Raw genomic sequence first — 72,089 nt, forward strand, 5'->3', positions numbered from 1 at the left:
TTTATTCATTGCCTGCCAGTCCACACTCAACTCACTGATCCACCCTCGCCCTAACAGGTTTGGCCCTGACCCTGCTACCACTACCACCGTAAGCTCTTTGGTGACTCCTTTGTGTTCCACTTGTACTTCGGCCGCCCCCAAAATGTCCACCTTCTGTCCTGTGTAGGTTTTGAGACTAATGGGGCATGTACCTAGCTCTGGTACTTTTGCTTCCCCCCATAGCTTGGCGTACTCAGTCTGCGACATTATGGTTACACTACATCCGGTGTCAATCTCAAACTTTACTTGACCTCCGTTCACTATCAAATACTGAGTGAGAGGGGGTACGTTGGGCCTTGAAGTGTCTATACTGTATACAGTGAAAACCTCCTCACTAGACTCTTCCTCCTCTTGTATGTAATTTGCCCGCTTTGTGTACTTCTCCCTCCCCCCTTTTGCATGCTTTGCCCCTTTAGCACTGCTTCTCTCACTCACTGCCCTTTTACAGACTTTCTTTAAGTGCCCTATTTTTCCACAATTGTGGCACTTTGCCTTTGCAAACCTGCAGTCCTTTGCATAATGGCTCGTCCCGCCACATCGGTAGCAATCCCCAGCCCCGACTGGTGGACTTTTCGCACCAGCTTCCATCTTGAAAACAGCTCCTCCCCCTGGTGTACTCCATTTCTCCTTGCTCATACTGTTTAAGTCCTTAATGTCCTTGTTAGCCGTCTCCATGGCTTGTGCTTTTTTAAGTGCCGTCTCAAACGTTAATCCTTCTTCTGACAGCAACCTTTGCTGTGTACTGTCGTCGTTAACTCCGCATACTAGTCTGTCCCTTAACATGACTGTGAGCGCATTTCCAAAATTACAGTCCTGTGCGAGCTTCCGAAGCTCCTCCACATACTCGGTAACGCTTTCTTCCGGCCTCCTAATCCTCGAATTGAATTTCCATCTCTGTACTATTTCACTAGGTTTCGGATTGAAATGATTCTTTAGTAGACTCACCAACTCGTCAAAAGATTTTTCTCCTGGCCGCTCCGGGCTCAGCAGATTCCTCATCCGTGTATAGGTTTGCGCTCCCACACAACTCAGTAAAATGGCCCTTTTCTTTTCAGCACTGTCCACCTTGTTTGCCATAAAGAAATGGCCCAGTATTTCACAATACTCCTCCCAAGACTGCGACTTGCTGTCAAAAGGTGCCACGGAGCCTACCGTTCCTGCCATCCTTGGAGTCCGGTCACTTCAGCCAAAAAATCAAACTCCGTTTCGACTCCCGCGGCCTAGCCTCGTGCTTTTCCGACTAGTTTGCTAACCAACCCGAGCACCTCTTCCGAATACTCCAAAACTCTTCCGTCCTTTATTCTCGTCGCCATATGTGGTATCTTGAGCTGGCCATAGATGGAGACAGACACAGGTTAACTCCTTAACATGGTTTAATCAACCCTTGCACCTAAGAGCTTCTGCCATGAGGCAGCAAAAACAAAGAGTACAACAGTACAGATCAGACTTAACTCAGGAGAGCAATTGCCACAGCACCACCTGGTGGATCAGGTTACTCATAACCTCCCAGGTTACTACACACGGCTGAGACTGCCGAGGACGTCGTCTGGAGAAGACACACAGATCAACTGTTGCTAGGAGCAGAGACAGCCACAGAGGCTCCAACGGCTGGTTGGCCTGAACTGTTTCCGGATGATACCGCAAACCATCATCCTTTGCCACAGTGCTCTTCTCCAACACAGGAAGTCATAGAGACTGTTCCACCTGTGCAAACTCCTGACTTTCGACTGACACAGGCACCTTCTCTATCTAGGCCTGTGTCAATGCCTACTGCTGTGGAAGCCAGCGATGACCGCCGGTATCCTGTCAGAGAGCGGCGGCCTCCAAGACGCTTGGATCTGTAGGCTTAGCGACTTACCCACAAGACTGGGGCAGAATAAACCCCAGGGTAAAGTCAGGGTTTGAGGCAGTCTACCTCTACCCTTGGTTAGTTGAGTGCATTGAAAGTAACTTACCTGTTGAGGAATAATGTGGACCTTTCATTTAAGAGGGGAGGAATAAATATGTTATGTATTGTGTGTTCTCCTCCCACCTGTGGTGGCGCTGTCACAGCAGATAAATGGTTGGGTGTTCTCTTGGTTAAGTTTATCTCTCTTTGTTCGGAACTCTCCAGAACTTTCCTTTCCTTCCTGAATAAAGCACTTCATGTTTGAATCTCTGGGTTCTGAGTTCTAATTGTGTCTAGGTAGAAAGGTACCGACACAACACCCACAACCTTCTGATTCAGGCGAGAGTGCTACCAACTGATCCACAGCTGACACCGCTTACCTGTGCTTCTTACCTGGAACCGTTTGTGTCTGGAATTCTCTCTTTGTGAGCCAGGAGTAGCAGGATTGCTCCCCGCTGACCCTGAAGCAAATCTTCTGCTGTAATTGGCCAACTCTTTCCCCCCACCCCCACTCTTCCGAACCTTCTGCCCTCCAATCTTTCCTCCCCCCCATCCCCCGATTGCTGTTCCAACCACTCCCCCCCACCCCTTCTGGCCAACGATCCCGCCCCTCCCCTAAAGTCCCTGGCTCCGGCCTTCTACCGCTGGCTTACCCACTGGTTAGCCTGCCAGTCTGGCCAGCTGCTGGGTGGGAAATGGAGTAACAAAAATGCTAATAAGATCCTGTCGTTCAGCAGGATCTCCACATTTCCAGAATTTCCAGGTCTCCCCCCAAACCCCCCGCCCCCCGTAACCCCGATTGCCTGCCTCTCGTAAATATCGGGCCCATTTTGTGTCTGTTGACTGTATTTACTCTGCAATTAATCTAGTGACGTTTGCGTAATGGTTGAGAACTGCTAATTGATGCTGAGCATAAGGCCAAGCTGCTGTTTCTGGAGACAGACCTTCAGAATTAATGAACAGAAAACACCAAGGCCACTTGCATGTCAAAAATGAGTTGTTTTCAAAAATGTTTTGTTAAATATCATATCAGGCAATGCCTTGTGTGCCCTGGGTCTTGGCCTCCGCCATCTCTCCCGCTGTAAAGCAGGATACGTACACTTGCCAATATCCACTTTGCAGTTTACTCATAACCCCCAGCTGTGGTTGGATAAGTGAAGGATCAGTGGACCAGGGACACAACAGTTCCTTGTCTAGAAACAATGATGATAATTTCCTCAGCCACTTTGACAAAGGCAAAATGTCAAGCTACGGAACCGGAGTACAGGAGGGGACAAATTTATTGATTGTGCAATGAGTCAAGATAATTTAAATAAGGACCTGAATGTTAAGTGTTGTTTCTGGTGGCTTCCTGATGCCTCCTTCATCACCGCAGAGCGACTCGCTTCCAGCTTCTTGTCAGGGCGGCAGCGACCAGCCTCCAACTCCTGACTGGACTTTCAATAAAACATTCTTGTGTATCTTTAAACATTGCCTGCCTGTCTGTCTGCCTGCCTGTCTGTTTTTTTGCCTGCCTGCCTGCCTGCCTGTCTGCCTGCCTGCCTGCCAGTCTGCCTGCCTGCCTGCCTGCCTGACTGCCTGCCTGTCTGCCTGCCTGACTGCCTGCCTGTCTGCCTGTCTGTCTGTCTGTCTGCCTGCCTGTCTGTCTGTCTGTCTGTCTGCCTGTCTGTCAGTCTATTTTTTGTCTCTTTTGACTGTAGTCTCAAAATACAGTTTCAAGTTTGAGCTTGGTCTGGGATGGCCATTTAAGACTGAGATGAGGAGGAATTTCTTCACTCAGAGGTTTGTGAATCTTTGGAATTCTCTGCCCCAGAGGGCTGTGGATGCTGAGTCATTGAGTATATTCAAGGCTGAGATAGATTGATTTTTGGACTCTAGGGGAATCAAGGGATATGGGGATAGTGCAGGAAAGTGGATTTGAGGTAGAAGATCAGCCATGATCTTATTGAATGGCAGAGCAGGCTCGAGGGGCCAAATGTCCTCCTTCTGCTCCAAATTCTTATGCTCTGTGTATTAGGAACCACACTCTAGTTTGGTAAATGTGGAGTACAGTTGAATGCTGCTGAGCCTAGTCCCAAAGCGCTTTACAGCTAATCACGTACTTTTGAAGTGTAGACACTGTTGTAATGTAGGAAACGCGGCAGCCAATTTGCACACAGCAACGTCCCACAAACAGCAATGTGATAATAACTAGATAATTTTTTTAATTGATGTTGATTGAGGGATAAATATTAGCCAGGATACTGGGGAGAATTCTCCTGCTCTTCTGTGAAATAGTGCTGTGGAATCTTTTACATCCACCTGAGAGAGCAGACAATCCTCGGTTTAACATCTCATCCGAAAGACGGCACCTCCAACAGTGCGGCGCTCCCTCAGTACTGTCCCTCCGACAGAGCGGCGCTCCCTCAGTACTGCCCCTCCGACAGTGCGGCGCTCCCTCAGTACTGCCCCTCCGACAGTGCGGCGCTCCCTCAGTACTGCCCCTCCGACAGTGCGGCGCTCCCTCAATACTGCCCCTCCGACAGTGCGATGCTCCCTCAGTACTGCCCCTCTGACAGTGCGGCGCTCTCTCAGTACTTTCCCTCCGACAGTGTGGCGCTCTCTCAGTACTACACTGGGAGTGTCAGCCTAGATTTTTGTGCTCCAGTCTCTGGAGTGGGACTTGAACCCACAACCTTCTGGCTCAGAGGCGAGAGAGAGCTGCCCACTGAGCCACGGCTGGGACCTAATAGGGCGTACAGGCAGAGGGGAGTTTCCCCGGCCCTAGCCTGGAGGAAGAGCAGTGGGCTGGTATGCCAAATGGGACAAGGCAAATGGCCTGTTGACTGGTGCAAGTGAGACCCATCTCAGGAACGAGGGCTGAGATACGGCCTGGACCACCAAAGATCAGAAACTATTTTGTAAATTGAACCCCAATAATATGTTTGCAGTTGTTATAAACTCTAGAATCAGGACACACAGGCTGAAGTTTAGAAGAGGGAAGGTGCACGGACAGTTTAGGTTTGCATAGAGGATGGTGAATGGATTGCCCAGGAAGGCAGTGGGGACAGAGGGTATGGGAACATTTAATGGAGAATTGGGCATTTGAGGGAGTGGGCTATCAAGAGGTATTAGTTGTGGGGAGATAGAGTGGAATCTTTTCTGTTCCTGTAACTTCCTATGTTTTGAATTCTGAGTCAGCTTGAGTCAGTTATTGTTCACTCGGGGATAGATTACAAGAAATGACTACATGCCTGTGGCATCGTTTAACAATCCATTACACGCAAACCTTGTGTGAAGAAATAGTTGCCGTTTCCTCGACCCTCCTTAAAAGGATGAGGAATGTCGTTTGCGAATTGGTTTTTTTTGACAGTTAAAGGCTACAGGGCAGAGCTCTGACAAACAAGAATTCACATCCTCAAAAGAATGATGTTCTGCGGGGATGGAGCGAGAATTTTTAAGACATCTGTTTGGTTTTAATATTTATTTAATTAAGTTTTTGAATTGTAAGGAAGCAGAAGTGGCTGAATACAGGATAATGTGCATCGGTCCCAATACAGGCTTGGAAATTCATTTAGGTTTGTTTTCGGGCCTGAAATGTTTGGCGTGCTGCAAGCACATGCCCAAAACCTGAGGCCTGAGACTAGCCCGAAATCGGAGCTCTGGCCTCATCAGCACATTTCCGCTGAGCTCCAGGTACCTGTTGCACCTCCAGAGGCAACAGCCCAGCCCTCGGGGGGTGTTAACGGGATGGGGGGGGGTGTTAACAGGAGAGGGGGGGTGTTAACGGGAGTGGAGGGGTGGGGAGAGGGGGTTAACAGGAGTGGGGGGGGAGAGGGGGCTAACGGGGGTGGTGGAGGGTGGAGAGGGGGTTAACGGGAGTGGGGGGGAGAGGGGGTTAACGAAAGGGGGGAGAGGGGGTTAACGGGAGTGGGGATGGGGGGGTTAACGGGAGCGGGGGGGAGAGGGGGTTAACGGGAGTGGGGGAGGGGGGTTAACGGGAGTGGGGAGGAGGGGGTTAACGGGAGTGGGGGGGAGGGGGTTAACGGGAGTGGGGGGGTTACTGGGAGGGGCCCGCAGCAGTGCTGTGGAGCCAGGAGGGAGAAGAATATGTTTTGCAGGCAGTCACTGGTTAGGCCACAGCAAGTGCAGGAAAACCTGTGCCTGGTGCCGATTCCACTCAACACTCAGCAACTTAGCAGAGGGACACTGAAGCAGGCGCTCGGCGCCTTATTAACTTACGGAAGGGGGCTAACACCTGTTTTAGGTGCTTGCCAGCAATATGGCATTGAATGTATTTCAGGCGTCCTCAGTGCACAGCACATAACCACGTGAGATTGGTCATTTCCCCCCGCCCCCTATTTTTATGCCCAAAATCCAGGTGAAACAGGGTCCAATTTCTACTCCACACCGTCCAATACATTTAAACTCATCTCGGTAGAGACAATTTGAGTGGCAACTCTCTAAAGATCAACTAATTAAAGTTACCAATTGTAAGATTCCCTATTTAAGTAGATTAACCTGTGGAGGAATTAAAGGGAAGGAGCAAATAGGCCGGCAAAGTTACGGCGACGGAGCAGGAGCAGGAGCAGGAGCAGCTCCGACGAAATTCCGGCCATAAATAGGTGCATCTTTGTTAGACAGCTGACTACAGCTATCGCCACATGTGCCTTGGTGGGTGGAGACAGAACCGCAGCTAACGCAGCAATCCTGGACTGTTAACAGTTCAGCGTCATGTATTTGGAGCAACTGGCTGCCATGGTGAGATTGGTGGAATGAGTGCTCCCAGGCGGTCCTGTGCCATATACGTCCATTCTAATGGGTGCGGGCAAATGTGCTGCTCCATTATTGGTTGGTTCCTCATTTTCTTATTGTTGCATGCCCTGTGGCACATAAAACACTAAATTAATTGGAAATAATGCTATTGGTATTTGTCATATTTGATGGGGAAGCTACATACAGGGGGAATACTTTTTATTCAAATCGCTCCACCTTCCTACGCTCTGAGCTGCTCTGAGCCACTCTGGGTCAGGTTCCCCAGCCAGAGAACACCGGCAAGGTCTGAGCCTGGGAGAGTAACAGATCAAACGAAAAAAGGAGCGAGGCTCGCCTATAATTAAGCTGTTTCCAAAAATGTTTTAGAAAAATGGGACAAAGAAGTGGGAACGACAAACAGGTGAGGGAAAAGTGAGAAGGACAGGAGCACAGGACCAGCATCAATGTAGGATTGGAATGAAGACCGTTGTGAGTCTGTGGATTGCTTGACCAGAGTTAGCGATTGAAGCAAGGACCAGTGCATAATTTAAGAATAGAGTAGATAGGTAGTTGAAGGGACAGGGCGGGCAGGTGGGATTAGGATACTGTTCGTGTGGAGGATAAACATCAACACACCTGGTTGGCCTGTTTCCATGTTGTAATTTCTGTGTAATTCTATGTATGAATAAAGGTGGTCTATAGGGTGCACACACCTTTTTAAAATGTATTTATTTATTCACAGGATGTGGGCATCGCTGGCAAGGCCAGCATTTATTGCCCATCCCTAAATGTCCTCGAGAAGAACATAAGAACATAACATAAGAAATAGGAGCAGGAGGAGGCCATTCGGCCCCTCGAGCCTGCTCTGCCATTCAATAAGATCATGGCTGATCTTCTACCTCATCTCCACTTTCCTGCACTATCCCCATATCCCTCGATTCCCTTAATATCCAACAACCTATCGATCTCTGTCTTGAATATACCCAATGACTGAGCCTCCCCAGCCCTCTGGGGTAGAAAATTCCAAAGATTCACCACCCTCCGAGTGAAGAAATTTCTCCTCATCTCAGTCCTAAATGGCCGACCCCTCATTCTGAGACTGTGACGCCTGGTTCTAGACTCTCCAGCCAGGGGAAACATCCTCCCTGCATCTACCCTGTCAAGCCCTGTAAGAATTTTGTATGTTTCAATGAGATCACATCTCATTCTTCTAAACTCTAGAAAATATAGGCCTAGTCTACTCAATCTCTCCTCATAGGACAATCCCCCCATCCCAGGAACTAGACTGGTGAACCTTCGTTGCACTCCCTCTATGGCAAGTATATCCTTTGTAGGTGGTGGTGTGTGGATCAGCTTCCCTCTGACTTCTGAGCGGTTCGAATCGCTCCCACTCCTTTGATTCTAGACCTTGGGCTTATTTGGGGGTTGTGACAAAAGTGCAGCAAACAACTGGTTTTGGTGCAAGAAACTTTGATCTTTATTCAAGAAAGAAAATATAATACAGCAATCTTCTACTCTAATAAAAATGGGGAACACTTCGATACATACGAGGGAAAATACAGTAAAAAAAACACCTCACCCCTCCCAATCCCACTTCCTAGCTAAGTTGGACTCTAGAGGACCAGGGATAATGCTCACCAAAACGAATCCTTGACAGTTGAGCTGGTTCGCGGTTTCGGGGTTCGCTGGATGTGTTGGTCGGTGTCTGCCGTACCCCGTACGCGGTAGAGGACTTAGACTATCTGCTGGTCAATCTTCGTGAGTCCGCTGATGCGGTAGGGTGCGTTTTGGATCTATGGGGTGAGTACCCACTTTTCTTCGGTAGAGATAGGGTTTAGATTTCCTTTTAAGTAAAAATTTTACCCGGGGTAAGTCAGGAATAGATTGTAGAGTGGAAACTTTCAAATCTTCGGTTTTTCTCCTGAGTTGTTTTTCTTTGGTCGCGGTGGCTCAATATTACCGGATTGGCTGGTGGTAATATTTTGTTGGTAGTTTCGTAAGGCTCTTGTTGCCATGGGGTGTCCGACAATGTCCTGGGTCACTGAAGCTGTTGAACTTGGGTGTACGGTAGAACGCTGCCCCGTTTCGATGTCCTGGGTCACTGAAGCTGTTGAACTTGGGTGTACAGTAGAATGCTGCCCCGTTTCGATGCTTTGGTTTCTCTTGTGTGTTGCTTCTGGGGTGAGCTTTCTGAGAGAGAACTTCTTGAGTTGTCTCGAACTTCTGGAGAGTTTGTTTTCTTTAGAAAACAGGCCTTTAATTATACTAATTGGGGCCTCCTAATCTGCGCGCCAAATCAGTCCCGTTTTATTGTTTGATTTGGGCGGGCTCGTTAAGGTAACTTGATTTAAAAAATGTGAAACATGGTTTTGGGATGTTGTACTGTTTAGTCAATGAGTTGTTGATCGCCTAATTCATTGTCATAGTTATATTCAGGTTTTGAGTATCCTGTCTGAGCCTGAGATTTCTATGTAGGTTGGCGAGGTGATTTGCATTATGCATGTTTTGGATGGGTCCTGTGTTTTGGGTGGGGACTGCTCCTTCGTGGATCGATTGTTAGGATGAATTGAAGTTACACAGTTCCCCAGACAATTTGATTTACTCCAGAGGTTGATCCCATTTCCTGTTGCAGCCTTTTCTCCCTGTACAGGCCCAAACATGCCCTTTTATTTTATCACCCTGAAACTTGTTTAGAAAGAGTCCAAAGTCATTTTCCTCAGGGTTTTCTTCTAGCTTTGGGGGATCTGTGAATTTTGAGAATCTTACACCTTCCTTAGGTAAGGAGGCCAAAACTGTACACAGTACTCCAGGTGTGGTCTCACCAGGGCCCTATGTAATTGCAGTAAGATGTCTTTACTCTTATACTCAAACCCTCTTGTAATAAAGGCCAACATACCATTTGCTTTCCTAATTGTTTGCTGTACCTGTATGTTAACTTTCAGTGATTTGTTTACAAGGACACCCAGGTCCCTCTGAACACCAACATTTCCCAATCTCTCACCATTTAAAAAATACTCTGCTTTTCAATTTTTCCTACCAAAGTGGATAACTTCACATTTCTCCACATTATATTCCATTTGCCATGTTCTTGCCCATTCACTTAGCCTGTCTATATCCCCTTGAAGCCTCTTTGCATCCTCCTCGCAACTTACATTCCCACCCAGCTTTGTATCATCAGCAAACTTGGATATATTACATTTGGTCCCCTCATCCAAATCATTGATGTAGATTGTGAATAGCTGAGGCCCAAGCACTGATCCTTGCGGTACGCCACTAGTTACAGCCTGCCAACCCGAAAATGACCCGTTTATTCCTACTCTCTGTTTTCTGTCCGTTAACCAATCCTCAATCCATGCTAGTATATTACCCCCAATCCCACGAGCCCTAATTTTGTTTAATAACCTCTTGTGTGGCACCTTATCGAATGCCTTCTGAAAATCCAGATACACCACATCCACTGGTTCCACCTTATCTATTCTGCTAGTTACAAGCTCAACAAACTCTAACAGATTTGTCAAACACGATTTCCCTTTCATAAACCCGTGTTGACTCTGCCCAATCCTATTATATTTTCTAAATGCCCTGTTACCACGTCTTTAATAATAGATTCTAGCATTTTCCCTACTACTGATGTCAGGCTAACTGGTCTGTAATTCCCTGTTTTCTCTCTTCCCTCCTTTCTTGAATAGTGGGGTTACATTTGCCACCTTCCAATCGGCAGGAACCATTCTAGAATCTATGGAATTTTGGAAAATGACAACCAATGCATCCACTATCTCTACAGCCACCTCTTTCAAAACCCTAGGATGTAGGCCATTAGGGCTAAGGGATTTATCAGCTTTCAGTCCCATTAATTTCTCCAGTACTATTTTTTTACTAATACTAATTTCTTTCAGTTCCTCATTCTCGCTAGAGCCTTGGTTCTCCATTTTCAGCAAGTTTTTTGCATCTTCTTCCGTGAAGACAGACACAAAGGGCTGGATTTTACCAGCCCTGAGGAGGCGGGACTGCTGGGAAAATGGGAAAAATTGGGAGCGGTTCACAACCCTGCTCCCAACCCGCCTCCAAGCCATCTTCCCAGGAGGCGGGTCCCCAACACACGCAGGGACCCATCTCCTAGTGGCGGGAAGGGGATTAGAGCCAATTAACTGCCTGTTAACGGGCAGTTAAGAGGCTTTTCCCCATTTTCAGCCTGCTGATGCAGCCTACCCGACGGCGGGAAACCCCGCCAGGGTCAGCGAGGCGAGCTGTGGGTCTGCTGTAGTGTAAGTGAGCAAATGACAGCTGCAGAGGTAGTGTGAAGGGTGCAATGGTGCACAGGTAAGTATGACAGGTGAGAGAATGTAGTGAGAAATATTTTTATTCTGTTTATATGTATCTGCAGGTGACAAGATTTGATGTTTCTGTGAAGCCTCATCTGATCGGGAGAATTGACAGATGGCTTCTGCAATCTCACATGCAGCTGCCATCTGTATTCTCCTGAGGAGAGAGTCATTGGTGAGCCTGGGTGCAAATGCTCACCTTTGGACAGTGATTGTCAGTGTTTCACAGCACCTCAATGCTGTCAAACACTGACAATTCATCTGTCAAAGTGACGGGCACCATAATTTTTTAACAAAACCGGCAGATGAAGTGTCATGCACTGACACTGGCTTTCCCTTAATTGGCCGGCAAGCCCGCAGGGCGGGCTTAACAAGGCCAATCAAGGGAAAATAGCGTCTGTTCGTCAGATGTCGCTGGGGGTGGGACTAGAACCCAGAAACCAGCAGTCCCGCTCCCAACGTGCCTCCTCAGGTAAGATCCCGGCCAAAGTATTTGTTTAATTTCCCTGCCATTTCCTTATTCCCCATTATAATTTCTCCTGTCCCAGCCTGTAAGGGACCCACATTTACTTTCGCTAATCTTTTCCTTTTTACATACCTATAGAAGCTTTTACAGTCTGTTTTTATGTCTCTCGCTAGTTTACTCTCTTATTCTATTTTCTCTTTCTTTATCAATTTCTTGGTCTTCCTTTGCTGAATTCTAAAATCCTTCCAATCCTCAGGCTTACTACTCTTTTTGGCAGCATTATAAGCCTCTTCCTTTGATCTAATACTATCTTTAACTTCTCTTGTTAGCCACGGTTGGACCACTTTTCCTCTGGGGTTTTTGTGCCTTAAAGGAATGTATATTTGTTGTAAATTATGTATTAATTCTTTAAATGCTAGCCATTGCTTGTCTACCATTATACCTTTTAATGTAGTTTCCCAATCTACCGTAGCCAAATCGCCCCTCATACCTACGTAATTTGCTTTGTTTAGATTTAAGACCCTAGTTTCGGATTTAACTAAATCACTTTCAAACTTAATATAAAATTCTATCATATTATGGTCACTCTTCCCTAAAGGCCCCTTTACTACAAGGTTATTAATTAACCCTTTCTCATTGCACAATACTAGGTCTAAAAGAGCCTGTTCCCTCGTTGGTTCCTCAACGTACTTGATGTGCCTCAATAAATCCGAGACTCGATGTTAGCGAAACAAAACAAGGCTTTTATTGACTTAGAAGGTAACACACAGGAGAGAGGCATCTTCCATCCAGAGCTCTGCCGTACTGGATGTGCTGCAGGCTGGGCCAGCTTACATAGGGGCCAGGTATGGGCGGAGCCCTACACATAGTACAATACAATGCTGAGGAAACGGAACAGAGGTAAGGGAAATGAAACTGAAACCAACCACAGTCACAGGCAGTGATGAATGGAATATTTCATCACAGTACTGATCTAGAAAACTATCTTGTATACATTCCATGAATTCGTCCTCCACACTATTACTGCAAATTTGGTTTGCCCAGTCTATATGTAGACTAAAGTCCCCCATGATCACTGTATTACCCTTGTTACATGTGCCTCTAATTTCCTGATTTATACTCTGCCCAACATTACAACTATTGTTTGGGGGCCTATAAACAACTCCCACCAATGTTTTCTGCCCCTTGCTGTTTCTTAGCTTCACCCAAACTGATTCTACTTCTTGATTTTCGGAGCTAAGATCCTTTCTCTTTACTGTCTTTATCCCATCCTTTATTATAAGGGATACCCCTCCTCCTGTTCCATTTTGCCTATCTCTTCTAAAAGTTAAGTATCCTGGAATATTTACTTCCCAACTTTGGCCACTTTGCAATCATGTCTCTGTTATGGCTATTAGATCAAACCTGTTCATTTCTAACCGTGCTATTCATCTATTTTGTTGCGAATGCTTTGTGCATTCAGATATAAAGCCTTTAGCTTTGACTTATTTCTATTATTCCCTGATGTCACCTCAGTCACTGATGCCCTATGACCTTTGTTACTCTCTCTGTCCCTTCCTGACCCACTGCTTATTTTTATCCAAAACTCTACTCTGCTCTAGAGCCTTGACATTTCTCTCACTGCTTTTAAATTTACTCTTTCCTGAATCCTCCCACCCTCCTTCATTAGTTTAAAGCCCTGTCTACTGCCCTAGTTATTCGGTTCACTAGGACACTGGGCCCAGCCCAGTTTAAGTGGAGCCCATCCCAACGGAACAGCTCCCTCTTTCCCCAGTACTGGTGCCAGTGCCCCATGAACTGAAACCCCTTCCTCCCACACCACTCTTTAAGCCACGCATTTAAACCTCTAATCTGTTTGTCCCTATGCCAATTTGCGCGTAGCTCAGGTAACAATTTGGAGATTATTACCTTTGAGGTTTTGCTTTTTAAGAAGGTGAGCCGCCTTCTTGAACCGCTGCAGTCCATGTGGTGAAGGTGCTCCCACAGTGCTGTTAGGGAGGGAGTTCCAGGATTTTGACCCAGCGATGATGAAGGAACGGCGATATATTTTCAAGTCAGGATGGTGTGTGACTTGGAGGGGAACTTGGAGGTGGTGGTGTTCCCATGCGCCTGCTGCCCTTGTCCTTCTAGGTGGTAGAGGTCGCGGGTTTGGGAGGTGCTGCCGAAGAAGCCTTGGCGAGTTGCTGCAGTGCATCTTGTAGATGGTACACGCTGCAGCCAAGGTGCGCCGGTGGTGGAGGGAGTGAATGTTTAAGGTGGTGGATGGGGTGCCAATCAAGCGGGCTGCTTTTTCCTGGATGGTGTCGAGCTTCTTGAGTGTTGTTGGAGCTGCACTCATCCAGGCAAGTGGAGATTATTCCATCATACTCCTTACTTGTGCCTTGTAGATGGTGGAAAGGCTTTGGGGAGTCAGGAGGTGAGACACTCACCGCAGAATACCCAGCCTCTGACCTGCTCTTGTAACCACAGTATTTATGTGGCTGGTCCAGTTAAGTTTCTGGTCAATGGTGACCCCCAGGATGTTGATGGTGGGGTATTCAGCGATGGTAATGCCGTTGAATGTCAAGGGGCTGTGGTTAGTCTCTCGCTTGTTGGAGATAGTCATTGCCTGGCACTTGTGTGGCTCGAGTGTTCCTTGCCACTTATCAGCCCAAGCCTGAACATCGTCCAAGTCTTGTTGCATACGGGCATGGACTGCTTCATTATCTGAGGAGTTGTGAATGGCGCTGAACACTGTGCAATCATCAGCAAACTTCCCCATTTCTGACCTTATGATAGAGGGAAGATCATTGATGAAGCAGCTGAAGATGGTTGGGCCTAGGACATTGCCCTGAGGAACTCCTGCAGCGATGTCCTGGGGTCGAGATGGTTGACCTTCAACAACTGCAACCACAACAACCTGCCATGATTCTAATGGAAGAAGCCAATCAATAGCTCCTCTGTTGCTCAGTGTTAATCTAGTGAGTGGCTAAGAGAGAACCTAGGTTCAGTCCTTGTTCTGTACCAAGTTTATCATCCTCGGCAGTAGGAGTGCTGCAAAGCTTCAGTGCTCCTGGTTTAGAGAGGGGAAAATCAGCCGGCTATTCCACTCCTCATCACTATCCAATGGCCCCTGCTGGACACGTTGGTGTATGGATGTCAAATGAAGACAGGATTGGATTTGGCTGTGATGCTTTCTGCAGTTGAATAGCCTGCCGATACTCACTGTCAAGGCTCCCACATGAAGAATAGCCACTTAGACACGGTATTGGAATCAACTGACATCATGCAACAGTAAGGAGTATGGGGCTTCAGGAGAGAGGAGATGTTTTAAAAAAGTAAACACATTCACTCTGCAATCTTTGGACTTTTATGGGTTAAGTCATTAAAGGTTGTCGACTCCCAGTCTGGTAATAATTAGAATTTGCTCTGAACAATAAAGATCAGTGAGGGGCGTGTTCAAGCTCTAGTTGATTGAGTGACCATCTGGACACTATAAAGAGGCCTGTGCGAGGGCGCCTTCACTCATCTATCTTTGTTCGCAGATATGCTCGTCATTAAAAGACTAATAGGGTCAAGGCTTGTGTACGGGATTCCGTGGGAGTCTCATTTCCTAAAATACTGACACTTTTCTGGCATTTAAAAGCTGCTTATTCCATTAAAAGTGGTGATCTAAGAGCAGATTGGATTATTAAAGGTTGCTACAGTGTTGATAACCTGTCACCGATAGTTTACTGTTATTAACGACAGCATTAACACAAAAAAATAAACTCGTTGCCAAAACAAACATCCAATTATTTTGACTAGAAATTTTTATTTGAAATGCTGAACAGGTTTGAACAGAGAAAAGCAGAATGGTACAGCACAGAGGGAGGCCATTCAGCCCCTTGTGCCTGTGCCGGCTCTGAACGAGCTCTGCAATTAGCCCCACTGCCCCCTGCTCTTTCCCCACAGCCCTGCAATTTGTTTCTTCAAGCATTTATCTAATTCCCTTTTGAAAGTTACTATTGAATCTGCTTCCACCGCTCTTTCAGGCAGCGTATTGCAGATCACACCAACTCGCTGCGTAAACAAATTCTCCTCATCTCCCCTCTGGCTCGTTTGCCAACAACTTTGGAGCACAAAACTTTTCCAAAGTTATGTTTTTGCGGAGCCAGCGGTCCCCTTAAAACAGGCAGGAGTCGTACTTTGGTATTTAACTCGGGGTCCTAGACGGGTTGCAGGTAGCAGCGGGCAGAGCGTGAGCTGTGTGCGGTCTTCCCATGGGTACTGGACGTGGAACGGATCAACAGCCCTTCATGGGACCGTGGAGGCCGCTCCAGAAAGCAGCGCGGGTAAATTACCGAATGGTTTCGTGAGGCCAGAAGGAGCAAAAAAAATCTTCCAGCCCGCTGCCAGTCCTTGCATGTCTGCCCTCGCACCCCCTCCCAGTTCAGCTGTGCAGAGTCCCTACCCCGCCTCCCCGCTCGGTCCTGTCAGTGCTTGTCGAGCGCCGGCAGCTCGCCAGTATTACCAACCATTGAACTGATTCAGCAACAAGTTGTAATTGTTGGCCACTTGCCTTCAGCTCCCGTTGCGTGTGAGGATATGGATTAAGTTTGATATGCTGGGAAAGTGCTGACAGAAGTTGTTCAGCAGCGAGCAGGCTTTATAACTGCTGGTTGCTTAAGCACAATCCCTCATGGCATCAGAAGCAGTTTTAATGGAGACACTTCTTCTGGCCCAACTGCCAGCAGCTCTCTTGTGTTCAGTGCAGTAACCTCACCAGACTGACAAGGTTGGGACTGCACCGTGATCTCATAGTTACGCAGTTGCAGCTTTTACTGTTTGAAGTGTTCCCTCGCGAAGGGCGGCTGGTTGGACCGCTCAAGACCTGGAACAACTGGGCTGCACAAGCTCCCTCCCTCCATCTGCTGAACAGTTTCAGTCAGGGTCTGACAGCTGGCAGCACTGCTCCTGCCCTGGGGCTCAGCTGGGTGCCCTCCTGGAGCATGCTTCACACTTACATCGAGTGTACGGCACCGAAACAGGCCATTCGGCCCAACTGGTCCATGTCGGTGTTTGTGCTCCACACGAGCCTCCTCCCACCCCTCTTCATCTCACCCCATCAGCATATCCCTCTATTCCCTTCCACCTCATGTGCTTATCTAGCTTCCCCTTAAATGCATCGATATTATTCGCCTCAACCACTCCCTGTGGTAGCGAGTTTCACATTCTCACCACTCTCTGGGTAAAGAGGTTTCTCCTGAATTCTCTATTGGATTTTTTCGTGACTGTCTTGTATTTATGGCCCCTAGATTTGGACTCCCCCACAAGTGGAAACATCTTCTCTACGTCAAACCCCTTCATAATTTGAAATTGTATTTAAAGCCACCATGCCCCTCCTTGGATCCAACACTCGAGGCCGCCAGGTGTGCTAATATCACTTCCCTGGTGAATCTGAGCCTCTGCAATCCTCCTCCATCAGGTCAAGTTAATCCCACCATGGTCAATAGATTCAGGTGGTGGGTAAGAGGCCTTCTCCTGCAATGGAGGCTCACTTCATCCTTTGTTACTTCCTCCAAGTAACACCCACAGTGGCATTCCAAACTGGCCGCCCATTGTGTAAAGTGGAACAAACCCCAAAGCTGTTTTAAAAATCCCCTTAACCCAAACAGTGCAGCACAAGTGCAGCTAAAAAGGATTGAAATCATCTGTCAGACACGGCCACATAATTCGACGAGCTGGCTGTCCCTTTAAAGACCTTTAGACAGTATTCAGTGAAAATGGTGTGAGCTAATCTAATTGAATTTTTTGATGAAGTAACAAAAAGGATTCATGAAGGGAATGAAATGGATGTTGACCACATGGGTTTTCAGAAGGCATTTGACAAAGTACCACATAGAAGGCTGGTTAACAAAATTGAGACTCACGGAATAAGTGGGTCAGTGGCAGCTTGGATAAGGAATTGGCTTAAGGACAGAAAACAGCGAGTTGTGGTAAATGGCTGTTTTTCAGACTGGAGGATGGTAGACAGTGGTGTTCCCCAAGGGTCAGTGCTGGGGACACTGCTTTTTTTGATACATATAAATGACCTGGATATTGGAATACAGAGTAGAATTTCTAAATTTGCCGATAACACCAAACTTGGGGGTGTGGCAAACAGTGAGGATGATACCAATCGACTGCAACAGGGCATAGAAAGGCTAGCAGAATGGGCAGACAAGTGGCAGATGGAATTTAATACAGAGAAGTGTGAGGTGATGCATTTTGGCAGAAGGAACAGGGAGAGGCAATATACACTTAATGGCACAGTTTTAAAGAGTGTGCAGGGACAGAGGGACCTGGGAGTTAATGTGTATAGGCCCCTGAAGGTGGCAGGACATATTGAGAGACTGGTTAGCAAAGCATATGGGATCTTGGGCTTCATAAATAGAGGTATTGAGTACAAAAGTAGAGAAGTTATGCTGAACCTTGATAAAGTGCTGGTTAGGCCACAACTGGAGTATTACGTCCAGTTCTGGTCACCACACTTTAGGAAGGATGTGAAGGCCCTTGAGAGGGTGCAGAGGAGATTGACCAGAATGGTTCCGGGGATGGGGAATCTTAACTACAAGGACAGGTTGGAGAAACTGGATTTGTTTTCATTAGAGCAAAGGAGGTTGAGGGGTGATTTTATAGAGGTGTACAAGATTATGACGGATTTGGATAGGCTAGACGGGGAAAGGCTGTTCCCACTAGTTGATGGTTCAAGGACTAGGGGACACAGATTTAAGGTTTTGGGCAAGAGATGCAGGAAAAACTTTTTTACGCAGCGAGTGGTGAGGACCTGGAACTCGCTGCCGACGGAAGTGGTGGAAGTGGAGACACACTGAATGTTTTCAAGGGGAGACTGGATAGGCACTTGAGGGAAGTAAACTTGCAGGGCTACGGGGATAGAGCGGGGGAATGGGACTGACTGGATTGCTCTGCAGAGAGCCGGCACGGACTCGATGGGCCGAATGGCCTCCTTCTGTGCCATTATGACTCTATGCCTTCCTGTGTGAAGCAAGCAGCAGTGCCTGTGTGCACTACCTTGTTGCTGATGTCTTTTGAATCTTGTATCTGTAAAAGCAGGCATTGGTACTGGAGAACACGGAGAAATCTACTTCAATTTTACTTCAGCTTAATTCAAGTTGGTCAGAAATTTGCCTTTTGTAGCCGAGGGTAAAAGTTGCCATTACATTTTTAAAATATATTTTTTAAGAGTACGCTAAAATCAAGAGGGCCAATTTCTGGCTGCGCGTTCAAACACTAACGAACCTCCGTGATGGCCAAGCTGGGGGCCTGAGCTGAAACACCAGTTTAGCCTGCGTTTAGCGCAAGGGGCCATCTTGGTGAAGGAGTTGAAGCCAGCACTAGGAACGGCCGCCCGGAGGATCATTAAACAGCTGATTGCCACTTAAAATACCTGCTAACGCTCCTTAAAAAGGCTGCATGGCCTTTTGGAGGCCAGCGCTTGTCCTAACGCCATCTCCTCACAGCGACCAGCTGATTGGCAGTAAACACAGCGTTGATGTCAAATTCAAGTGCTACTTAAAGGGATACTCGCTGTCATAAATCTTATCGTTCATGAAGAAATGACTCATGAAATAACACTGGGCAGCCAGCTGGTGGTGCCGTCCAAGGAGTATAAATACTCGGGCGTGGGCCCAGCTTGCCCAGGACATTTTTGTAACCAGGAACTAGTGATGTAACTAGAATCTCATGGTTGTGAAACAGTTGATTAAAGCCTTGTTTTATACCCAACCAAGTGCTTAGTGAGTTTTCTTACATCACTCGCCATTTAATGTTCACTTGCTGCTGGAGCTGTGAAGAGGAGCTCTGAAATACACGGGAGACTTTCTGGGACACTTTGTTAAGACTTCACTAACATTCGAGCTGCATTTACTCCACAAATTCTCTGAGGACTTCACCTAAAAAGAGTGAGTCTTGTGCTACTCCATCTTATTGGACACCTTCTAGGAGTCACCAGGAGAAAGGGAGTGCTTGGTCGTGGGTGTCTTGTTAGGGATCCCCCTTGGTCTGGTCGAGGAATGGGAGGAGGACACGAGGTCAGGCAGAGCAGCACCAGCTGCTGCAGGAGAGAGGGACAGGAGGGCGAGGTGGGTACAGGACATCCTTCTTCCTCTGGACCTCCTCCAGCAGGACCTCCAGTGCCGCGACCAAGAACCTGTGCTGACCTCTCACTCGGTCCCTGAGCCATCTTGCAACGTGCCGCTGTGCGCCAGCCAGCCCACTCCACACCTTCAGTGGAAGTGGGTGTGAGGAGCCCACATACACTGCTCCATGGAAATTGCGTCTAATCAGCCCTTGAGTGCTAAACCTGCAGGTGTCTGTTTTAGCGCCTCCCGGCAAGTTCAAATTATGGTAATCAGCAATTAGGATCAAACTTGTGTGCTGAAACCTGACTTCCAAACAGGCACGTCTTATTAGCACTGCACCCATTCAGTCACTATTTTCACCCTTTGTCCAAAATAACCCCTAAGAGAGTTTGCATTGCTTCACGTCACACAGAAAATGATGCAGAAGGCGTACGGTGTCACTTCCACATCATTTACACCTCATTTGCAAGCTAACGCCGATTTCAGAAAGCAGCTACCCACCCGGCTGTTTGCCCACTTGACACACACACCATGTGTTTTTACGAGCTGTTATGCACACAAACTGGCACACATGTGATGGCAACAGCAGCAAAAGTGCGGCCAATGTATTGTTAACTTGCATCTGAAAACCAAATACTTAGAATACAGGTCAGTCTGCAAAGAAACGCGACGGGTTAAATGGAAGCGTGTGCTATCAATGTCTCATTCATGTCTGTCTGATTCACCACCAGCACTTTTAAATCAAGGTATTTCGGAACAGTTTTTAAAAGTTTCTCTGAAGATCTCTTTTGAAACTGTCTAAGAGTATATAGTGCCCGAAATTCCAGGGACTAGGAAAGGCGTAGAACGGGCAGCTCGCCCGCAGTGGGAAGGCCCACAATTTGGGGAGAACCCGGATCATCTGGGTTTCTGCCCCATGCAGAAAACAGAGTGAATTCTGGCTGGGGAGGGGCAGGTGCGTCTTCCACCCACACTCCCTACATCCAAAGACTACTTTGGGAGTATCTCCGCCGACTCCCTATCAAAGACCCCAAAACTGCCTGAGAAAAGTAATGGATCCTGGAGGGGAGTGAGTGCCTTTAAAGACACGGTATGGATCCTGGAGGGGAGTGAGTGCCTTTAAAGACACGGTATGGATCCTGGAGGGGAGTGAGTGCCTTTAAAGACACGGTATGGATCCTGGAGGGGAGTGAGTGCCTTTAAAGACACGGTATGGATCCTGGAGGGGAGTGAGTGCCTTTAAAGACACGGTATGGATCCTGGAGGGGAGTGAGTGCCTTTAAAGACACGGTATGGATCCTGGAGGGGAGTGAGTGCCTTTAAAGACACGGTATGCTCCATTAGAAGCAGGAGAAATTGTGCTTGTTTTATTTCTTCGGCCCGTCCTGGGCTCCGGAGTCCCCTTCTTGGAGTGGCTTGCTGCTGCTCCGATTTCCCACTGGCACAACAGGAGAAGCACCTCTGATGTCCCCGTACATTCACGGGCAGCAAGCTTGCTCCTGCCATTTGGGAGTGTGTCTACGTCAATGGCCATCAAGTCCTGCTCCCTGCATTGCCAGCAGCGGAGCAGGGACCACGGAATTTCAAGGCCATGGGTCTTGGTACAAATCGCAGCATTCATGTGCTTCCATCTCCATCTTCCACTTTGCTGAGTCAGTGTTCCTCTTCCAGCATCTGCTACATTCAGCGGGACTAATATCGGGTTGAGGGTGAGGAATAGCACAGAGGATCCAGCATCCTTTAAACTGACTTTGCATTTGTCAGGTCATGACCCCATACATCTAACTTTGGCATTTCCTTCCTACACTGCACAAGGACATTTCTCATCTGATGCTTCAGATTTTTTCCCATTGTTAGCAGTTGGAAATTCTGAACAGATCCTACCCCAAACTGTTTGTTGTCAGCATCGTCTTTCAACACCAATGTTTGCAATTTCCTCAAGATTCAGCCATCCATCATGTGCTGCAGAACTTTTGTGATGACTGGTGGCAACAGTAACTGTGTCTGTCATCAAACTTGATGGCCCAAATGGTCTGTTTCTGCACTGTAATATTCTATAATTATACAATCAAAGCATAACAAGCCTCTTGCCAAAAAGATCCAGGATTCCTGGCAAGGAGCAAGAGAAACCGTCTATAAAAATGGGAGGCTGCCTTCAGGGACCGTGTTTGCCACAAGAATGAACATAGAAAACTTTAGCTAAGTTGTTGCTGATGGCTTCAAGCGTATCTAATGTAGTCTCAGTACGGAGAAGGCCAGGCAGCTCACAGAGACCAGAGGCAGTGTCAGTATCTTCCTCAGACTCATTCCACACAGCCGACGTTAGCTGCCCATCAGTGAATGCTACACTAATATTTGTATTTCCTCATTTCTCCCCCATAATTTGTCTTGCTTCCATTCCTGAAATCGCTGACTCTTGCTGGGGTACAGGAATCAGGCGCCTCTGGTACTTCCCTCAAGTGGCCTTATTCAGATGTGAGACTTGACCGTGAGTTCGGAAACATGTTTGAGACTTCGGACATTGCGGTCAACCCCAATTTTGACCACACGTGGACTTTCCATTAGGAGCCTTGGATAATGATCAGGAGAGGCAACATTGATTTTTTAAATTATATTGCCCCATAGCTGAAATCACTTCACTCAATACAGTCCAGGGATCAAGCTGGGACTTGTATGGTTCAGTGCTACACCAATCAGTGCATTTACCCACTAGACCATTGCAGATTTTGAATTGGGTTTCACTGGGGTAGCTCTCTAGAGTAGGGCCTATTAGGGACCAGAAAGGTAACCTGTGTGTGGAAGCGGGAGACATGGGTAGGGTTCTTAATGAATACTTTGCGCCTGTTTTCACAAAAGAGAGGAACGATGTAGACATTGCAATCAGGGAGGAGGAGTGTGAAATATTAGATGAAATAAACATAGTGAAAGAAGAAGTATTCAGGGGTTTAGCATCTTTGAAAGTGGATAATTCCCCAGGCCCGGATGAAATGTACCCCAGACTGTTAAGAGAAGTAAGAGAGGAAATAGCAGAGGCTCTGACCATCATTTTCCAATCCCCTCTGGCTACAGGTGTGGTACCAGAGGACCGGAGGACTGCTAATGTGGTACCGTTGTTTAAAAAGGGAGAAAGGGATAGACCGAGTAATTACAGGCCAGTCAGCCTAACCTAGGTGGTGGGAAAATTATTGGAAAAAGTTCTGAGGGACAGTATAAATCTTCATTTAGAAAGACACGGATTAATCAGGGACAGTCAGCATGGATTTGTTAAGGGAAGCTCGTGTCTGACTAACTTTGATTAAATTTTTTGAGGAGGTAACAAGGAGGGTTGATGAGGGTCATGCGTTTGATGTAGTCTATATGGATTTTAACAAGGCTTTTGATAAGGTCCCACATGGCAGACTGGACATGAAAGTAAAAGCCCCTGGGATCCAAGGCAAAGTGGCAAGTTGGATCCAAAATTGGCTCAGAGGCAGGAAACAAAGGGCAATGGTCAAAGGGTGTTTTTGTGACTGGAAGGCTGTTTCCAGTGGGGTTCCGCAATGCTCAGTACTGGGTCCCTGGCTTTTTGTGGTATATATCAATGATTTGAACTTGAATGTAGGAAGTATGATTAAGAAGTTTGCAGATGATACAAAAATTGGCCGTGTGGTTGATAATGAAGAAGAAAGCTGCAGACCGCAGGAAGATATCAATGGACTGGTCTGGTGGGCAGAACAGTAGCAAATGGAATTAAATATGGATAAGTGTGAGGATTATGCATTTGGGGAGGGCTAACAAGGCAAGGGAATACACTATAAATGGTCGGACACTGAGAAGTGCAGAGGATCAGAAAGACCTTGGAGCGCATGTCCACAGATTCCCTGAAGGTAGCAGGACAGGTAGATAAGGTGGTTAAGGTGGCATATGGGATACTTGCCTTTATTAGCCGAGGCATAGAATACAAGAGCAGGGAGGTTATGCTTGAACTGTATAAAACACTAGTTAGGCCGCAGCTAGAGTACTGCGTGCAGTTCTGGTCACCACATTACAGGAAGGATGTGACTGCACTAGAGAGGGTGCAGAGGAGATTTACGAGGATGTTGCCTGGGCTGGGGAACTTTAGCTACGAGGAAAGATTGGAGAGGCTGGGGCTGTTTTCTTTGGAACAAAGGAGGCTGAGGGGAGATTTAATTGAGGTGTATAAAGTTATGAGGGGCCTAGATAGAGTGGATAGGAAGGACCGATTTCCCCTAGCAGAAGGGTCAATTACCAGGGGGCACAGATTTAAAGTAATTGGTAGAAGGATTAGAGGGGAGTTGAGGAGAACTTTTTTCACCCAGAGGGTGGTGGGGGTCTGGAACTCACTGCCTGAAAGGGTGGTAGAGGCAGAAACCCTCATCACATTTAAAAAGTACTTGGATATGCACCTGAAGTGCCGTAACCTGCAGGGCTACGGACCAAGAGCTGGGAAGTGGGATTAGGCTGGAGAGCTCTTTGTCGGCCGGCACGGACACGATGGGCTGAATGGCCTCCTTCTGTGCTGTAAATTTCTCTGATTCTATGAATCAGCGCATTTACCCACTAGACCATTGGAGATTTTTAATTGGGCTTCACTGGGGTAGCTCTTGACTTTGTGGGGTAGAGTAAAACGGGTGATAGCGAGTTAGCAGCCCATTCTACATCTCCCCGGTTGTGATTGCCAGTGACTGAGGCTCACTTGATGCATTAAAAGACATTGGTCTAGTTCGGAGACTCTACGTCCAGGAAAGGAATGCAAATAATGGGACTGGCAGATGATGGTGTGCATTAGATATGGACAGCCAGCCGCCCCAATCACTGGACAGCAGTTTCAGATCAGGCCTCACATGTCTTCACTGGTTTTAGAGACCTGATGAATGACAGTCAGCTGGGCTGGCTCCTTAACTCTCTGGAGAATACATCGATTCCAGGAATAAGGAGGACCCCACAAGGTAATTCATTTGATTCTGCAATGACATCACATGCTGTATTCCTCACTGTCCCCCTGAAGACACCAAAATGCTTTTAACTGAAGTCAGTGAGGCACGTGAAGCACATCCAGTGAGTTTCACAGGTCGCCAGGAGTTGTGTGACTGGTCTGATAATGTTTAGAGGTTATTGGTAACTGACTGCTCCCCAGTGGTACCCCTCAGCAGGGCCAGCAGTAGAAGCACCCTTGGGATAGAGAGAGGAAACTCAGTCAGGGTGCCCGCTCCTGATCACTATCCAGTGAGCATTAGGTCACCAGGCGAGAACAGAATCAGGCTTGGCCATGGCGCTCTAGAACCTGTGGATGCTCCCTGTCTAGACTCACACATGAGTAATGGTCACTGGGGAACAGTTGGTATCTATGCAAAGGTACCCCCACCGAGAACATATAAGAACTAGGAGCAGGAGTCGGTCATTTGGCCCCTCGAGCCTGCTCCGCCATTCAATAAGATCATGGCTGATCTGATCTTGGCCTCAACTCCACTTCCCCGCCCGCTCCCCATAACCCTCGACTCCCTTACCTTTCAAAAATCTGTCTATCTCCACCTTAAATATATTCAATGACCCAGCCTCCACAGCTCTCTGGGGAAGAGAATTCCAAAGATTCACGACCCTCTGAGAGAAGAAATTCCTCCTCATTTCCGATTTAAATGGGCGCCCCCTTATTCTGAAACTATGCCCCCTAGTTCTAGATTCCCCCACGAGGGGAAACATCCTCTCTGCATCTACCCTGTCGAGCCCCTTCAGAGTCTTATATGTTTCAATAAGATCCCCTCTCATTCTTCTAAACTCCAATGAGTATAGGCCCAACCTGCTCAACCTTTCCTCATAAGACAACCCCCTCATCTCTGGAATCAACCTCGTGAACCTTCTCTGAACTGCCTCCAATGCAAGTATATCCCTCCTTAAATATGGAGATCAAAACTGTCCGCAGTACTCCAGGTGTGGTCTCACCAACGCCCTGTACAGTTGTAGCAAGACTTCCCTACTTTTATACTCCATTCCCTTTGCAATAAAGGCCAACATTCCATTTGCCTTCCTAATTACTTGCTGTACCTTCATGCTAACTTTTTGTGATTCATGTACAAGGACCCCCAGATCCCTCTGTACCTCAGCATTTTGTAATCTCTCCCCATTTAAATAATAACTTGCTTTTTTATTTTTCCTACCAAAGTGGATAACCTCGCATTTTCCCACATTAAACTCCATCTGTCAGAATTTTGCCCACTTAGCCTGTCTATATCTCTTTGGAGATTCTTTGCATCCTCCACACAATTTGCTTTCCCACCTATCTTTGTATCATCAGCAAATTTGGCTACAGTACACTCGGTCCCTTCATCCAAGTCATTAATATAGATTGTAAATAGTTGAGGCCCCAGCACTGATCCCTGTGCACCCCACTAGTTACAGTTTGCCAACCTGAAAATGACCCATTTATCCCGACTCTCTGTTTTCTGTTAGCCAATTCTCTATCCATGCCAATATATTACCCCCAACCCCGTGAGCTCTGATCTTGTGCAGTAACCTTTTATGTGGCACCTTATCAAATACCTTCTGGAAATCCAAATACACTACATCTACTGGTTCCCCTTTATCCACCCTGCTCGTTACATCCTCAAAGAACTCCAGCAAATTTGTCAAACATGACTTCCCTTTCATAAAACTGTGCTGACTCTGCTTGACTATATTATGATTTTCTAAATGTCCTGCTATCACTTCCTTAATGATGGACTCCAGCATTTTCCCAATGACAGATGTTAGGCTAACTGGTCGATAGTTTCCTGCTTTCTGTCTCCCCCCTTTCTTAAATAGGGGCATTACATTTGCGGTTTTCCAATCCGCTGGGACCTTTCCAGAATCCAGGGAATTTTGGTAGATTACAACCAATGCATCCACTATCTCTGCAGCCACCTCTTTTAAGACCCTAGGATGCAGGACATCGGGTCCAGGGGACTTGTCCACCTTTAGTCCCATTAGTTTGCTTAGTACTTTCTCTCTAGTGATAGTGATTGTTTCAAGTCCCCCCCCCCCACCCCAATAGCCCCTTGATTATCCATTATTGGGATGCTTTTAGTGTCTTCTACCATGAAGACCGATACAAAATATTTGTTCAAATCTCCGCCATTTCCCTGTTTCCCATTATTAGTTCCCCAGGCTCATCCTCTAGGGGACCAACATTTACTTTAGCTACTCTCTTCCTTTTTATATACCTGTAGAAGCTCTTACTGTCAGTTTTTATATTTCTTGCTAGCTTACTCTCATAAGCTATCTTCTCTCTTTATCATTTTTTTAGTCGTCCTTTGCTGGTTTTTAAAAATTTCCCAATCCTCTGGCCTTCCACTATTCTTCGCAACATTGTATGCCTTTGTTTTCAATTTGATACCATCCTTTACTTCCTCAGTTAGCCACGGATGCTCCATCCTTCTCTTAGAGTCTTTCTTTCTCACTGGAAAAGATCTTTGCTGAGAGTTATGAAATATCTCCTTAAATGTTTGCCACAGAGTCGGCAGCTTCAAGAGAGGAGGGGAGTGGAGAAAATTAGCAAAAGAAAATTTAAAATTGTGCAGATTTGGTAATGGTTCTAGTGCAAGGAGGAGGTCGTAGACACAGCTCGGACTATCAGCAGCTAATCTAAGTGAAAGTAAAAGTGGGCCTGCATTTAGCAGGGTACCGTGCATTCTGAGTAACATTTGAATTCCCCCACTGCACTGAGAATACAGTACAGACTGATTTAGAGTTAGAGGAAAGATTATTTTTAGCAAAAGTGGAAAGCTGCGAGTGCGGGTATTTCCACCCGTCCTGCAGTTTAACCGCAGATGCTGACACACACACACACCGTGCTGCCCATTGCACAGCGGCTCAGGCACACACCACCAGAGCCCTTGGAATAAAAACAATCAACTCCTGGCAAACGAACAATCTGTTCTTCTACGACCACTGAATTGCTGTATGGGATTTAGTCCATTGATCTGAGGCACAGCTTGTTTCTGTACTGAAGTGGTATGAGTCATTTAATGCTCAGGGGGGAAATTCCACACTGAAATCTCACCGATTGTGAAAGGACCTCGTGTTGACCTGGGCACGTATGATCTGAGGAAACATTATGAATTACTCAATTCCCAGGCTCGGATATGCACCATTCACTATATTGCAACATTGTAGTTTTGTTGAAATTAACGTGATGAATATTTTAAGCAGAGTGTCATTCTTCAAATTCTGCTGGAATTTCCCCGGTCCGCTGTAGCTCAGGTGGCAGCATCATCGCCTCTGAGTCAGAAGGTTGTAGGTTGGAGTCTCACTCCAGAAACCTGAGCACAAAAAATCCAGGCTGACTCTCCAGTGCGGTACTGAGCAAGTGCCGCACTGTCAGAGGGCAGTACTGAGGGAGTGCCGCACTGTCAGAGGGGCAGTACTGAGGGAGTGCCGCACTGTCGGAGGGTCAGTACTGAGGGAGCGCCGCACTGTCGGAGGGGCAGTACTGAGGGAGCGCCGCGCTGTCGGAGGGGCAGTACTGAGGGAGCGCCGCACTGTCGGAGGGGCAGTATTGAGGGAGTGCCGCACTGCCGGAGGGGCAGTACTGAGGGAGTGCCGCACTGTCGGAGGGGCAGTACTGAGGGAGCGTCTCACTGTCGGAGGGGCAGTACTGAGGGAGCGCCGCACTGTCGGAGGGGCAGTACTGAGGGAGCGCCGCACTGTCGGAGGGGCAGTACTGAGGGAGCGCCGCGCTGTCGGAGGGGCAGTACTGAGGGAGCGCCGCACTGTCAGAGGGGCAGTACTGAGGGAGCGCCGCACTGTCAGAGGGGCAGTACTGAGGGAGCGCCGCACTGTTGGAGGGGCACTATTGAGGGAGCGCCACACTGTCGGAGGGGCAGTACTGAGGGAGTGCCACACTGTCGGAGGGGCAGTACTGAGGGAGCGCCGCGCTGTCGGAGGGGCAGTACTGAGGGAGTGCCGCACTGTCGGAGGGGCAGTACTGAGGGAGCGCCACACTGTTGGAGGGGCAGTACTGAGGGAGCGCCGCACTGTCGGAGGGGCAGTACTGAGGGAGTGCCGCACTGTCGGAGGGGCAGTACTGAGGGAGCGCCGCACTGTCGGAGGGGCAGTACTGAGGGAGCGCCGCACTGTCGGAGGGGCAGTACTGAGGGAGCGCCGCACTGTCGGAGGGGCAGTACTGAGGGAGCGCCGCGCTGTCGGAGGGGCAGTACTGAGGGAGCGCCGCACTGTCGGAGGGGCAGTACTGAGGGAGTGCCACACTGTCGGAGGGCAGTACTGAGGGAGTGCCGCACTGTCGGAGGGGCAGTACTGAGGGAGCGCCACACTGTCGGAGGGGCAGTACTGAGCAAGTGCCGCACTGTCGGAGGGGCAGTACTGAGGGAGCGCCGCACTGTCGGAGGGGCAGTACTGAGGGAGTGCCGCACTGTCGGAGGGGCAGTACTGAGGGAGCGCCGCACTGTCGGAGGGGCAGTACTGAGGGAGTGCCGCACTGTCGGAGGGCAGTACTGAGGGAGTGCCGCACTGTCGGAGGGGCAGTACTGAGGGAGTGCTGCACTGTCGGAGGGCAGTACTGAGGGAGTGCCGCACTGTCGGAGGGCAGTACTGAGGGAGCGCCGCACTGTCGGAGAGGCAGTACTGAGGGAGCGCCGCACTGTCGGAGGGCAGTACAGAGGGAGCGCTGCACTGTCGGAGGGGCAGTACTGAGGGAGCGCCGCACTGTCGGAGGGGCAGTACTGAGGGAGTGCTGCACTGTCAGGGGGCAGTACTGAGGGAGCGCCGCACTGTCAGAGGGGCAGTGCTGAGGGAGTGCAGCATTGTCGGAGGGGCAGTACTGAAGCAGCGCCGCACTGTCGGAGGGACAGTACTGAGGGAGCACCGCATTGTCGGAGGGGCAGTACTGAGGGAGCGCCGCACTGTCGGAGGGGCAGTACTGAGGGAGCGCCGCACTGTCGGAGGGGCAGTACTGAGGGAGCGCCGCACTGTCGGAGGGGCAGTACTGAGGGAGCGCCGCACTGTCAGAGGGCAGTACTGAGGGAGTGCCGCACTGTCAGAGGGGCAGTACTGAGGGAGTGCCGCACTGTCGGAGGGTCAGTACTGAGGGAGCGCCGCACTGTCGGAGGGGCAGTACTGAGGGAGCGCCACACTGTCGGAGGGGCAGTACTGAGGGAGCGCCGCGCTGTCGGAGGGGCAGTACTGAGGGAGCACCGCGCTGTCGGAGGGGCAGTACTGAGGGAGCGCCGCACTGTCGGAGGGGCAGTATTGAGGGAGTGCCGCACTGCCGGAGGGGCAGTACTGAGGGAGCGCCGCACTGTCGGAGGGGCAGTACTGAGGGAGCGCCACGCTGTCGGGGGGCGGTACTGAGCAAGTGCCACACTGCCAGAGGGCAGTACTGAGGGAGTGCCGCACTGTCGGAGGGGCAGTACTGAGGGAGCGCCGCACTGTCGGAGGGGCAGTACTGAGGGAGCGCCGCACTGTCGGAGGGGCAGTACTGAGGGAGCGCCGCACTGTCGGAGGGGCAGTACTGAGGGAGCGCCGCGCTGTCGGAGGGGCAGTACTGAGGGAGCGCCGAACTGTCGGAGGGGCAGTACTGAGGGAGCGCCGCACTGTCAGAGGGGCAGTACTGAGGGAGCGCCGCACTGTCGGAGGGGCAGTACTGAGGGAGCGCCGCACTGTCGGAGGGGCAGTACTGAGGGAGTGCCACACTGTCGGAGGGCAGTACTGAGGGAGTGCCGCACTGTCGGAGGGGCAGTACTGAGGGAGCGCCACACTGTCGGAGGGGCAGTACTGAGCAAGTGCCGCACTGTCGGAGGGGCAGTACTGAGGGAGCGCCGCACTGTCGGAGGGGCAGTACTGAGGGAGTGCCACACTGTCGGAGGGCAGTACTGAGGGAGTGCCGCACTGTCGGAGGGGCAGTACTGAGCGAGCGCCACACTGTCGGAGGGGCAGTACTGAGCAAGTGCCGCACTGTCGGAGGGGCAGTACTGAGGGAGCGCCGCACTGTCGGAGGGGCAGTACTGAGGGAGTGCCGCACTGTCGGAGGGGCAGTACTGAGGGAGCGCCGCACTGTCGGAGGGGCAGTACTGAGGGAGTGCCGCACTGTCGGAGGGCAGTACTGAGGGAGTGCCGCACTGTCGGAGGGGCAGTACTGAGGGAGTGCTGCACTGTCGGAGGGCAGTACTGAGGGAGTGCCGCACTGTCGGAGGGCAGTACTGAGGGAGCGCCGCACTGTCGGAGAGGCAGTACTGAGGGAGCGCCGCACTGTCGGAGGGCAGTACTGAGGGAGCGCCGCACTGTCGGAGGGGCAGTACTGAGGGAGCGCCGCACTGTCGGAGGGGCAGTACTGAGGGAGTGCTGCACTGTCAGGGGGCAGTACTGAGGGAGCGCCGCACTGTCAGAGGGGCAGTACTGAGGGAGTGCAGCATTGTCGGAGGGGCAGTACTGAAGCAGCGCCGCACTGTCGGAGGGACAGTACTGAGGGAGCACCGCATTGTCGGAGGGGCAGTACTGAGGGAGCACCGCACTGTCGGAGGGGCAGTACTGAGGGAGCGCCGCACTGTCGGAGGGGCAGTACTGAGGGAGTGCCACACTGTCGGAGGGCAGTACTGAGGGAGCGCCGCACTGTCGGAGGGGCAGTACTGAGGGAGCGCCGCACTGTCGGAGGGGCAGTACTGAGGGAGTGCCGCACTGTCAGAGGGGCAGTACTGAGGGAGTGCCGCACTGTCGGAGGGTCAGTACTGAGGGAGCGCCGCACTGTCGGAGGGGCAGTACTGAGGGAGCGCCGCGCTGTCGGAGGGGCAGTACTGAGGTAGCGCCGCGCTGTCGGAGGGGCAGTACCGAGGGAGCGCCGCACTGTCGGAGGGGCAGTATTGAGGGAGTGCCGCACTGCCGGAGGGGCAGTACTGAGGGAGCGCCGCACTGTCGGTGGGGCAGTACTGAGGGAGCGCCACGCTGTCGGGGGGCGGTACTGAGCAAGTGCCGCACTGCCAGAGGGCAGTACTGAGGGAGTGCCGCACTGTCGGAGGGGCAGTACTGAGGGAGCGCCGCACTGTCGGAGGGGCAGTACTGAGGGAGCGCCGCACTGTCGGAGGGGCAGTACTGAGGGAGCGCCGCACTGTCGGAGGGGCAGTACTGAGGGAGCGCCGCGCTGTCGGAGGGGCAGTACTGAGGGAGCGCCGCACTGTCGGAGGGGCAGTACTGAGGGAGCGCCGCACTGTCAGAGGGGCAGTACTGAGGGAGCGCCGCACTGTCGGAGGGGCAGTACTGAGGGAGCGCCGCACTGTCGGAGGGGCAGTACTGAGGGAGTGCCACACTGTCGGAGGGCAGTACTGAGGGAGTGCCGCACTGTCGGAGGGGCAGTACTGAGGGAGCGCCACACTGTCGGAGGGGCAGTACTGAGCAAGTGCCGCACTGTCGGAGGGGCAGTACTGAGGGAGCGCCGCACTGTCGGAGGGGCAGTACTGAGGGAGTGCCGCACTGTCGGAGGGGCAGTACTGAGGGAGCGCCGCACTGTCGGAGGGGCAGTACTGAGGGAGTGCTGCACTGTCGGAGGGCAGTACTGAGGGAGTGCCGCACTGTCGGAGGGCAGTACTGAGGGAGCGCCGCACTGTCGGAGGGGCAGTACTGAGGGAGCGCCGCACTGTCGGAGGGCAGTACTGAGGGAGCGCCGCACTGTCGGAGGGGCAGTACTGAGGGAGCGCCGCACTGTCGGAGGGGCAGTACTGAGGGAGTGCTGCACTGTCAGGGGGCAGTACTGAGGGAGCGCCGCACTGTCAGAGGGGCAGTACTGAGGGAGTGCAGCATTGTCGGAGGGGCAGTACTGAAGCAGCGCCGCACTGTCGGAGGGACAGTACTGAGGGAGCACCGCATTGTCGGAGGGGCAGTACTGAGGGAGCACCGCACTGTCGGAGGGGCAGTACTGAGGGAGCGCCGCACTGTCGGGGGGCGGTACTGAGGGAGCGCCGCACTGTCGGAGGGGCAGTACTGAGGGAGTGCTGCACTGTCGGGGGGCAGTACTGAGGGAGTGCCGCACTGTCGGAGGGGCAGTACTGAGGGAGTGCTGCACTGTCGGAGGGCAGTACTGAGGGAGTGCCGCACTGTCGGAGGGCAGTACTGAGGGAGCGCCGCACTGTCGGAGGGGCAGTACTGAGGGAGCGCCGCACTGTCGGAGGGCAGTACTGAGGGAGCGCCGCACTGTCGGAGGGGCAGTACTGAGGGAGTGCTGCACTGTCAGGGGGCAGTACTGAGGGAGCGCCGCACTGTCAGAGGGGCAGTACTGAGGGAGTGCAGCATTGTCGGAGGGGCAGTACTGAGGCAGCGCCGCACTGTCGGAGGGACAGTACTGAGGGAGCACCGCATTGTCGGAGGGGCAGTACTGAGGGAGCACCGCACTGTCGGAGGGGCAGTACTGAGGGAGCGCCGCACTGTCGGGGGGCGGTACTGAGGGAGCGCTGCACTGTCGGAGGGGCAGTACTGAGGGAGCGCAGCACTGTCGGAGGGGCAGTACTGAGAGAGCGCCGCACTGTCAGAGGGGCAGTACTGAGGGAGTGCAGCACTGTTGGAGCGGCAGCACTGAGGGAGCGCCGCACTGTCGGAGGGAAAGTACTGAGGGAGCGCCACACTGTCGGAGGGGCAGTACTGAGGGAGTGCTGCACTGTCGGTGGGGCAGTACTGAGAGAGTGCCGCACTGTCAGAGGGGCAGTACTGAGGGAGTGCTGCACTGTCGGAGAGGCAGTATTGAGGGAGCGCTGCACTGTCGGAGGGAGCAGTACTGAGCGAATGCTGCACTGTTGGAGGGACGATACTGAGGGAGCGCTGCACTGTCGGACGGGCAGTACTGAGGGAGTGCAGCACTGTCGGAGGGGCAGTACTGAGGGATCGCTGCACTGTCGGAGGGACAGTACTGAGAGAGCGCTGCACTGTTGGAGGGGCAGTACTGAGAGAGCGCAGCACTGTCGGAGGGACAGTACTGAAAGAGCGCTGCACTGTCGGAGGGGCAGTACTGAGAGAGTGCCGCACTGTCAGAGGGGCAGTACTGAGGGAGTGCAGCACTATCGGAGGGCAGTACTGAGGAAGTGCTGCACTGTCGGAGCGGCAGTGCTGAGGGAGCGCCACACTGTCGGAGGGGCAGCACTGAGAGAGTACCGCACTGTCGGAGGGGCAGTACTGAGGGAGTGCTGCACTGTCGGAGGGGCAGTACTGAGGGAGCGCTGCACTGTCGGACGGGCAGTACTGAGGGAGTGCAGCACTGTCGGAGGGGCAGTACTGAGGGAGCGCTGCACTGTCGGAGGGACAGTGCTGAGAGAGCGCCGCACTGTTGGAGGGGCAGTACTGAGGGAGCGCAGCACTGTCGGAGGGACAGTACTGAAAGAGCGCCGCACTGTCGGAGGGGCAGTACTGAGGGTGCGCCGCACTGTCGGAGGGGCAGTACTGAGGGAGTGCTGCACTGTCGGAGGGGCAGTACGGAGGGAGTGCCGCACTGTCAGAGGGGCAGTACTGAGGGAGCGCTGCACTGTCGGAGGGGTAGTACTGAGGGAGCACCGCACTGTCAGAGGGGCAGTACTGAGGGAGCGCCACACTGTCGGAGGGACAGTACTGTGGGAGTGCTACACTGTCGGAGGGGCAGTACGGAGGGAGTGCCGCACTGTCAGAGGGGCAGTACTGAGGGAGCGCCGCACTGTCGGAGGGGTAGTACTGAGGGAGCACCGCACTGTCAGAGGGGTAGTACTGAGGGAGTGCTGCACTGTCGGGGGTGCCATCTTTTGAATGAGACTTTAAACCGAGTCGCCATATGCGTCTCTCAGGTGGACATAAAAGATCCCATGGCACTATTTCGGGAGTTGTCCCCAGTGTCCTGGCCAATATTTATCCCTCAACCAACGTAACAAAAACAGATTATCTGGGTCATTATCACATTGCTGTTTGTGGGATCTTGCTGTGCGCCAATTGGCTGCCGCCTTTTCTACATTACAGCAGTGACCACACTTCAAGAGTACTTCATTGCCTTGAGACGTCCGGTGGTTGTGAAAGGCGCTATAGAAATGCAAGTCTTTCTTTCTTTATAATTTAGAGATGAGAAACAACAATTAATACAAGAGCTTTAACATAACAAACACCCCAAGGGGCTTTCAGGGTGTTTCTTGCTCAGCAATTTTAAATAAATTGTAGTTTAATGAAAGAATAACTATCTAGAATCACTGTCACATTCCTTTCGTTTCCCACTTGAGAACAAGCTCGGGAATGCTGTGCAGAGCTCCGCCGAGGTGGCAGGAAGAAGCTCGGGAATGCTGTGCAGAGCTCCGCCGAGGTGGCAGGAAGAAGCTCAGGAATGCTGTGCAGAACTCCGCTGAGGTGGCAGGAAGAAGCTCGGGAATGCTGTGCAGAACTCCGCCGAGGTGGCAGGAAGAAACTCGGGAATGCTGTGCAGAACTCCGCCGAGGTGGCAGGAAGAAGCTCGGGAATGCTGTGCAGAGCTCCGCCGAGGTGGCAGGAAGAAGCTTGGGAATGCTGTGCAGAACTCCACCGAGGTGGCAGGAAGAACCTCGGGAATGCTGTGCAGAACTCCGCCGAGGTGGCAGGAAGAAGCTCGGGAATGCTGTGCAGAGCTCCGCCGAGGTGGCAGGAAGCTCGGGAATGCTGTGCAGAACTCCGCCGAGGTGGCAGGAAGAAGCTCGGGAATGCTGTGCAGAGCTCCGCCGAGGTGGCAGGAAGCTCGGGAATGCTGTGCAGAACTCCGCCAAGGTGGCAGGAAGAAGCTCGGGAATGCTGTGCAGAGCTCCGCCGAGGTGGCAGGACCTAGAGTCAGCTGACAGAGTCCAGGGACATTGCCATTGCACCACGGTTGGTGTGATAGAGACGCTGGTGGAGATATGGGTGCCTGCTGTGCCCGTCCACCTTCCTGGCTGAAGAATCGAGTCCAGCATAAAGAAACATGGCAACTATTTTTTGAACATTCCTGAGTTTCTGCTTCTTGATTCTTGATGAAAACAATTTTAACTTTTAGACCATTGCTGAACAGAGACAGAAGGCACGTACCTGTACTATTGACCTAACCAACTCGTACATATCCCAATATAAAACAGGCCCTCTCGCACATGTGCTAATATAATGTGCCTTTGGGCAGTGTCCTAGGCCCCAACCATCTTCAGCTGCTTCATCAATGACCTTCCCGCCAGCATAAGGTCAGAAGTGGGGATGTTCGCTGATGACTGCACAGTGTTCAGCGCCGTTCACAATTCCTCAGATAATGAAGCAGTCCATGCCCGCATGCAACAAGACCTGGACGACATTCAGGCTTGGGCTGATAAGTGGCAGGTAACATTCACACCACACAAGTGCCAGGCAATGACTGTCTCCAACAAGCGAGAGTCGAAACACCGCCTCTTGACATTCAACGGCATTACCATCGCCGAATCCCCCACTATCAACATCCTGGGGGTCACCATTGACCAGAAACTTAACTGGACCAGCCACATAAATACTGTGGCAACAAAAGCAGGTCAGAGGCTGGGTATTCTGTGGCGAGTGTCTCACCTCCTGACTCCCCAAAGCCTTTCCACCATCTACAAGGCACAAGTAAGGAGTGTGATGGAATACTCTCCACTTGCCTGGATGAGTGCAGCTCCAACAACACTCAAGAAGCTCGACACCATCCAGGACAAAGCAGCCCGCTTGATTGGCACCCCATCCAGCACCTTAAACATTCACTCCCTCCACCACCGGCGCACCATGGCTGCAGTATGTACCATCTACAAGATGCACTGCAGCAACGCGCCAAGGCTTCTTCAACAGCACCTCCCAAACCCACGACCTCTACCACCTAGAAGGACAAGGGCAGCAGGCACATGGGAACACCACCACCTCCAAGTTCCCCTCCAAGTCACATACCATCCTGACTTAGAAGTATATCGGCCGTTCCTTCATCGTCGCTAGGTTAAAATCCTGGAACTCCCTCCCTAACAGCACTGTGGGAGCACCTTCACCACACGGACTGCAGCGGTTCAAGAAAGCGGCTCACCACCACCTTCTCGAGGGCAATTAGGGATGGGCAATAAATGCTGGCCTTGCCAGCGACGCCCACGTCCCAGGAACGAATATAAAAAAAATTAAACAGGCCCTCTCGTACATGTCCCAATATAAAACAGGCCCTCTCGTGTGCGCACTAATACAACACTATATTTATCTTATTTTTACATCTTGTTGGTGGTAATATATATATGTTCTGAGTTCCCTTGCACAAGTATAAAAATGCTGACTTATTTGCTCGGGATCATGTGGATTGAGTTTTGATGGAGTGCCCCATGCTGACAGTGGCATTGTGCCAGTGTTCCCTGTGTTTATTGTATAAACAAAGTCTGTACTGAACATTAATCCCACTCCCGCGATTTATCAACAATTTTGCAAAACAGGGAAGTTTCCCCAAATAAATAATGCTGGCTCGGAAGTTCCACCGAAGTTCTGTAATGTGTCATCATTCGCACATCACTTTTCTCTGAAGATCTCACCATGTCGTCTCCCTGGTCCATGCTGTGTCAGCTGATCTCAGCCCGGGGGTGGGGGGGCTGTTTGTGCTTCGCCATGCCCTTGTGTTCCGCCAGATTCCTGCGCGTGATCGCTATTCCTTGACCCCTGTTGGAAAGGGGCTTGTTTGTGAATATCAGCTTAGGACAAAACAAGGCTCAGCTGTGATTTCCCCCTCCCCTGGCCTCAAGCATTTAACTTTTTACTCTCCAACACTCCTGCAGTAACACCCAGTAACACTGCTGCTGTTACCCTGAGTCCACTACACTAATAGCCATTAGTGTTGTCTTTTCAGGACCATTTTGTGATTTACCCTTCACCCAGCACAAAATATAACAGCAGTACATTTAGAGAATGTATGGCGACTACCCTCTCCATGGGAGCCTATTGTGCCCATCTTGACAATAGGAATCCCACCTCAGACCATAGCTGAGGTTATTCACTCAAATGAATAAGTTACCAGGGAAGGACATTAGAGTGGACGATATAAATGGGCTCAAGACACAGTTAGATACTTTCCGGGTACATGGATCTGAGGAATATGACGAGAAGGTGGGGTTGATCTATGAATAAAAGATGTGTTTGTTGGACCCCATGGCCTATCCTTGTTCCTAAAAATTATTTATGTTTATCGCTTCTGTCAATAAGAGAATAGTGTTTACACGGACACAAGGACAGCAATGCCTGCACAGTAGTCTCTTCCCCAACTAAATCCCACATTATCATTTGGAGTCAGTTCTGTTGTAGGTTCCTGGTGTGACGGGCAGTCGCCCAGCGAGGAGTTGAGATGTGGCTCAAGCTCCCCCTGGTGGGTGTTACAGGTAGTGGTGCAGAACATACAGTGCCTAGAAATTGGGTTGCGTAGCGCCCATTTGTAAGGTGTTAAGCAGCCTCCTAAGGCCCCGAAATGGCTGGCAGGAAGTGCTCTGGTATTCCTCTAACCGGGCTAGTTAACAGACCACTGGATCCAGGCCAACTGTGCTGGCAGTGCCATGGGACCAGAGCACTTTGACAAGAAGCACGGCGAAAGATACTGGTTACCGACCCATACTGGAATCAAGTGGGATCCCCAGAGACATTGCTTCAACTTTGGCAATTGCACATTTTAAGCCACAAAGGGGACTCGAGAAAGTGAGACTCCTGATGTAGCTGAACATTCCGGGTCACCAGGGACTTTCTAAAAGTGGAGCATTCTGCCCAGAACTAACTGTCCAACTTATCATGTTAAACAACTCTAGATGGGAAAATGCTGTGTTTCAGGAAATAAGCACAAACTGTGGTAATCCCAAGGGAAATTTAGCTCCTTGTAGAGGTCTCCATAGCAACCTTGGCAAATTAGAAACATTTTTTATAGGAAATTACACTTTTACAGGAATTAATTGTTGTGTTATATCTTTATTATTAAGATTACAAAGCGGATTGTTTGGTATTGGGAGCAGATTATATTATTTATAATCCCATTGACTATCTCAGACAGACCTGATTCCCATTGACTGCTCGCTGACCATCATTGGCTCCCGGTTAAGCAACGCCTCGATTTCAAAATTCTCATCCTTGTTTTCAAATCCTTCCATGGCCTCGTCCCTCCCTATCTCTGTAATCTCCTCCAGCCCCACAACCCCCCGAGATCTCTGCGCTCCTCCAATTCTGCCCTCTTGAGGATCCCTGATTTTAATCGCTCCACCATTGGCGGCCGTGCCTTCAGCTGCCTGGGCCCCAAGCTCTGGAATTCCCTCCCTAAACTTCTCCACCTCTCATAGAAACATAGAAGATAGGAGCAGGAGTAGGCCATTCGGCCCCTCGAGCCTGCTCCGCCATTCAATGTGATCATGGCTGATCATCCAAATTCAGTACCCTGTGATGTGCCTCAATAATTCCGAGACTCGAAGTTAGCAGAACAAAAACAAGGCTTTTATTAACTTAGAAAGTAACACGTAAGAGAGAGAGATGTCTTCCTTCTGGAGACTGAGGCCAGACTGAAGCTAGCTTACAAACGGGGCCAGGTATGGGCGGAGCCCTACACACGGCACATTCCAGCACATTCCAGTATACAATACAACACATTCCAGTACACAATACAATGAGGTCTGGGGGAAGGGAAATGACACTGAAACCGATCTCAGTCACAGGCAGTGGTGAATGGAATATTTCATCACATTCACCCCTTCTATAGATTTAGTCTGTTCGGGGGTTTGACAGTCCTCTGCGACCGACGTGGCTGTTGCGGTGCCGCGGGTGTCGGCTGGGTGTCCCCGGTAGCCTCCTGGGTCTCTGCCGGGGGTGCCGCCAGGGTTGTTGGAGGGGTAGTTGGTGGGGGTGCCGTTGGTCGGTGTTCTTCCAGGGGTGATGAAAGAGTAGTGGGTGGGTAAGAGTTGCTGTGATCGTCGTTGCCGCTATTGCCGTGGTTGTTGTCGATGCCGGCTGGGGCGACGTCTTTTATGGACACGGTGTCCTCCCTTCCGTCGGCGTGCCGGACATATGCATATTGGGGGTTGGCGTGGAGTAGGTGTACTGGCTCCACGAGAGGGTCTGTCTTGTGGCCCCTCACATGCCTTCGCACGAGTACCGGACCTGGGGTGGAGAGCCATGACGGCATGGATACGCCTGAGGTGGATTTCCGGGGAAAGACAAACATTCGTTCATGAGGCGTGGTATTAGTGGCCGTACACAATAGCGACCGTATCGAATGGAGCACATCCGAGAGGACTTCCTGCCAGCGGGAGATAGGGAGGCCCTTGGTCCTTAGAGCTAGAGTGACTGCTTTCCATACTGTCCCGTTCTCTCGCTCCACTTGGCTGTTACCCCGGGGGTTGTAGCTGGTGGTACGGCTCGTGGCGATGCCCTTGGACAGCATGTACTGGCGTAGCTCTTCACGCATGAAGGACGCCCCCCTATCCGTATGGATATAGCTCGGCATACCGAACAGGCAGAACAGGCTGTTGAGGCATTTAATGACCGTGGCGCTGGTCATGTCTGGGCAGGGGAAGGCGAATGGGAACCGGGAGTATTCGTCCACAATGTTCAGGAAGTAAACATTGCGGTCGACGGACGGGAGGGGGCCCTTGAAATCTAAGCTGAGCCGCTCAAAGGGCCGTATAGCTTTGATTAAGTGGGCTCTATCTGGGCGGTAGAACCGAGGCTTGCACTCAGCGCAAGTGCGGCAGTTCCTGGTCAGGGACCGAACTTCCTCAATCGAGTAGGGTAAGTTACGGGACTTTATGAAGTGGAACAGCCGCGTGACCCCTGGGTGGCAGAGGTCGTTGTGGAGGGTCTGTAGCCGATCCCCGGTGGCGCTGGCACACATCCCTCGTGAGAGGGCGTCAGGGGATTCGTTAAGGGCCCCTGGCCGGTAAATGATGTCGTACTCGAAGGTGGAGAGCTCGATCCGCCACCTAAGAATCTTAGCATTTTTAATCTTCCCCCTCTGTTTATTATTGAACATAAACGCTACCGACCGCTGGTCGGTAAGTAGGGTGAAGCGTTTGCCGGCTAGGTAGTGGCGCCAGTGGCGCACTGCCTCCACGATGGCTTGGGCCTCCTTTTCCACGGAGGAGTGTCTGATCTCGGGCCCTTGGAGGGTCCTCGAGAAGAAAGCTATGGGCCGCCCCGCCTGGTTGAGGGTGGCGGCCAAGGCGAAGTCAGACGCATCACTTTCCACTTGAAATGGAGTGTTCTCGTCCACTGCCTGTAGCGTGGCCCGCTCAATATCCTGCTTAATGCTTTTGAAGGCGGCGTGGGCCTCAGCAGAGAGCGGGAAAGAGGATGCTTTCAAGAGGGGGCGGGCTTTGTCGGAGTAGTTGGGGACCCATTGGGAATAATAAGAAAATAACCCCAGGCACCTTTTCAGGGCTTTGGGAGTGTTGGGCAGGGGCAGCTCCCGTAGGGGGCGCAATCGGTCGGGGTCTGGCCCGATTTCCCCATTCTCCACCACGCTGCCTAGTATGCAGAGGCGCGTGGTGTTGTAAATGCACTTGTCCTCGTTGTAGGTGAGGTTGAGTTTTTGTGCGGTTTTCAGGAACCTCTCGAGGTTCGAGTCGTGATCCTGCTGGTTGTGACCGCAGATGGTGACGTTGTCAAGGTAGGGGAAGGTTGCCTGCAAGTGGTGGTCATCGACCATGCGGTCCATCTCCCTCTGGAAGACCGAGACCCCATTCGTCACCCCAAAGGGGACTCTGAGGAATTGGTAGAGGCGTCCGTTCGCCTCGAAGGCGGTGTACGGGCGGTCCTCTGGTCTGATAGGGAGCTGGTGGTACGCTGACTTGAGGTCGATGGTGGAGAACACCCGGTATTGGGCGATTTGGTTCACCATTTCTGATATGCGGGGTAGCGGGTAGGCGTCTAGTAGGGTGTACCTGTTGATCGTTTGACTATAGTCGATCACCATCCGTTTCTTCTCGCTACCCCTTACCACTACCACTTGGGCGCGCCACGGGCTGTTGCTGCGTTCAATAATGCGCTCTTTCAGGAGCCTGTCTACCTCGGTCGCGATAAACCGCCTGTCCTCCCAGCTGTACCTCCTGCTTTTGGTCGCTATTGGCCGGCAGTTAGGGGTAAGGTTCGCGAATAGCGAAGGCGGCTTTACCTTCAGGGTAGCCAGACCGCACACTGTGAGGGGCGGCTGGGACCCACCGTACTTGAGCGTGATGCTTTGGTGGTTGCACTGGAAATCCAGGCCCAAGATCACGCTCGCACATAGGTTCTTCATGATTAATACTTTAAAATGATCATATACAGTTCCGTTAACGCACAATTGTACCGTGCAGTAACCCAGAATGGTCGATGTCTGGGTTTTATCAGCCATAAAGATGGTACCCTGAGTAGGGACCACCTTTAGGGAGAGTTGTTGTGCCAGTTCTGGGTGGATAAAGCTCTCCGTGCTTCCACTGTCAATTAAGCATTTAACCCGGCACCCGTTTACCTCGATGTCCACCATTGATCTGGATAGCGGGTGCGGCCTGGTCTGGTCCACTGTGCCCGATGCCACTGTAGGGCCCTGATCGATACAAGATGGCGTCCACGCTGTCTGCTCACAAGATGGCGGACCCCACGAGGTCGGGCAAGATGGCGTCCAAGATGGCCGCTCCCACGGCGCACACGCGGCGGTGGCGGGTTTTCCGGTGGTTGGTTTTCCGGCGGGGTTCCCTCTGCACACCTTCCCGAAGTGCCCCTTCTTACCGCACTTAAAGCAGGTGGTGCCTTTCGCCGGGCACAGGTTTCTGGTGTGCTTTGGCTGCCCGCAGAAGTAGCAGTTGGGTCCCTGACGCGTCGCGGCTATCGTAGGGCTTCTGGGGGGAGAGCGGGGCCCAGCCGGTGTCGGGCTGTCGGGCGGGGAAGATGCCTTCCAAGATGGCGGCGCCCTCGGTGCACACGTGGCGGCGTGGACGGCGCGGGCTGAAGAGTAGGCGTCCGAGTTTCTCTGGGCCACATCCAGGGATCGCGCGGTGTCCGCAGCCTGTTTCAGGTCCAACCCCATTTTTTCCAGCAGTCTTTGCCGGATGTAAGTGGAGCTGAGGCCTGTGATGAAGGCATCGCGAACAAGCTCGTCAGTGTACACTGCGGCTTTTACATCTCGGCACTTGCAGTCTTTGCCAAGCACTTTCAGGGTGCTTAGGAACTCCTCCACCGATTCCCCAGGTCGCTGTGCGCGGGTAGCGAGCAGGTGCCTAGCATACACCTCATTCGTAGGCTGCTGGTAATGCGCCTTTAAGATGTCGCAGGCGGCCAGGTACGTCTCGGCGTCTTGGATGAGGGGGTAAACCCGGTGGCTTACCCAATTCCGCAGAATTCCGAGTCTCATCCTCGCAGCGTCCGTAGCGTCTTTGACGGCTGCGGAATTGTCCAGGAAGAATTCCATACACTCAAACCAGTGTCCGAAGCATGCTGATGCGTCCGGAGCATGTTGATCCAAATCCAAACGTTCGGGTTTCAGGAGTTGATCCATAGTGTTGAAAAATAAGTTAATAAAATTGATGTGCCTCAATAATTCCGAGACTCGAAGTTAGCAGAACAAAAACAAGGCTTTTATTAACTTAGAAAGTAACACGTAAGAGAGAGAGATGTCTTCCTTCTGGAGACTGAGGCCAGACTGAAGCTAGCTTACAAACGGGGCCAGGTATGGGCGGAGCCCTACACACAGCACATTCCAGCACATTCCAGTATACAATACAGCACATTCCAGTACACAATACAATGAGGTCTGGGGGAAGGGAAATGACACTGAAACCGATCTCAGTCACAGGGAGTGGTGAATGGAATATTTCATCACACCCTGTCCCTGTTTTCTCCCCATATCCCTTGATCCCTTTAGCCTTAAGAAATATATCCAACTCCTTCTTGAATATATTTAATGAATTTGCCTCTACTGCCTTCTGTGGTAGAGAATTCCACAGGTTCACCACTCTCTGGGTGAAGAAATTCCTCCTCATCTCTGTCCTAAATGGCTTACCCCTTATCCTCAGACTGTGACCCCTGGTTCTGGACTCCCCGACCATCGGGAGCATCCTTCCTGCATCTAGTCTGTCCAGTCCTGTCAGAATTTTATAAGTTTCAATGAGATCCCCTCTCATTCTTCTAAACTCCAGCGAGTATAAGCCCAACCGATCCAATCTCTCGTCATACGTCATTCCTGCCATCCCAGGTATCAGCCTGGTGAATCTTCGCTGAACTCACTCCATGGCAAGAACATCCTTCCTCAGATAAGGCGACCAAAACTGCACACAATACTCAAGGTGTGGTCTCACCAAGGCCCTGTACAACTGCAGCAAGACATCCTTGCTCCTGCACTCAAACCCTCTCGCTATGAAGGCCAACATACCATTTGCCTTCTTAACCGCCTGCTGCACCTGTATGCTTACCTTCAGCGACTGGTGCACAAGGACACCTAGGTCTCATTGCACTTCCCCTTCTCCCAATCTATTGCCATTCAGATAATAATCTGCCTTCCTGTTTTTGACACCAAAGTGGATAACCTCTCCACCTCTCTCTCCTCCTTTAAGACACTCCTTAAAACCGACCTCTTTGACCAAGCTTTTGACCACCTGCCCCAATTTATCCTTATGTGGCTCGGTGTCAAATTTTTGTCTTAAAATACTCCTGTGAAGTGCCTTGGGACGTTTTACTATGTTAAAGGTGCTATATAAATACCAGTTGTTGTTGTTGTTGCCAGTCCCCACTCCCCTTGATTCCCATTGGCAGCCACATGTTCTCCTAACATTCACAAATAGCTGGTGCAGGAGTGGAGTTCGGCGAAAGCACACGTGGACAGAGCGCTCTCGGGGGGCAGAGTGCCTGTCACAGCCAGGCGCAGTCCACAGTATAACTCAGGACCTGCACTTCACCAGCTACTGGCCTTGGGTAGGTGGTTCAGTGCAACTGCAGCCTGAAATATACGAAGGGATGATTTTCCAAGCCTCTGCCTGTGGTGCGGAGCCTCGCTGAAGACGGGCATGGCTCGCACTCTGAACGCAGAGCCTCTCTTTGCTATTCTAGATATATCATTCCCACCTGCAAGAAAGGTGTGCCATGGAGCTTTAGCAGACTAAAAGACTGGAATTGTGTGCAATGCTTCGAAATGGTACCTCAGCGAGAATGCAGGCTTTCTCAATTGAGGTTTGTTCCCTACTTAATGGGTCGCCCACGACAGGTGTGCATAACCTTTGCCTCTCTCTGGTACTAGCAAATGTCTTGATCATTTTAGCCAGGTACAGGGGTCTTGGGTAATGCAATGATTTGGTCATGAAACGAAAGGCTTTACACTCGGTTAATCGTCAGCTGGTGCACGGCTGTACAAATATTACGATGCAGGAACCCAGGCTGGCATTCCCAGCATTCCAGTGTCTGTATTATCCGAAGGAAAAGCAACCCATGAGGGAATGAATGGCTCGAAGAAGACCGTAGCTATCCTTTCCATCTATAGTGGCTGAGCTCACAGTGAATCCCCCTCACAGTACAGCAGCTCTTTGACTTGGACTCTTCAACACCTGCTCACTATTCCTTGGCCTCCACTTTCACCAGGTGTGCCCTGCAGCCTCGGAACACCGAGTGTGTGCAAGAGGACAGCTGCTGTGTATAATCCTTCAAACAGTCCCTCCCGAGGGTGCAGCCATTACCAGCTTAGGTTGTGTGCCCTGTTTAATGGGTCCATCCACACTTACACCCCTTTGCTTTGCTCTTATAACAGCCAGTATGAGGACGCTGAGTGACGGCACTGGCCAGGTTGGTGGTCGCCAGGTTAGACCCGTGCTTTTACTGGAGGATGGCCTTCAGCCACAGATAAGACCCCCGCCCCTCCCTTTGGTGCATCTCCACCCGCAGGACCTCCAGCTCTGCAACATCGGAGGGAAGAGTGCTGCACTGTGCCACTCCAGGACCTTTCTACCACCACAACCTCCCCCTTCACGGTGAGCCGCAATCATTTAAGGGCTGTCCGTTTGCCAGATCACCCAACTCCAAGCTCAGTGCGCTGGAGACAAGGTCTGTGGGCATTGTTTCACGTGGCAGCACCCAATTCCGATTAGGGGAAGGGACTGGCATTGGAAAAACCGGCGAGCTGGTCTCTGACACAACCCTATTCTTGTCATTTCCAGAAAATCAGGTAAAGTACGGGAAATATAAAACCATCTGCAGTTTGTGTCAAATTAACTCAAGCTGCCGCCTCCAGCATTACACCAGTAAAATACTGAGACTCTGGGCAGTTTATTCCAATTATTACACAATTTTAAAAAAAACATTGAGTTCTTGGCTCCTAAGAACGCTGACGGGCAGAATGATGTCACCTGGAGCACAGGGACAGTTTGCAGTAGAGTGTACTGGACTTCAGACAAGTTGACACTGATTTGGAAATGTTTTATTTGTGGAGGCTCAGTCATTGAATATATTCAAGGCTGAGATCGATAGATTTTTGAATGTTAAGGGAGTCGAGGGATATGAGGACAGTGCAGGAAATGGAGATGAGGTAGAAGATCAGCCATGATCTTAATTGAATGGCGGAGCAGGCTCGAGGGGCCAAATAGTCGACTCCTGCTCTTAATTCTTATGTTCTTATGTGACTATTGGCAGCCAGCAGTTGGGACGAGCCCTCCACATCGACCATGTGGCAGGACTCTGCAAAGTGCAGAGCATAATTGACCTACTCATATTATCAAAGGAGACCAGGACTAAGGGCCATTAATATAAGACAGTCATGAATAAATCCAATAGGGCATACAGGAGAAACGTCTTTACCCAGAGAGTGGTGAGAATGTGGAACTCGCTACCACAGGGAGTGGTTGAAGCGAATAGTATAGATGCATTTAAGGGGAGGCTGGACAAGCATCTGAGGGAGAAGGGAATCGAGGGTTATGGTGATAGATTTAGATGAGGAAAGACGGGAGGAGGCTCGAGTGGAGCATAAACGCCGGCACAGACCAGTTGGGCCGAATGGCCTGTTCTGTGCTGTTAATACTGTGTAATGTAATACCCGTGACCATACACACACATACCCCCAAGGCTATTCCATTCGCCAGCATAAAGAGCTCCCACCCATCAATATGCAGCTTCGCTGTGGTCACAGGGGCAGGAATTTGTGTGTGAATGCCTGTTACTCTGACAGAGACATGATTTCTTCATTCGACAGTGCCAAGATTATATGAAGGACCACACACACAGCTGCAGGGACCACACGCACTTCAGTCCTGGCTTATGGCATCGCTGCATAACCCAGAGAGTAGGACAGAGGCGAGGTACAACGCGATGCCCACTTGCCACAGAGTCTGCGTTGAGCGCACGGATGACATCCTCAAGCAATGACAAGGTTTAGCTCAGTGCTACAGAACAAACAATGACAGTCTCAAAGGTTATTGTGATTAAATTCCTTGGCACAGAAAATCTCGGGCTGTTTCCCAGAGTCTTGGCAGCCTCAGCCAGATTGTTACAGGGCCAGCGTGTTGATTTCCAAAAATATTCAGTTGATTATCTATAATGTAGAAGAAATTCCGAGAAACACAGAGAGGCAGACAGCAGCAAAAGCACATCGATCTGTAATAATAATCCAGTGACAGTGTGTACAGCACAGGGGTATATCCAGTGATGGTGTGTGCATTATAGGGGTATATCCAGTGATGGTGTGTGCAGTACAGGGGTATATCCAGTGACAGTGTGTACAACACAGGGGTATATCCAGTTACAGTGTGTGCATTATAGAGGTATATCCAGTGATGGTGTGTACAGAACAGGGGTATATCCAGTGACAGTGTGTACAGTACAGGGGTATATCCAGTGACAGTGTGTACAACACAGGGGTATATCCAGTGATGGTGTGTGCAGTACAGGGGTATATCCAGTTACAGTGTGTGCATTATAGGGGTATATCCAGTGATGGTGTGTACAGAACAGGGGTATATCCAGTGACAGTGTGTACAGCACAGAGGTATATCCAGTGATGGTGTGTACAGAACAGGGGTATATCCAGTGATGGTGTGTACAGCACAGCGGTATATCCAGTGATGGTGTGTGCAGAACAGGGGTATATCCAGTGATGGTGTGTACAGAACAGGGGTATATCCAGTGACAGTGTGTACAACACAGGGGTATATCCAGTGACAGTGTGTACAGCACAGAGGTATATCCAGTGATGGTGTGTACAGAACAGGGGTATATCCAGTTACAGTGTACAGTACAGGGGTATATCCAGTGACAGTGTGTACAGTACAGGGATATATCCAGTGAAAGTGTGTGCATTATAGGGGTATATCCAGTGACAGTGTGTACAGTACAGGGGTATATCCAGTGAAAGTGCGTGCATTACAGGGGTATATCCAGTGATGGTGTGTACAGCACAGGAGTCTATCCAGTGATGGTGTATACAGTACAGTGTTATATCCAGTGACTGTGTGCATTACAGGGGTATACCCAGTGACTGTATGTGCAGTATAGGGGTATAGCCAGTCTTCTTCTTAGGCAGTCCCTCGGAACCGAGGATGACTTGCTTCCACATTAAAAATGAGCTCGCAGGTGGCTGATTAGTCCAATGCGGGACCTACAGTCTCTGGTGAGGCAGACGGTGGTTGAAGGGGCGGGTGGGTGGGGTGTTTGGGTTGACGTGCACTCCTTGCACTGCCTGCGCTTGGCTTCCGCTTGCTCCTGGCGAAGAGACTCGAGGTGTTCGGCACCTTCCCGGATGCTTCTCCTCCACTTTGTGCAGTCTTGGGCCAGGGATTCCCAGGTGTCGGTGGGGATGTTACACTTTTTCAAGGAGGCTTTGAGGGTGTCCTTGAAGCGTTTCCTCTGCCCACCTGGGGCTGTCTTGCCGTGCCGGAGCTCCGAGTAGAGCACTTGTTTTGGGAGTCTTGCATCGGGCATGCGGACAATGTGACCCGTCCATCGGAGCTGATTGAGCGTGGTCAAAGCTTCGATGCTGGGGATGTTGGCCTGAGCAAGAACAATGACGTTGGTGCGCCTATCCTGTCAATGGATTTGCAGGATCTTGCGGAGGCAGCGTTGGTGGTATCTCTCCAGTGCCCGGAGGTCGAACTCCAAACCATCATCAACCCCTTCACCGAAGTGTACCAGAGCATGGGCCTTACACTAAACATCCGTAAGACAAAGGTCCTCTACCAACCTGCCCCCGCCACACAGTACTGCCCTCCGATTATCAAAATCCACGACAAGGTCTTGGACAACGTGGACCACTTTCCATACCTCGGGAGCCTACTGTCAACAAGGGCAGACGTTGATGACGAAGTCCAACACTGCCTTCAGTGTGCCAGTGCAGCCTTCGGTCGCCTGAGGAAGAGAGTGTTTGAAGACCAGGACCTCAAACCCGGCACTAAGCTCATGGTCTACAGGGCAGTAGTGATACCGGCCCTGCTGTATGCCTCAGAGACATGGACCATGTACAGCAGGCACCTCAAAGCACGGTACAGTACAGGGGTATATCCAGTGACAGTGTGTACAGTACAGGGGTATGTCCAGTGACAGTGTGTACAGCACAGAGGTATATCCAGTGACAGTGTGTACAGTACAGGGGTATATCCAGTGACAGTGTGTGCATTATAGGGGTATATCCAGTGACAGTGTGTGCATTATAGGGGTATATCCAGTGACAGTGTGAGTGTGTACAGTACAGGGGTATATCCAGTGATGGTGTGTACAGTGCCGGGATATATCCAGTTACAGTGTGTACAGTACAGGGGTATATCCAGTGATGATGTGTACAGTGCCAGGGTATATCCAGTTACAGTGTGTACAGTGCCGGGGTATATCCAGTGATGGAGTGTACAATACAGGGGTATATCCAGTGACAGTGTGTACAGTACAGGGGTATATCCAGTGACAGTGTGTACACTCCAGGGGTATATCCAGTGACAGTGTGTGCATTATAGGGGTATATCCAGTGACAGTGTGTACAGAACAGGGGTATATCCAGTGACAGTGTGTGCATTATATGGGTATATCCAGTGACAGTGTGAGTGTGTACAGTACAGGGGTATATCCAGTGACAGTGTGTACAGTACAGGGGTATATCCAGTGACAGTGTGTGCATTATAGGGGTATATTCAGTGACAGTGTGTACAGTACAGGGGTATATCCAGTGACACTGTGTGCATTATAGGGGTATATCCAGTGACAGTGTGAGTGTGTACAGTACAGGGGTATATCCAGTGACAGTGTGTGCATTATAGGGGTATATCCAGTGACAGTGTGTGCATTATAGGGGTATACCCAGTGACAGTGTGTACAGTACAGCGGTATATCCAGTGAAAGTGTGAGTGTGTACAGTACAGGGGTATATCCAGTGATGGTGTGTACAGTGCCAGGGTATATCCAGTTACAGTGTGTACAGTGCCGGGGTATATCCAGTGATGGAGTGTACAATACAGGGGTATATGCAGTGACAGTGTGAACAGTACAGGGGTATATCCTGACGTAATAAAACTCACTACGCACTTGGTTTGAGTATAAAGCAAGGCTTTAATCAACTTGTTTCAGAACATGGAGGTCCAGTTATCTTTCACTAGTTCCTGTTTACAAAATGTCCTGGGGGGGCTGGGCCCACGCCCAAGTATTTATACTCCTTGGACGGTGCCACCAGCTGGCCGTCCAGTGTTATTTCATGAGTCTTTCTTCATGGATCATAAGATTCATAACATATCCAGTGACAGTGTGTACAGCACAGAGGTATATCCAGTGATGGTGTATACAGCACAGAGGTATATCCAGTGATGGTGTGTACAGCACAGAGGTATATCCAGTGACAGTGCGTACAGCACAGAGGTATATCCAGTGATGGTGTGTACAGAACAGGGGTATATCCAGTTACAGTGTACAGTACAGGGGTATATCCAGTGACAATGCGTACAGTACAGGGGTATATCCAGTGAAAGTGTGTGCATTATAGGGGTATATCCAGTGACAGTGTGTACAGTAAGGGACATATCCAGTGAGAGTGTGTGCATTATAGGGGTATATCCAGTGATAGTGTGTACAGTGGTATATCCAGTGACAGTGTGTACAGCACAGTGTTATATCCAGTGACAGTGTACAGTGCGGAGTTCTGCCTGCCACCTGTGTAGGAGAATCATGGCTTTCCCCTGCCAGTTTGCATACTCACCCTGGTAACCATGGACTAGTATCTGATACTTCTACCGGGTAACCATGGACTAGTATCTGATAGTTCTACAGGGTAACCATGGACTAGTATCTGATAGTTCTACAGTCTAACCATGGACTAGTATCTGATAGTTCTACAGTCTAACCATGGACTACTATCTGACAGTTCTACAGTCTAACCATGGACTAGTATCTGATAGTTCTACAGGGTAACCATGGACTAGTATCTGATAGTTCTACAGTCTAACCATGGACTAGTATCTGATAGTTCCACAGTCTAACCATGGACGAGTATCTGATAGTTCTACAGTCTAACCATGGACTAGTATCTGATAGTTCTACAGGGCAACCATGGACTAGTATCTGATAGTTCTACAGGGTAACCATGGACTAGTATCTGATAGTTCTAAAGTCTAACCATGGACTAGTATCTGATAGTTCTACAGTCTAACCATGGACTAGTATCTGATAGTTCTACAGTCTAACCATTGACTAGTATCTGATAGTTCTACAGTCTAACCATGGACTAGTATCTGATAGTTTTACAGTCTAACCATGGACTAGTATCTGATAGTTCTACAGGGTAACCATGGACTAGTATCTGATAGTTCTACAGTCTAACCATGGAATAGTATCTGATAGTTCTACAGTCTAACCATGGACTAGTATCTGATAGTTCTACAGGGTAACCATGGAATAGTATCTGATAGTTCTACAGTCAAACCATGGACTAGTATCTGATAGTTCTACAGTCTAACCATGGACTAGTATCTGATAGTTCTACAGTCTAACCATGGACTAGTATCTGATAGTTCTACAGGGTAACCATGGACTAGTATCTGATAGTTCTCCCAGGGTAATCATGGACTAGTATCTGATAGTTCAGTCTAACCATGGACTAGTATCTGATAGTTCTACCGTCTAAACATGGACTAGTATCTGATAGTTCTACAGTCTAACCATGGACTAGTATCTGATAGTTCTACAGGGTAACCATGGACTGGTATCTGATAGTCCTACAGGGTAACCATGGACTAGTATCTGATAGTTCTACAGAGTAACCATGGACTAGTATCTGATAGTTCTACAGTCTAACCATGGACTAGTATCTGATAGTTCTACAGTCTAACCATGGACTAGTATCTGATAGTTCTACAGTCTAACCATGGACTAGTATCTGATAGTTCTACAGTCTAACCATGGACTAGTATCTGATAGTTCTACTGTCTAACCATGGACTAGTATCTCATAGTTCTACAGTCTAACCATGGACTAGTATCTGATGGTTCAGTCTGACCATGGACTAGTACCTGATAGTTCTACAGTCTAACCATGGACTAGTATCTGATAGTTCTACAGTCCAACCATGGACTGGTATCTGATAGTTCGACAGTCTAACCATGGACTAATATCTGATAGTTCTACAGCCTAACCATGGACTAGTATCTGATAGTTCTACAGTCTAACCATGGACGAGTATCTGATAGTTCAGTCTAACCATGGACTAGTATCTGATAGTTCTACAGTCTAACCATGGACTAGTATTTGATAGTTCTACAGTCTAACCACGGACTAGTATTTGATAGTTCTACAGTCTAACCATGGACTAGTATCTGATAGTTTTACAGGGTAACCATGGACTAGTATCTGATAGTTCTACAGGGTAACCATGGACTAGTATCTGATAGTTCTACAGTCTAACCATGGACTAGTATCTGATAGTTCTCCCAGGGTAACCATGGACTGGTATCTTATAGATCTACAGGGTAACCATGGACTAGTATCTGATAGTTCTACAGGGTAACCATGGACTAGTATCTGATAGTTCTACAGTCTAACCATGGACTAGTATCTGATAGTTCTACAGTCTAACCATGGACTAGTATCTCATAGTTCTACAGTCTAACCATGGACTAGTATCTGATAGTTCTACAGTCTAACCATGGACTATTATCTCATAGTTCTACAGTCTAACCATGGACTAGTAACTGATAGTTCATTCTAACCATGGACAAGTATCTGATAGTTCTACAGTCGAACCATGGACTAGTATCTGATAGTTCAGTCTAACCATGGACTAGTATCTGATAGTTCTACAGTCTAACCATGGACTAGTATCTGATAGTTCTACAGTCTAACCGTGGACTAGTATCTGATAGTTCTACAGTCTAACCATGGACTAGTATCTGATAGTTTTACAGGGTAACCATGGACTAGTATCTGATAGTTCTACAGGGTAACCATGGACTAGTATCTGATAGTTCTACAGTCTAACCATGGACTAGTATCTGATAGTTCTCCCAGGGTAACCATGGACTTGTATCTAATAGTTCAGTCTAACCATGGACTAGTATCTGATAGTTCTACCGTCTAACCATGGACTAGTATCTGATAGTTCTACAGTCTAACCATGGACTAGTATCTGATAGTTCTACAGGGGAACCATGGACTGGTATCTGATAGTTCTACAGGGTATCCATGGAACAATATCTGATAGTTCTACAGGGTAACCATGGACTAGTATCTGATAGTTCTACAGTCTAACCATGGACTAGTATCTGATAGTTCTACTGTCTAACCATGGACTAGTATCTCATAGTTCTACAGTCTAACCATGGACTAGTATCTGATAGTTCTACAGTCTAACCATGGACTAGTATCTCATAGTTCTACAGTGTAACCATGGACTAGTATCTGATAGTTCATTCTAACCATGGACTAGTATCTGATAGTTGTACAGTCTAACCATGGACTAGTACCTGATAGTTCAGTCTAACCATGGACTCGTGTCTGATAGTTCTACAGTCTAACCATGGACTAGTATCTGATAGTTCTACAGTCTAACCATGGACTAGTGTCTGATAGTTCAGTCTAACCATGGATTAGTATCTGATAGTTCTATAGGGAGCCATGGACTAGTATCTGATACTTTTACAGTCTAACCATGGACTAGTATCTGATAGTTCAGTCTAACCATGGACTAGTATCTGACAGTTCTACAGGGTGACCATGGACTAGTATCTGATAGTTCTACAGCCTAACCATGGACTAGTATCTGATAGTTCTACAGTCTAACCATGGACTAGTATCTGATAGCTCAGTCTAACCATGGACTAGTATCTGATAGTTCTACAGTCTAACCATGGACTAGTATCTGGTACTTCTACAGTCTAACGATGGAATAGTACCTGATAGTTCTACAGTCTAACCATGGACTAGTATCTGATAGTTCTACAGTCTAACCATGGACTATTATCTCATAGTTCTACAGTCTAACCATGGACTAGTAAATGATAGTTCATTCTAACCATGGACTAGTATCTGATAGTTCTACAGTCGAACCATGGACTAGTATCTGATAGTTCAGTCTAACCATGGACTAGTATCTGATAGTTCTACAGTCTAACCATGGACTAGTATCTGATAGTTCTACAGTCTAACCATGGACTAGTATCTGATAGTTCTACAGTCTAACCATGGACTAGTATCTGATAGTTTTACAGGGTAACCATGGACTAGTATCTGATAGTTCTACAGGGTAACCATGGACTAGTATCTGATAGTTCTACAGTCTAACCATGGACTAGTATCTGATAGTTCTCCCAGGGTAACCATGGACTAGTATCTAATAGTTCAGTCTAACCATGGACTAGTATCTGATAGTTCTACCGTCTAACCATGGACTAGTATCTGATAGTTCTACAGTCTAACCATGGACTAGTATCTGATAGTTCTACAGGGGAACCATGGACTGGTATCTGATAGTTCTACAGGGTAACCATGGACCAATATCTGATAGTTCTACAGGGTAACCATGGACTAGTATCTGATAGTTCTACAGTCTAACCATGGACTTGTATCTGATAGTTCTACAGTCTAACCATGGACTAGTATCTCATAGTTCTACAGTCTAACCATGGACTAGTATCTGATAGTTCTACAGTCTAACCATGGACTAGTATCTCATACTTCTACAGTCTCACCATGGACTAGTATCTGATAGTTCATTCTAACCATGGACTAGTATCTGATAGTTCTACAGTCTAACCATGGACTAGTACCTGATAGGTCAGTCTAACCATGGACTAGTATCTGATAGATCTACAGTCTAACCATGGACTAGTATCTGATAGTTCTACAGTCTAACCATGGACTAGTATCTGATAGTTCAGTCTAACCATGGATTAGTATCTGATAGTTCTACAGGGAGCCATGGACTAGTATCTGATACTTCTACAGTCTAACCATGGACTAGTACCTGATAGTTCAGTCTAACCATGGACGAGTATCTGATAGTTCTGCAGGGTGACCATGGACTAGTATCTGATAGTTCTACAGCCTAACCATGGACTAGTATCTGATAGTTCTACAGTCTAACCATGGACTAGTATCTGATAGCTCAGTCTAACCATGGACTAGTATCTGATAGTTCTACAGTCTAACCATGGACTAGTATCTGGTAGTTCTACAGTCTAACGATGGAATAGTACCTGATAGTTCTACAGTTTAACCATGGACTAGTATCTGATAGATTTACAGGGTAACCATGGACTAGTATTCAATAGTTCTACACTCTAACCATGGACTAGTATCTGATAGTTCTGCAGTCTAACCATGGACTAGTATCTGATAGTTCTACAGTCTAACCATGGACTAGTATCTCATAGTTCTACAGTCTAACCATGGACTAGTATCTGATAGTTCAGTCTAACCATGGACTACTACCTGATAGTTCTACAATCTAACCATGGACTAGTATCTGATAGTTCTACAGTCTATCCATGGACTAGTACCTGATAGTTCTACAGTCTAACCATGGACTAGTATCTGATAGTTCTACAGCCTAACCATGGACTAGTATCTGATAGTTCTACAGTCAAACCATGGACTAGTATCTGATAGTTCAGTCTGACCATGTACTAGTATCTGATAGTTCTACAGTCTAACCATGGACTAGTATTTGATAGTTCTACAGTCTAACCATGGACTAGTATTTGATAGTTCTACAGTCTAGCCATGGACTAGTATCTGATAGTTTTACAGGGTAACCATGGACTAGTATCTGATAGTTCTACCGTCTAACCATGGACTAGTATCTGATAGTTCTACAGTCTAACCATGGACTAGTATCTGATAGTTCTACAGGGGAACCATGGACTGGTATCTGATAGTTCTACAGGGTATCCATGGAACAATATCTGATAGTTCTACAGGGTAACCATGGACTAGTATCTGATAGTTCTACAGTCTAACCATGGACTAGTATCTGATAGTTCTACTGTCTAACCATGGACTAGTATCTCATAGTTCTACAGTCTAACCATGGACTAGTATCTGATAGTTCTACAGTCTAACCATGGACTAGTATCTCATAGTTCTACAGTCTAACCATGGACTAGTATCTGATAGTTCATTCTAACCATGGACTAGTATCTGATAGTTGTACAGTCTAACCATGGACTAGTACCTGATAGTTCAGTCTAACCATGGACTCGTGTCTGATAGTTCTACAGTCTAACCATGGACTAGTATCTGATAGTTCTACAGTCTAACCATGGACTAGTGTCTGATAGTTCAGTCTAACCATGGATTAGTATCTGATAGTTCTATAGGGAGCCATGGACTAGTATCTGATACTTTTACAGTCTAACCATGGACTAGTATCTGATAGTTCAGTCTAACCATGGACTAGTATCTGACAGTTCTACAGGGTGACCATGGACTAGTATCTGATAGTTCTACAGCCTAACCATGGACTAGTATCTGATAGTTCTACAGTCTAACCATGGACTAGTATCTGATAGCTCAGTCTAACCATGGACTAGTATCTGATAGTTCTACAGTCTAACCATGGACTAGTATCTGGTGGTTCTACAGTCTAACGATGGAATAGTACCTGATAGTTCTACAGTCTAACCATGGACTAGTATCTGATAGTTCTACAGTCTAACCATGGACTATTATCTCATAGTTCTACAGTCTAACCATGGACTAGTAACTGATAGTTCATTCTAACCATGGACTAGTATCTGATAGTTCTACAGTCGAACCATGGACTAGTATCTGATAGTTCAGTCTAACCATGGACTAGTATCTGATAGTTCTACAGTCTAACCATGGACTAGTATCTGATAGTTCTACAGTCTAACCATGGACTAGTATCTGATAGTTCTACAGTCTAACCATGGACTAGTATCTGATAGTTTTACAGGGTAACCATGGACTAGTATCTGATAGTTCTACAGGGTAACCATGGACTAGTATCTGATAGTTCTACAGTCTAACCATGGACTAGTATCTGATAGTTCTCCCAGGGTAACCATGGACTAGTATCTAATAGTTCAGTCTAACCATGGACGAGTATCTGATAGTTCTACCGTCTAACCATGGACTAGTATCTGATAGTTCTCCCAGGGTAACCATGGACTTGTATCTAATAGTTCAGTCTAACCATGGACTAGTATCTGATAGTTCTACCGTCTAACCATGGACTAGTATCTGATAGTTCTACAGTCTAACCATGGACTAGTATCTGATAGTTCTACAGGGGAACCATGGACTGGTATCTGATAGTTCTACAGGGGAACCATGGACCAATATCTGATAGTTCTACAGGGTAACCATGGACTAGTATCTGATCGTTCTACAGTCTAACCATGGACTTGTATCTGATAGTTCTACAGTCTAACCATGGACTAGTATCTCATAGTTCTACAGTCTAACCATGGACTAGTATCTGATAGTTCTACAGTCTAACCATGGACTAGTATCTCATAGTTCTACAGTCTCACCATGGACTAGTATCTGATAGTTCATTCTAACCATGGACTAGTATCTGATAGTTCTACAGTCTAACCATGGACTAGTACCTGATAGGTCAGTCTAACCATGGACTAGTATCTGATAGTTCTACAGTCTAACCATGGACTAGTATCTGATAGTTCTACAGTCTAACCATGGACTAGTATCTGATAGTTCAGTCTAACCATGGATTAGTATCTGATAGTTCTACAGGGAGCCATGGACTAGTATCTGATACTTCTACAGTCTAACCATGGACTAGTACCTGATAGTTCAGTCTAACCATGGACGAGTATCTGATAGTTCTGCAGGGTGACCATGGACTAGTATCTGATAGTTCTACAGCCTAACCATGGACTAGTATCTGATAGTTCTACAGTCTAACCATGGACTAGTATCTGATAGCTCAGTCTAACCATGGACTAGTATCTGATAGTTCTACAGTCTAACCATGGACTAGTATCTGGTAGTTCTACAGTCTAACGATGGAATAGTACCTGATAGTTCTACAGTTTAACCATGGACTAGTATCTGATAGATTTACAGGGTAACCATGGACTAGTATTCAATAGTTCTACACTCTAACCATGGACTAGTATCTGATAGTTCTACAGTCTAACCATGGACTAGTATCTGATAGTTCTACAGTCTAACCATGGACTAGTATCTCATAGTTCTACAGTCTAACCATGGACTAGTATCTGATAGTTCAGTCTAACCATGGACTACTACCTGATAGTTCTACAATCTAACCATGGACTAGTATCTGATAGTTCTACAGTCTAACCATGGACTAGTACCTGATAGTTCTACAGTCTAACCATGGACTAGTATCTGATAGTTCTACAGCCTAACCATGGACTAGTATCTGATAGTTCTACAGTCAAACCATGGACTAGTATCTGATAGTTCAGTCTGACCATGTACGAGTATCTGATAGTTCTACAGTCTAACCATGGACTAGTATTTGATAGTTCTACAGTCTAACCATGGACTAGTATTTGATAGTTCTACAGTCTAGCCATGGACTAGTATCTGATAGTTTTACAGGGTAACCATGGACTAGTATCTGATAGTTCTACAGGGTAACCATGGACTAGTATCTGATAGTTCTACAGTCTAACCATAGACTAGTATCTGATAGTTCTCCCAGGGTAACCATGGACTGGTATCTGATAGTTCTACAGGGTAACCATGGACTAGTATCTGATAGTTCTACAGGGTAACCATGGACTCGTATCTGATAGTTCTACAGTCTAACCATGGACTAGTATCTGATAGTTCTACAGTCGAACCATGGACTAGTATCTGATAGTTCTACAGTCTAACCGTGGACTAGTATCTGATAGTTTTACAGGGTAACCATGGACTAGTATCTGATAGTTCTACAGTCTAACCATGGACTAGTATCTGATAGTTCTACAGGGTAACCATGGACTAGTATCTGATAGTTCTACAGTCTAACCATGGACTAGTATCTGATAGATCTACACGGTAACCATGGAATAGTATCCGATCGTTCTACAGTCTAACCATGGACTAGTGTCTGATAGTTCTACAGGGTAAACATGGACTGGTATCTGATAGTTCTACAGTCTAACCATGGACTAGTATCTGATAGTTCTACAGGGTAACCATGGACTAGTATCTAATAGTTCTACAGTCTAACTATGGACTAGTATCTGATAGTTCTACAGTCTAACCATGGACTAATATCTCATAGTTCTACAGTCTAACCATGGACTAGTACCTGATAGTTCTACAGCCGAACCATGGACGAGTATCTGATAGATCTACAGTCTAACCATGGACTAGTATCTGATAGTTCAGTCTAACCATGGACTAGTATCTGATAGTTCTACTGTCTAACCATGGACAAGTATCTCATAGTTCTACAGTCTAACCATGGACTAGTATCTGATAGTTCAGTCTAACCATGGACTAGTATCTGATAGTTCTACAGTCGAACCATGCACTAGTCTTCTGATAGATGTACAGGGTAACCATGGACTAGTATCTGATAGTTCTACAGTCTAACTATGGACTAGTATCTGATAGTTCTACACCCTAACCATAGAGTCGTATCTCATAGTTCTACAGTCTAACCATGGACTAGTATCTGATAGTTCAGTCTAACCATGGACTAGTATCTGATAGTTCTACAGTCTAACCATGGACTAGTATCTGATAGTTCTACAGTCTAACCATGGACTAGTATCTGATAGTTCTACAGTCTAACCATGGACTAGTATCTGATAGTTCTACAGGCTGACCATGGACTAGTATCTGATAGTTCTACAGTCTAACCATGGACTAGTATCTGATAGTTCTACAGTCTAACCATGGACTAGTGTCTGATAGTTCTACAGTCTAACCATGGACTAGTATCTGATAGTTCAGTCTAACCATGGACTAGTATCTGATAGTTCTACTGTCTAACCATGGACTAGTATCTGATAGTTCTACAGTCTAACCATGGACTAGTATCTGATAGTTCTACAGGGTAACCATGGACTAGTATCTGATAGTTCTACAGTCTAACCATGGACTAGTATCTGATAGTTCTACAGTCTAACCATGGACTAGTATCTGATAGTTCTACAGTCTAACCAGGGACTAGTATCTGATAGTTCTACAGTCTAACCATGGACTAGTATCTCATAGTTCTACAGTCTAACCATGGACTAGTATCTGATAGTTCATTCTAACCATGGACTACTGTCTGATAGTTCTACAGTCTAACCATGGACTAGTATCTGATAGTTCTACAGTCTAACCATGGACTAGTATCTGATAGTTCTGCAGTCTAACCGTGGACTAGTATCTGATAGTTTTACAGGGTAACCATGGACTAGTATCTGATAGTTCTACCGTCTAACCATGGACTAGTATCTGATAGTTCTACAGTCTAACCATGGACTAGTATCTGATAGTTCTCACAGGGTAACCATGGACTAGTATCTGATAGTTCAGTCTAACCATGGACTAGTATCTGATAGTTCTACAGTCTAACCATGGATTAGTATCTGATAGTTCTACAGGGAGCCATGGACTAGTATCTGATACTTCTACAGTCTAACCATGGACTAGTATCTGATAGTTCAGTCTAACCATGGACTAGTATCTGATAGTTCTACAGGGTAACCATGGACTAGTATCTGATAGTTCTACAGCCTAACCATGGACTAGTATCTGATAGTTCTACAGTCTAACCATGGACTAGTATCTGATAGCTCAGTCCAACCATGGACTAGTATCTGATAGTTCTACAGTCTAACCATGGACTAGTATCTGGTAGTTCTACAGTCTAACGATGGAATAGTATCTGATAGTTCTACAGTCTAACCATGGACTAGTATCTGACAGTTTTACAGGGTAACCATGGACTATTATTCAATTGTTCTACACTCTAACCATGGACTAGTATCTGATAGTTTTACAGGGTAACCATGGACTAGTATCTGATAGTTCTACAGTCTAACCATGGACTCGTATCTGATAGTTCTACAGGGTAACCATGGACTAGTATCTGATAGTTCTACAGTCTAACCATGGACTAGTATCTGATAGTTCTACACGGTAACCATGGAATAGTATCCGATCGTTCTACAGTCTAACCATGGACTAGTGTCTGATAGTTCTACAGCGTAAACATGGACTGGTATCTGATAGTTCTACAGTCTAACCATGGACTAGTATCTGATAGTTCTACAGGGTAACCATGGATTAGTGTCTGATAGTTCTACAGGGTAACCATGGACTAGTATCTGATAGTTCTACAGTCTAACTATGGACTAGTATCTGATAGTTCTACAGTCTAACCATGGACTAATATCTCATAGTTCTACAGTCTAACCATGGACTAGTACCTGATAGTTCTACAGCCGAACCATGGACGAGTATCTGATAGATCTACAGTCTAACCATGGACTAGTATCTGATAGTTCAGTCTAACCATGGACTAGTATCTGATAGTTCTACTGTCTAACCATGGACAAGTATCTCATAGTTCTACAGTCTAACCATGGACTAGTATCTGATAGTTCAGTCTAACCATGGACTAGTATCTGATAGTTCTACAGTCGAACCATGCACTAGTCTTCTGATAGATGTACAGGGTAACCATGGACTAGTATCTGATAGTTCTACAGTCTAACTATGGACTAGTATCTGATAGTTCTACACCCTAACCATAGAGTCGTATCTCATAGTTCTACAGTCTAACCATGGACTAGTATCTGATAGTTCAGTCTAACCATGGACTAGTATCTGATAGTTCTACAGTCTAACCATGGACTAGTATCTGATAGTTCTACAGTCTAACCATGGACTAGTATCTGATAGTTCTACAGTCTAACCATGGACTAGTATCTGATAGTTCTACAGGCTGACCATGGACTAGTATCTGATAGTTCTACAGTCTAACCATGGACTAGTATCTGATAGTTCTACAGTCTAACCATGGACTAGTATCTGATAGTTCAGTCTAACCATGGACTAGTATCTGATAGTTCTACTGTCTAACCATGGACTAGTATCTGATAGTTCTACAGTCTAACCATGGACTAGTATCTGATAGTTCTACAGGGTAACCATGGACTAGTATCTGATAGTTCTACAGTCTAACCATGGACTAGTATCTGATAGTTCTACAGTCTAACCAGGGACTAGTATCTGATAGTTCTACAGTCTAACCATGGACTAGTATCTGATAGTTCTACAGCCTAACCATGGACTAGTATCTGATAGTTCTACAGTCAAACCATGGACTAGTATCTGATAGTTCAGTCTAACCATGGACTACTACCTGATAGTTCTACAATCTAACCATGGACTAGTATCTGATAGTTCTACAGTCTAACCATGGACTAGTACCTGATAGTTCTACAGTCTAACCATGGACTAGTATCTGATAGTTCTACAGCCTAACCATGGACTAGTATCTGATAGTTCTACAGTCAAACCATGGACTAGTATCTGATAGTTCAGTCTGACCATGTACGAGTATCTGATAGTTCTACAGTCTAACCATGGACTAGTATTTGATAGTTCTACAGTCTAACCATGGACTAGTATTTGATAGTTCTACAGTCTAGCCATGGACTAGTATCTGATAGTTTTACAGGGTAACCATGGACTAGTATCTGATAGTTCTACAGGGTAACCATGGACTAGTATCTGATAGTTCTACAGTCTAACCATAGACTAGTATCTGATAGTTCTCCCAGGGTAACCATGGACTGGTATCTGATAGTTCTACAGGGTAACCATGGACTAGTATCTGATAGTTCTACAGGGTAACCATGGACTCGTATCTGATAGTTCTACAGTCTAACCATGGACTAGTATCTGATAGTTCTACAGTCGAACCATGGACTAGTATCTGATAGTTCTACAGTCTAACCGTGGACTAGTATCTGATAGTTTTACAGGGTAACCATGGACTAGTATCTGATAGTTCTACAGTCTAACCATGGACTAGTATCTGATAGTTCTACAGGGTAACCATGGACTAGTATCTGATAGTTCTACAGTCTAACCATGGACTAGTATCTGATAGATCTACACGGTAACCATGGAATAGTATCCGATCGTTCTACCGTCTAACCATGGACTAGTGTCTGATAGTTCTACAGGGTAAACATGGACTGGTATCTGATAGTTCTACAGTCTAACCATGGACTAGTATCTGATAGTTCTACAGGGTAACCATGGATTAGTGTCTGATAGTTCTACAGGGTAACCATGGACTAGTATCTAATAGTTCTACAGTCTAACTATGGACTAGTATCTGATAGTTCTACAGTCTAACCATGGACTAATATCTCATAGTTCTACAGTCTAACCATGGACTAGTACCTGATAGTTCTACAGCCGAACCATGGACGAGTATCTGATAGATCTACAGTCTAACCATGGACTAGTATCTGATAGTTCAGTCTAACCATGGACTAGTATCTGATAGTTCTACTGTCTAACCATGGACAAGTATCTCATAGTTCTACAGTCTAACCATGGACTAGTATCTGATAGTTCAGTCTAACCATGGACTAGTATCTGATAGTTCTACAGTCGAACCATGCACTAGTCTTCTGATAGATGTACAGGGTAACCATGGACTAGTATCTGATAGTTCTACAGTCTAACTATGGACTAGTATCTGATAGTTCTACACCCTAACCATAGAGTCGTATCTCATAGTTCTACAGTCTAACCATGAACTAGTATCTGATAGTTCAGTCTAACCATGGACTAGTATCTGATAGTTCTACAGTCTAACCATGGACTAGTATCTGATAGTTCTACAGTCTAACCATGGACTAGTATCTGATAGTTCTACAGTCTAACCATGGACTAGTATCTGATAGTTCTACAGGCTGACCATGGACTAGTATCTGATAGTTCTACAGTCTAACCATGGACTAGTATCTGATAGTTCTACAGTCTAACCATGGACTAGTGTCTGATAGTTCTACAGTCTAACCATGGACTAGTATCTGATAGTTCAGTCTAACCATGGACTAGTATCTGATAGTTCTACTGTCTAACCATGGACTAGTATCTGATAGTTCTACAGTCTAACCATGGACTAGTATCTGATAGTTCTACAGGGTAACCATGGACTAGTATCTGATAGTTCTACAGTCTAACCATGGACTAGTATCTGATAGTTCTACAGTCTAACCATGGACTAGTATCTGATAGTTCTACAGTCTAACCAGGGACTAGTATCTGATAGTTCTACAGTCTAACCATGGACTAGTATCTCATAGTTCTACAGTCTAACCATGGACTAGTATCTGATAGTTCATTCTAACCATGGACTACTGTCTGATAGTTCTACAGTCTAACCATGGACTAGTATCTGATAGTTCTACAGTCTAACCATGGACTAGTATCTGATAGTTCTGCAGTCTAACCGTGGACTAGTATCTGATAGTTTTACAGGGTAACCATGGACTAGTATCTGATAGTTCTACCGTCTAACCATGGACTAGTATCTGATAGTTCTACAGTCTAACCATGGACTAGTATCTGATAGTTCTCACAGGGTAACCATGGACTAGTATCTGATAGTTCAGTCTAACCATGGACTAGTATCTGATAGTTCTACAGTCTAACCATGGATTAGTATCTGATAGTTCTACAGGGAGCCATGGACTAGTATCTGATACTTCTACAGTCTAACCATGGACTAGTATCTGATAGTTCAGTCTAACCATGGACTAGTATCTGATAGTTCTACAGGGTAACCATGGACTAGTATCTGATAGTTCTACAGCCTAACCATGGACTAGTATCTGATAGCTCAGTCCAACCATGGACTAGTATCTGATAGTTCTACAGTCTAACCATGGACTAGTATCTGGTAGTTCTACAGTCTAACGATGGAATAGTATCTGATAGTTCTACAGTCTAACCATGGACTAGTATCTGACAGTTTTACAGGGTAACCATGGACTATTATTCAATTGTTCTACACTCTAACCATGGACTAGTATCTGATAGTTTTACAGGGTAACCATGGACTAGTATCTGATAGTTCTACAGTCTAACCATGGACTCGTATCTGATAGTTCTACAGGGTAACCATGGACTAGTATCTGATAGTTCTACAGTCTAACCATGGACTAGTATCTGATAGTTCTACACGGTAACCATGGAATAGTATCCGATCGTTCTACAGTCTAACCATGGACTAGTGTCTGATAGTTCTACAGGGTAAACATGGACTAGTATCTGATAGTTCTACAGGGTAACCATGGATTAGTGTCTGATAGTTCTACAGGGTAACCATGGACTAGTATCTGATAGTTCTACAGTCTAACTATGGACTAGTATCTGATAGTTCTACAGTCTAACCATGGACTAATATCTCATAGTTCTACAGTCTAAGCATGGACTAGTACCTGATAGTTCTACAGCCGAACCATGGACGAGTATCTGATAGATCTACAGTCTAACCATGGACTAGTATCTGATAGTTCAGTCTAACCATGGACTAGTATCTGATAGTTCTACTGTCTAACCATGGACAAGTATCTCATAGTTCTACAGTCTAACCATGGACTAGTATCTGATAGTTCAGTCTAACCATGGACTAGTATCTGATAGTTCTACAGTCGAACCATGCACTAGTCTTCTGATAGATGTACAGGGTAACCATGGACTAGTATCTGATAGTTCTACAGTCTAACTATGGACTAGTATCTGATAGTTCTACACCCTAACCATAGAGTCGTATCTCATAGTTCTACAGTCTAACCATGGACTAGTATCTGATAGTTCAGTCTAACCATGGACTAGTATCTGATAGTTCTACAGTCTAACCATGGACTAGTATCTGATAGTTCTACAGTCTAACCATGGACTAGTATCTGATAGTTCTACAGTCTAACCATGGACTAGTATCTGATAGTTCTACAGGCTGACCATGGACTAGTATCTGATAGTTCTACAGTCTAACCATGGACTAGTATCTGATAGTTCTACAGTCTAACCATGGACTAGTATCTGATAGTTCAGTCTAACCATGGACTAGTATCTGATAGTTCTACTGTCTAACCATGGACTAGTATCTGATAGTTCTACAGTCTAACCATGGACTAGTATCTGATAGTTCTACAGGGTAACCATGGACTAGTATCTGATAGTTCTACAGTCTAACCATGGACTAGTATCTGATAGTTCTACAGTCTAACCAGGGACTAGTATCTGATAGTTCTACAGTCTAACCATGGACTAGTATCTGATAGTTCTACAGCCTAACCATGGACTAGTATCTGATAGTTCTACAGTCAAACCATGGACTAGTATCTGATAGTTCAGTCTAACCATGGACTACTACCTGATAGTTCTACAATCTAACCATGGACTAGTATCTGATAGTTCTACAGTCTAACCATGGACTAGTACCTGATAGTTCTACAGTCTAACCATGGACTAGTATCTGATAGTTCTACAGCCTAACCATGGACTAGTATCTGATAGTTCTACAGTCAAACCATGGACTAGTATCTGATAGTTCAGTCTGACCATGTACGAGTATCTGATAGTTCTACAGTCTAACCATGGACTAGTATTTGATAGTTCTACAGTCTAACCATGGACTAGTATTTGATAGTTCTACAGTCTAGCCATGGACTAGTATCTGATAGTTTTACAGGGTAACCATGGACTAGTATCTGATAGTTCTACAGGGTAACCATGGACTAGTATCTGATAGTTCTACAGTCTAACCATAGACTAGTATCTGATAGTTCTCCCAGGGTAACCATGGACTGGTATCTGATAGTTCTACAGGGTAACCATGGACTAGTATCTGATAGTTCTACAGGGTAACCATGGACTCGTATCTGATAGTTCTACAGTCTAACCATGGACTAGTATCTGATAGTTCTACAGTCGAACCATGGACTAGTATCTGATAGTTCTACAGTCTAACCGTGGACTAGTATCTGATAGTTTTACAGGGTAACCATGGACTAGTATCTGATAGTTCTACAGTCTAACCATGGACTAGTATCTGATAGTTCTACAGGGTAACCATGGACTAGTATCTGATAGTTCTACAGTCTAACCATGGACTAGTATCTGATAGATCTACACGGTAACCATGGAATAGTATCCGATCGTTCTACAGTCTAACCATGGACTAGTGTCTGATAGTTCTACAGGGTAAACATGGACTGGTATCTGATAGTTCTACAGTCTAACCATGGACTAGTATCTGATAGTTCTACAGGGTAACCATGGATTAGTGTCTGATAGTTCTACAGGGTAACCATGGACTAGTATCTAATAGTTCTACAGTCTAACTATGGACTAGTATCTGATAGTTCTACAGTCTAACCATGGACTAATATCTCATAGTTCTACAGTCTAACCATGGACTAGTACCTGATAGTTCTACAGCCGAACCATGGACGAGTATCTGATAGATCTACAGTCTAACCATGGACTAGTATCTGATAGTTCAGTCTAACCATGGACTAGTATCTGATAGTTCTACTGTCTAACCATGGACAAGTATCTCATAGTTCTACAGTCTAACCATGGACTAGTATCTGATAGTTCAGTCTAACCATGGACTAGTATCTGATAGTTCTACAGTCGAACCATGCACTAGTCTTCTGATAGATGTACAGGGTAACCATGGACTAGTATCTGATAGTTCTACAGTCTAACTATGGACTAGTATCTGATAGTTCTACACCCTAACCATAGAGTCATATCTCATAGTTCTACAGTCTAACCATGGACTAGTATCTGATAGTTCAGTCTAACCATGGACTAGTATCTGATAGTTCTACAGTCTAACCATGGACTAGTATCTGATACTTCTACAGTCTAACCATGGACTAGTATCTGATAGTTCTACAGTCTAACCATGGACTAGTATCTGATAGTTCTACAGGCTGACCATGGACTAGTATCTGATAGTTCTACAGTCTAACCATGGACTAGTATCTGATAGTTCTACAGTCTAACCATGGACTAGTGTCTGATAGTTCTACAGTCTAACCATGGACTAGTATCTGATAGTTCAGTCTAACCATGGACTAGTATCTGATAGTTCTACTGTCTAACCATGGACTAGTATCTGATAGTTCTACAGTCTAACCATGGACTAGTATCTGATAGTTCTACAGGGTAACCATGGACTAGTATCTGATAGTTCTACAGTCTAACCATGGACTAGTATCTGATAGTTCTACAGTCTAACCATGGACTAGTATCTGATAGTTCTACAGTCTAACCAGGGACTAGTATCTGATAGTTCTACAGTCTAACCATGGACTAGTATCTCATAGTTCTACAGTCTAACCATGGACTAGTATCTGATAGTTCATTCTAACCATGGACTACTGTCTGATAGTTCTACAGTCTAACCATGGACTAGTATCTGATAGTTCTACAGTCTAACCATGGACTAGTATCTGATAGTTCTGCAGTCTAACCGTGGACTAGTATCTGATAGTTTTACAGGGTAACCATGGACTAGTATCTGATAGTTCTACCGTCTAACCATGGACTAGTATCTGATAGTTCTACAGTCTAACCATGGACTAGTATCTGATAGTTCTCACAGGGTAACCATGGACTAGTATCTGATAGTTCAGTCTAACCATGGACTAGTATCTGATAGTTCTACAGTCTAACCATGGATTAGTATCTGATAGTTCTACAGGGAGCCATGGACTAGTATCTGATACTTCTACAGTCTAACCATGGACTAGTATCTGATAGTTCAGTCTAACCATGGACTAGTATCTGATAGTTCTACAGGGTAACCATGGACTAGTATCTGATAGTTCTACAGCCTAACCATGGACTAGTATCTGATAGTTCTACAGTCTAACCATGGACTAGTATCTGATAGCTCAGTCCAACCATGGACTAGTATCTGATAGTTCTACAGTCTAACCATGGACTAGTATCTGGTAGTTCTACAGTCTAACGATGGAATAGTATCTGATAGTTCTACAGTCTAACCATGGACTAGTATCTGACAGTTTTACAGGGTAACCATGGACTATTATTCAATTGTTCTACACTCTAACCATGGACTAGTATCTGATAGTTTTACAGGGTAACCATGGACTAGTATCTGATAGTTCTACAGTCTAACCATGGACTCGTATCTGATAGTTCTACAGGGTAACCATGGACTAGTATCTGATAGTTCTACAGTCTAACCATGGACTAGTATCTGATAGTTCTACACGGTAACCATGGAATAGTATCCGATCGTTCTACAGTCTAACCATGGACTAGTGTCTGATAGTTCTACAGGGTAAACATGGACTGGTATCTGATAGTTCTACAGTCTAACCATGGACTAGTATCTGATAGTTCTACAGGGTAACCATGGATTAGTGTCTGATAGTTCTACAGGGTAACCATGGACTAGTATCTGATAGTTCTACAGTCTAACTATGGACTAGTATCTGATAGTTCTACAGTCTAACCATGGACTAATATCTCATAGTTCTACAGTCTAACCATGGACTAGTACCTGATAGTTCTACAGCCGAACCATGGACGAGTATCTGATAGATCTACAGTCTAACCATGGACTAGTATCTGATAGTTCAGTCTAACCATGGACTAGTATCTGATAGTTCTACTGTCTAACCATGGACAAGTATCTCATAGTTCTACAGTCTAACCATGGACTAGTATCTGATAGTTCAGTCTAACCATGGACTAGTATCTGATAGTTCTACAGTCGAACCATGCACTAGTCTTCTGATAGATGTACAGGGTAACCATGGACTAGTATCTGATAGTTCTACAGTCTAACTATGGACTAGTATCTGATAGTTCTACACCCTAACCATAGAGTCGTATCTCATAGTTCTACAGTCTAACCATGGACTAGTATCTGATAGTTCAGTCTAACCATGGACTAGTATCTGATAGTTCTACAGTCTAACCATGGATTAGTATCTGATAGTTCTACAGTCTAACCATGGACTAGTATCTGATAGTTCTACAGTCTAACCATGGACTAGTATCTGATAGTTCTACAGGCTGACCATGGACTAGTATCTGATAGTTCTACAGTCTAACCATGGACTAGTATCTGATAGTTCTACAGTCTAACCATGGACTAGTATCTGATAGTTCAGTCTAACCATGGACTAGTATCTGATAGTTCTACTGTCTAACCATGGACTAGTATCTGATAGTTCTACAGTCTAACCATGGACTAGTATCTGATAGTTCTACAGGGTAACCATGGACTAGTATCTGATAGTTCTACAGTCTAACCATGGACTAGTATCTGATAGTTCTACAGTCTAACCAGGGACTAGTATCTGATAGTTCTACAGTCTAACCATGGACTAGTATCTCATAGTTCTACAGTCTAACCATGGACTAGTATCTGATAGTTCATTCTAACCATGGACTACTGTCTGATAGTTCTACAGTCTAACCATGGACTAGTATCTGATAGTTCTACAGTCTAACCATGGACTAGTATCTGATAGTTCTGCAGTCTAACCGTGGACTAGTATCTGATAGTTTTACAGGGTAACCATGGACTAGTATCTGATAGTTCTACCGTCTAACCATGGACTAGTATCTGATAGTTCTACAGTCTAACCATGGACTAGTATCTGATAGTTCTCACAGGGTAACCATGGACTAGTATCTGATAGTTCAGTCTAACCATGGACTAGTATCTGATAGTTCTACAGTCTAACCATGGATTAGTATCTGATAGTTCTACAGGGAGCCATGGACTAGTATCTGATACTTCTACAGTCAAACCATGGACTAGTATCTGATAGTTCAGTCTAACCATGGACTAGTATCTGATAGTTCTACAGGGTAACCATGGACTAGTATCTGATAGTTCTACAGCCTAACCATGGACTAGTATCTGATAGTTCTACAGTCTAACCATGGACTAGTATCTGATAGCTCAGTCCAACCATGGACTAGTATCTGATAGTTCTACAGTCTAACCATGGACTAGTATCTGGTAGTTCTACAGTCTAATGATGGAATAGTATCTGATAGTTCTACAGTCTAACCATGGACTAGTATCTGACAGTTTTACAGGATAACCATGGACTATTATTCAATTGTTCTACACTCTAACCATGGACTAGTATCTGATAGTTCTACAGTCTAACCATGGACTAGTATCTGATAGTTCTACAGGGTAACCATGGACTAGTATCTGATAGTTCTACAGGGTAACCATGGACTTGTATCTGATAGTACTGCAGGGTAACCATGGACTAGTATCTGATAGTTCTACAGTCTAACCATGGACTAGTATCTGATGGTTCAGTCTGACCATGGACTAGTACCTGATAGTTCTACAGGCTAACCATGGACTAGTATCTGATAGTTCTACAGTCTAACCATGGACTAGTATCTGATAGTTCGACAGTCTAACCATGGACTAGTATCTGATAGTTCTACAGCCTAACCATGGACTAGTATCTGATAGTTCTACAGTCTAACCATGGACTAGTATCTGATAGTTCAGTCTAACCATGGACTAGTATCTGATAGTTCTACAGTCTAACCATGGACTAGTATTTGATAGTTCTACAGTCTAACCACGGACTAGTATTTGATAGTTCTACAGTCTAACCATGGACTAGTATCTGATAGTTTTACAGGGTAACCATGGACTAGTATCTGATAGTTCTACAGGGTAACCATGGACTAGTATCTGATAGTTCTACAGTCTAACCATGGACTAGTATCTGATAGTTCTCCCAGGGTAACCATGGACTGGTATCTGATAGTTCTACAGGGTAACCATGGACTAGTATCTGATAGTTCTACAGGGTAACCATGGACTAGTATCTGATAGTTCTACAGTCTAACCATGGACTAGTATCTGATAGTTCTACAGTCTAACCATGGACTAGTATCTCATAGTTCTACAGCCTAACCATGGACTAGTATCTGATAGTTCTACAGTCTAACCATGGACTATTATCTCATAGATCTACAGTCTAACCATGGACTAGTAACTGATAGTTCATTCTAACCATGGACTAGTATCTGATAGTTCTACAGTCGAACCATGGACTAGTATCTGATAGTTCAGTCTAACCATGGACTAGTATCTGATAGTTCTACAGTCTAACCATGGACTAGTATCTGATAGTTCTACAGTC

The sequence above is a fragment of the Somniosus microcephalus genome, chromosome 31, assembly GCF_052327205.1.
Source record: "Somniosus microcephalus isolate GS21.2 chromosome 31, FLI_Smic_1.0, whole genome shotgun sequence".
Lineage (NCBI taxonomy): Eukaryota > Metazoa > Chordata > Chondrichthyes > Squaliformes > Somniosidae > Somniosus > Somniosus microcephalus.